General features: G+C 34.7%; 3 protein-coding genes, 1 long non-coding RNA gene and 3 pseudogenes across 10 annotated transcripts; 3 read left to right on the top strand and 4 right to left on the bottom strand.

The window, feature by feature from the left end:
• Positions 1-7,011: 7,011 nt before the first annotated feature.
• Positions 7,012-9,201, bottom strand: LOC148546875 (uncharacterized). 2 transcript variants are annotated; one of them, XR_015899784.1, is made up of 3 exons: positions 8,857-9,201; positions 7,379-7,936; positions 7,012-7,303 (listed from the first exon to the last, which is right to left on the bottom strand). It is a non-coding gene; the product is annotated as an uncharacterized LOC148546875 (long non-coding RNA). The 2 variants fall into 2 exon arrangements; XR_015899783.1 differs by having other exon boundaries at positions 7,012-7,936; positions 8,857-9,192.
• Positions 9,202-14,716: 5,515 nt separating this feature from the next.
• LOC107617556 (helicase-like transcription factor CHR28) lies at positions 14,717-22,938 on the bottom strand. 6 transcript variants are annotated; one of them, XM_016319333.3, is made up of 13 exons: positions 22,759-22,916; positions 21,431-21,576; positions 21,169-21,340; positions 20,471-21,072; positions 19,995-20,066; positions 19,849-19,926; positions 18,833-19,739; positions 18,501-18,631; positions 17,467-17,688; positions 16,475-16,706; positions 16,113-16,333; positions 15,641-15,850; positions 14,717-15,140 (listed from the first exon to the last, which is right to left on the bottom strand). In XM_016319333.3, exons 2-13 carry the CDS (start codon positions 21,539-21,541, stop codon positions 15,036-15,038), a joined length of 3,063 nt encoding a protein of 1,020 aa, XP_016174819.1. In that variant the 5' UTR covers positions 21,542-21,576; positions 22,759-22,916; the 3' UTR covers positions 14,717-15,035. The 6 variants fall into 6 exon arrangements, with proteins under 6 accessions (XP_016174819.1, XP_088355667.1, XP_020966594.1 ...); XM_088499541.1 differs by having other exon boundaries at positions 21,169-21,308; positions 22,759-22,913; XM_021110935.2 differs by having other exon boundaries at positions 16,113-16,706; positions 21,169-21,308; positions 22,759-22,938.
• Positions 22,939-25,231: 2,293 nt separating this feature from the next.
• Positions 25,232-25,800, top strand: LOC107616219 (putative xyloglucan endotransglucosylase/hydrolase protein 21 pseudogene; annotated as a pseudogene).
• A 6,795-nt stretch (positions 25,801-32,595) lies between these two features.
• On the top strand, positions 32,596-53,126 carry LOC107616220 (xyloglucan endotransglucosylase/hydrolase protein 22-like; annotated as a pseudogene).
• Positions 53,127-53,707: 581 nt separating this feature from the next.
• Positions 53,708-54,363, bottom strand: LOC110266388 (uncharacterized). Its single transcript, XM_021110933.2, has 3 exons — positions 54,159-54,363; positions 53,896-54,067; positions 53,708-53,799 (listed from the first exon to the last, which is right to left on the bottom strand). Exons 1-3 carry the CDS (start codon positions 54,258-54,260, stop codon positions 53,708-53,710), a joined length of 366 nt encoding a protein of 121 aa, XP_020966592.1. The 5' UTR covers positions 54,261-54,363.
• A 6,545-nt stretch (positions 54,364-60,908) lies between these two features.
• LOC148546874 (uncharacterized) lies at positions 60,909-62,549 on the bottom strand. Its single transcript, XM_088499410.1, has one exon. The coding sequence runs from the start codon at positions 62,547-62,549 to the stop codon at positions 60,909-60,911; it is 1,641 nt and encodes a 546-aa protein (XP_088355536.1).
• Positions 62,550-63,772: 1,223 nt separating this feature from the next.
• LOC148546873 (xyloglucan endotransglucosylase/hydrolase protein 22 pseudogene) lies at positions 63,773-65,183 on the top strand (annotated as a pseudogene).
• Positions 65,184-72,089: the final 6,906 nt, after the last annotated feature.

Raw genomic sequence — 72,089 nt, 5'->3', positions numbered from 1 at the left:
CTGTTTTGCCTTCTGGTTGGGGTCGTAGTTCTTCTCGAACTCGAACTCCGCCTAACTCAATTGTATTGACTTCTTTGCCCTCTGAGCTGCCTTTCAAACTGAGGCTCTCATTATAACATTTTCTTGTTAGCCTTTGATCTCCTTTTAGCTGTGAAAAACTTCATGCAAAGATGTGGGGTGGAAACGACGGCTGCAAGTCAATTTAGGGTTGTCCGACCTATTAGGGCATTGTATGTTGAATTTTCGTTGACTACAATGAAGTCGATACTTAGTGTCCTCGACCTGGCTCCCTTTTCGAAGGTGGTGTATAATGAGATGTAACCTAGAGGTCGGATCGGGATATCTCCCAGTCCAAAGAGGCTATCCAGGTATGCCCTTAGATCCTTTTCCTCTAACCCGAGCTTGTCAAAGGCGGGCTTAAACAGGATATCCGTAGAGCTGCCTTGATCTACCAAAGTCCAATGTAGGTTAGCATTTGCCAGGATCATTGTTATTATTATTATTATTTTAAAGTAGTTAAAGGAAATAGGAATATACAAGGTAAAGTATTTGGCAACGGAAAAATTTTTAAATAACTTTAAATGATTAAATTATCATTATTTAAAAATAATTTTTGAAAAATTTAAAAATAAAAGATAAAGAGAGAGTGTTAGTTATAAATTAAGAATTTAATTTTGATGCATCTATCGAATAAAATATTTTACAAAATTATTTAATTTTATTTGTTCTTTTTGAATGATCATTTTTACATAGTTAATAAAATAAGAGAAATGATTAAGACTATTAGAATTTATCCCTTTTGACAATTATTTTTAGCTGTTAATTCAATTTTTTTCGTTCAGTAATTCAACGACATACTTTTATTCAACACTTTTAAATATTGATGACTATCTGATAGTCAAAAATAATAAATTCTAATGGTCTTCTAGCATTTTTCATTAAAACTATAATTATTTAAATGTATGTATAAAATGCTAAAACAAATTTATTAGTGTATTAAAATTAAATTTCTAAACTAAATAAATATTACTTGAAATTTAAACAGCTAGATACAACCATCAATAAGCAAGACATAGGAGCCTTAAAAGTTGATCTTATCTACCAACCCAAAATCAGCACTAATAAAATATGTGTATGCATTTAGATCTTTACCATTTTGTAAATAAAGATTTTTTTCTTTTTTACTTTTCCATCAACTGAATGAAAAAAATAAATAAAACGACCTCCTTAAGTGAACTGAAGTATGCAAACATTGAAGAACATACCAGGATGCAACCACTTTGCAAAAAATTGATGTATCATAATTGCTTCTGGGCCCTCACTGATATATGACTTTGTCATTGTGTTTATGATAGTTTTTGCATGTCAACCTCACGTATACTAATACAAGTGAACCCCAGAATCATGCCCCTTACAACTATATATATAGTGTGAAATTAATGTTTCTATGCATGTGTCATGTGAGTCTGTGACACTGCTAACCCCATCCAAAATCCAAAGAAGTTGTGTGTGTTGAAGTGGTTAACCCCTGACACACTCTTTTGCTCTGTCCCTCATTATAGAAGATGCATGCTTTCTTGTCAAATGAAGGGTGCAAAACATCATCACTCATACTAGTCACTTGGCATGATAGAACTTCAAATAACTGCTTGTAGTATCAGAAATCCTTTTTTTATTGAGCTTATCCAAGTTCAAGATCGGCTCATTTAATTTATGAGCTCAAGATTAACTCACCAGCTTACGAGTTTAGCTTATCGAGCTATTAACGAGTCGAGTTAGAGCTTACTTGACTACTGAACTTTGTTGTTTGTTTAATAGTTGTGAATAATTATTGTTAGCGCTGTGAACTACTGAACTTTGTTGTTGTTACTTCACTGGGTTGAATAATTATTGAATAATTTTTACTGTTAAGATTATTCAATTATTGGGTTGGAATGGTTTGCCGTGGGTTCTTGTGAACCTGTGATATTGTAATTGGATTTATTGTTATTGAATTGCTGATAATTTTTAGGCCTATAACTGCCAACAATGGCTGACCAACATCCAAATAGACCGGTCAAGCTCAGGTTGAAGTTCCTAACGAAGACCATTACTACCGGCGATGCTACCCTCCTCAAATCGAATTGTACGAAGAAAAAAACAAGGTTAATGCAACTTTCATCTTTGAATTTGTCTAATTTCGGGGTCTCGAAAGGCGGCGTGGAAACACATAAGAACTCTTTGCTTATTTCTTTTTTTGAGGATCGGCGAATCAAATAATATTTTTGTTCCAATTTCACCTTGAATTGGTCGAAATACGCGAATTTTCTTACTTTTCGTGGAGAATTAGATCTAGTAACTAGCGGTTTATGGCTGACTGATATTGCGCACCATCATCTAGCTATAAATATTGTTTAAACCTATAAAAACCAAAAATTAACAGTTTGTGACAAAGTAAGGAACCGTACATATCACGAGGTTGTTCTATCATACCAGTAAAATTCGTGACTAAGGTAATTAATTACAAACTTTTTTTCCATTCTTATTGTTCTTTTGTTACTAATTGCATGCATTTTCAGGCGGTTTTGGTTCTTGGATAAGGTACAGGCATCCTATCCATTTTTTGTGCTAAGGTTGGGGCAACCAAAGTAAATTCTTTCTCTATATTTTAATTCATATAAATTTTGTAAATTCGTCTGAATATGCAAGTAATCATAGGTGTTGGAACTGACTTAGCATCAATCTGCAATATTTGTATAACACATCTTTTATGAGGCCATAGGAATCTCTACAATGTACCTACGTTTTCTCTCAGCCCTCCCATTTTGTTGATGGGTGTGAGGGCATGAGAATCTATGAACAATACCATGCATAGTTAAAAAAGAAGAAAATGAAGATGACAAATACTCCCTGCCATGATCATGATCAGATTGCAGGGACTTAATCTTGAGACTTCTCCATTTGATTTTTAAATTACATGAATGACGGTAAAACTTGTGATTTTGTTTGAAGTAAAAAGACTGAAGTAAGTCTATAAATGCATCCACAAAAGAAACATAATATCGAAAACCATGATCAGATAACATGGTGCTGGACCCCAAACATCAGTATAAATCATCTCTAAAGGTGCATGAAATTGAAAAGAATCAGATTGAAATGGAAGAGCATGCATCTTTGCCATGCAACAGTATTCACAAACCTGATTGTTCGTTGTATTATTATTAGAAATAGGAAGATTACATTTAGAAATGACATTCTTGATTACATTGGATGAAGCATGACCTAATCCATCATGCCAAAGAGAAAATGCGGGACAATTAGCACTGAAACTTCTAGGAACAAATTGAGAACTACATTGATTATCTCTAGGAAAATGAACTTGCTGGTTTGAGACAGATTCATTAGAAGTAGATGAAGTAATAGCAATTCTTTGAAATTCATATATGTCATGCTTAGGTATGCCACGGAGGAGTATCTCCTGAGTTTCCTGTGATTTAACACACAAAAAGTGGGATGAAATTCAAAGAAACAGTGAATATCTTCTACAAATTCCTGAACACTAAGTTCTGTGACATATCAGGGGCATGAATGATATTTTCTTAGAAAAAAGTGTCGATTTGTATCTAAAGAAATGAGATAAGTGTGGCCAATGTGTGCAATGGGAGTACCTGTTCCATTACCTAACAAAATGTGGTCAGAACCATTAAATTCGGATGCTGTTAAGAGATATGATTGATCGGGGGTGATATGGTGAGATGCACTAGTATCTGGAAACCAGGAATTGTTTGAAAATTTTGCAGCAGTAGAAAGATAAGCTCTTGGATTGTGGTATGATGCTGGTGGAGGAATTAGTGGGCCTGAGTTTGAACTCAAAGAAGGTAAAGATGCTTGATAATTTTGATTGTAACAATGGAAACAGGTCAAGGCAGATCCTTGTCCACGGTCTCTTCTGCCAAACCTCTATATAGGCTAGCGTATGCACATCTAAAATGTTTGGTCATTCTACTAAAAATTGTGCCCTGTTCGAGTCTATTTTATGCTTCTGTGGTGTACTGGTGTGTGAACATTTTTTATTGGTACCAGTGTAACAGAATAACCTTGTGGTTACATCATATATACAGTTTAAGTTAGCTTGCCATTTAAGAAGGCATTGTCAAAATTGAATTGCCTTAAGGGTCAGATGACACTGCTATAGATTAAATCACACACAGTACTTGGTCTAACCACTGGGCTATATATTTGTTCATAGCCAACTCCCTCAGCTTGGTGAAAACCTCTGCCCACAAGTCTTGCCTTATATCTCAAAATCTTCCCATATACTCTTTGGAGGGAGAATATCCACTTGGCTGCGAATTATGATAGTTACATTTTTAAGTCAGTCCCTTATCTTATTCATTCATTTTTTCAATTTGTTTCTTGTTTGTCTTGCCTAGGTATATGCAGTTGATGCCCGCACCGACATTGCCGGGGAGGTAATCATCCAAAATCACAATCTTATTCTTAAGTTTAGCTTGTGTCTAGTTAATTTCCTGTCACAGAAAATTACTAAGAACCAACTTTGTTTAAAGCTAAAACTATCACATAAGTGTCGCTTGTGTTCTTGGTTTCCACTGTTGTACCGAATGGGCGATTTGAGGTAACAATAAGTTTTAAACTTCGAAAAGGTTTTTGTACTTTTCTACTTTAAATTATGATGGTCTAGCAAGTAGAATGACCAAACATTTTGGATGTGCGGTCTGAATTTGATTTCACTTTTATTATTTTTTTTTGAATTGGATAACGAAATCAAATTGTCACTGGCTAAATCTTAATTTAAACAATTAAGAAGACTTTTTGGTTGCGAAAATCATTTTGGTTTCTTCAACTCCTTAAAGTATATAAAATTTTTATTGAATTTTACTTGCTTTGTGTTTCGAAAGAGTATTATCTTGTTCAGTTTCTATTTGAACATCCTACTCATCAACATAAAGCAAGTAAAATTCAATAAAAATTTTATTTACTTGAAGGAGTTGAAGAAACCAAAATTATTTTCGCAACCAAAAGGTCTTCTTAATTGTTTAAATTAAGATTTAGCCCGTGACAATTTGATTTCATTATCCAATTCAAAAAACAAAAGTGAAATAAAATTCAGACCGCACATCCAAAATGTTTGGTCATTCTACTTGCTAGACCATCATAATTTAAAGTAGAAAAGTACAAAAAAAAATTTCGAAGTTTAAAACTTATTGTCCATAGTAACCTACCTCAAATCGCCCATTCGGTACAACGATAACATCTGAAAGATCATTTGCGGCAACAATATTTGTCAGTTGTTTGTAGAAGGGTAAAAGTAAGTGGAAACCAAGAACACAAACGTAACTTGTGTGATAGTTTAAGCTTTAAACAGAGTTGGTTCTTAGCAATTTTTTGTGACAGGAAATTAACTAGCCACAAGCTAAACTTAAGAATAAGATTATGATTTTGGATGATTACCTGCCCAGCAATGTCGGTGCCGGCATATACCTAGGCAAGACAAACAGAAAACAAATTGAAAAAATGAATGAATAAACAAGGAACTAGGAACTGACTTAAAAATGTAACTATCATAATTCGCAGCAAGTGGATATTTGCTATCCAAAAAGATCAATATGGGAAGATTCTGAGATATAAGGCAAGACTTGTGGGCAGAGGTTTTCACCAAACTGAAGGAGTTGGCTATGAACAAATATATAGCCCAGTGGTTAGACCAAGTACGGTGTGTGATTTTATCTATAGCAGAGTGATCTGGATGACCTTTAAGGCAATTCAATTTTGACAATGGCTTCCTAAATGGCAAGCTAACTGAAACTGTATATATAATGTAACCACAGGTTATTTTGTTACACTGGTACCAATCAGAAATGTTCACACACCAATACACCACACAGAAGGACAAAATAAACCCGAATAGGACACAATTTTTAGTAGAATGACCAAACATTTTGCATGTGCATAAGCTAGCCTATATAGAGGTTTTTCTGACAGAAGAGGCCGTGGAAGGACGTGGTCAAGTCTGTGGCAGAATATGACATTCTGCCTTGACCTGTTTCCATGGTTACAATCAAGATTATCAAGCATCTTCACCTTCTTCGAGTTCAAACTCAGGCCCACCAAATCCTCCACCAGCATCATACCACAATCCAAGAGCTTATCTTTCTACTGGTGCATCTCACCATATCACCCCCAATCAATCAAATCTCTTAACAGCATCCAAATTTAATGGTTCTGACCACATTTTGTTAGGTAATGGAACAGGTACTCCCATTGCACACACTGGCCATACTTATCTCATTTCTTTAGATACAAATCGACAATTTTTTCTAAGAAAATATCATTCATGCCCATAATATGTCACAGAACTTAGTGTTCAGAAATTCGCAGAAGATATCACTGTTTCTTTGAAGTTCATCCCACTTTTTGTGGTGTTAAATCACGGGAAACTCCGGAGATACTCCTCCGGAGCATACCTAAGCATGGCATATATGAATTTCAAAGAATTGCTATTACTTCATCTACTTCTAATGAATCTGTCTCAAACCAGCAAGTTCATTTTCCTAGAGATAATCAATGTAGTTCTCAATTCGTTCTTAGAAGGTTCAGTGCTAATTGTCCCTCATTTTCTCTTCGGCATGATAAATTAGGTCATGCTTCATCTAATGATATCAAGAATGTCATTTCTAAATGTAATTTTCCTATTTCTAATAATAATACAACGAACAATAAAGTTTGTGAATACTGTGGCATGACAAAGATGCATGCTCTTCCATTTCAATCTGATTCTTTTCAATTTCATGCACCTTTAGAGATGATTTATACTGAGTTTGGGGTCCAGCACCCATGTTATCTTATCATGGTTTTCGATATTATATTTCTTTCGTGGATGCATTTACTACACTTACTTCAATCTTTTTACTTCAAACAAAATCACAAGTTTTACAAGCATTCATGCAATTTAAAAATCAAATGGAGAACCACATAGGTCTCAAGATAAAGTCCCTCCAATCTGATCATGGCAGGTAGTATTTGTCATCTTCATTTTTTTCTTTTTTAACTATGCATAGTATTGTTCATATATTCTCATGCCCTCACACACCCATCAATAAAATGGGAGGGCGGAGAGAAAACATAGACACATTGTAGAGATTGGTATGGCCTCATAAAAGATGTGTTACACAAATCTTGCAAATTGATGCTAAGTCAGTTCCAACACCTATGATTACTTGCATATTCAGATTAATTTACAAAATTTATATGAATTAACATATAGAGAAAGAACTTACTTTCTGCATCCAAGAACCAGAACCGCCTGAAAATGCATGTAATTAGTAACAAAAGATCAAAAGAACAATAAGAATGAAAAAAAAAGTTTGTAATTAATTACCTTGTCACGAATTTTACTGGTATGATAGAAGATGGCCTCGTGATATGTACGGTTCCTTACTTTGTCCTTTCATGAGAAAGAAAAAATAAAGAAACATACAATTGCATAATCTCGGAAGCATATTTCAGGGTCACAAACTGTTTAGTTTTCGGTTTTTACACCAAAAAGGTTTAAACAATATTTATAGATGGTGCGCAATATCAGTCGGCCATAAACCGCCAGTTACTAGATCTAATCATTTACGAAAAGTAAGAAAATCCGCGTATTTTGACCAATTCAAGGTGAAATTGGAACAAAAATATTATTTGATTCGCCGATCCTCAAAAAAAGAAATAAGCAAAGAGTTCTTATGTGTTTCCACGCCGCCTTTTGAGATCCCGAAATTGGACAAATTCAAAGATGAAAGTTGCATTAACCTTGTTTTTTCTTCGTACAATTCGACTTGAGGAGGGTAGCGTCGCCGGTAGTAATCGTCTTCGTTAGGAACTTCAACCTGAGCTTGACCATCGGTACGCGGTCTCTTGGGACGTTGGTCAGCCATTGTTGGCGGTTATAGACCTAAAAATTATCAGCAATCCAATAACAATAAATCCAATTACAATATCATAGGTTCACAAGAACCCACGGCAAACCACTCCAACCCAATAATTGAATAATCTTAACAGCAAAAATTATTCAACCCAGTGAAGTAGCAACAACAAAGTTCAGTAGTTCACAGCGCTAACAATAATTATTCACAATTATTCAACAAACAACAAAGTTCAGTAGTTCACAATTTAACTAACAATAATTAATCACAATTATTCAACAAAGTTCACAATTCAGTTCAGTAACTTCAGTTCACAGTTCACAAAAAAAATCATAAATTACAGATCACAGTTCACACTTTCACAACTATTCAACAAACAACAAAGTTCAGTAGTTCACAGCTTTACTAACAATAATTAATCACAATTATTCAACAAAGTTCACAGTTCAGTTCATTAACTTCAGTTCACAGTTCACAGTTCACAACTATTCAACAAACAACAAAGTTCAGTCGTTCACAGCTTAACTAACAATAATTAATCACAATTATTCAACAAAGTTCACAGTCCAGTTCATTAACTTCAGTTCACAGTTCACAATTATTCAACAAACAACAAAGTTCAGTAGTAGTTCACAGCTTAACTAAGAATAATTAATCACAATTATTCGACAAAGTTCACAGTTCAGTTCAGTAACTTCAGTTCACCGTTCACAGAAAAATAAAAAAATTGCAGATCACAGTTCACACTTCACATTCACAATTATTCAACAAACAACAAAGTTCAGTAGTTCATAGCTTATCTAACAATAATTAATCATAATTATTCAACAAAGTTCACGGTTCAGTTCAGTAACTTCAGTTCACAGTTCACAGAAAAATAAAAAATCACAGTTCACACTTCACAATTCACAGAATTGAAAAATTATTCAATTATAATTAAAAAAATTACCTAGAAGCTAGAAGCCTTCAACAGAGCAATCAAGAGGGAGACAGAGACACCGAGACAAGGAGCACCTTCGAACGGGCTTCGAACAGGACAGTGACAGCGGTGGAGCAGAGCTAGCGCTGGCGGCGGCGTGGCTGCGCGACGGAGGCTTCCACGTTCGCACAGTGGCTGCGCGATGGAAGGGAAGGAAGGTTGCGATGGCTGCTGCGCGATAGAGGGAAAGTGAGGGAGCAGGCGTTGGCTGTTCGAAGTTCCGACGGCGGAGGTAGCAGGCGGTGGCTGGACGGAGGTGAGGGACGACCAGGAGTTCAATGAGAGGAGCCCTGGAGTGAGTGTGCACTGTGCATCAGCTTGATGAAACGACGACATTTGGTTTCTTATTCAAAAAACCGGCCGAATTACGGTTCGGTTCGACCGACCGGTCCTCGACCGGTTCAACAATTCAATTACGATTTTTGAATAACGGTTTTAACATTTGCTCGATTCGTCTTTTGCAGCGCAGTTCAACCGGTTAAATTTAAAAACATTTCAAAACATTGATAGTATGCCTCGTGTGATTATTTTATTTGTATTTTTTATTATTTTATATATATTTATAACACATCTAAAATAATAAGAGAATACACACAATATTTTTTATACATATTTAAAATTCGTTTAGTTCTTTGTTTATATTTTTTTATATATAAATAAATTTTTAACACATCTAAAATAATAAGATAAAATATAAAATATTTTTAATACACATCCAAAATTCATCAAATTTGTGGTTATATTTTCTTAACATAAATATTTGTTTTAAACACAAATAATAACAAAAGAATTTGATTCTCTTTTGCTGCTTTGATTTTGGGAACAACTGAATATATAATATAGCACTTCTTCTATAGTAAACTCCTGGAACGAGGTTTTTAAATACGCTTTTGAGCGACGCATACAAAACTAATAAAATAGAAATTTCCATATACTCAAAGAAAAAGAAAACGTTGTTTGTCATAAAGCAAATGTGGTCGTCACTACTGTGTTATACTAATGTTTAATTGTGTTGTTGTATACATTAGTGAACATATCTAAAATTATAAAATTGTATACTAAATAATTTCTTAACATATCCGAAACTCATCCAAAAATAATTGTGTTTTTATTCTTGTTAATTAGAATAAAAAAAATTATATATACCATTCTTAAAATCGAAAAAATTATTTTGATAGTATTATTTTAATTTTAATTTGATTAGAGTTTAATTTGATTTGTTATTTATACCAAATTATATATATCAATCTTACATTTAGTTGTTTGTGACTCTAGACTCTAGTTGACAACTGAGTTTCCAAACACATACTTCCTAAGAAATACGTCCTAGAATATAAAAATCCACCGGCTCAAGACCACAATGTATTTTTTTATTTTATTTTTTTAACTTAGAGTTGGAAGTTAAAAGATTTATTCAACAAACACAAATTTCTCAAAAAGATTTTAGCCAAGAAGTTAAAACCAAAAACAATTACACAGAACAAACTGATTACAATGATAGTTTCATAAAAAAAATTACGTATTTATTTTAATTTTTTTTATATTTTTTCTATTATAGAAGCACATACAAATGCACCAAAGTATTAGAAGTTAGAAAGCATAATTTTTCATTAGACATTTTTATCCATAATTATATCTCATTTGTGAATTGAAAAAGAAGGGAGAAAAAAGCAGATGAAATGAAAGAAAGTTAGATGATATATTCAACCACGCTAGAAACGAAGTTTTTTTCCTCCTTGTATGCACATTTGGAATTTGGAAACATTAAGCTACTAGTTATATAGAATGCACCTCAATATAATTTTCATAGGCAAGATACTTAACATTGTAAAATGATCATTCACTCTAAGAATGGTAGGAATAAACTAAACCTGCCAAACTGAATTGGTGTACCTTAAACATAGGAAATTATCAGAATTTGCATAATAAATACACAAGGATATGACCATAGTAATAAATGGAGAAATAGCACTTCAACATTGTTGGAATCCTTTTTATCTTCAAAATCAGAATTTAAAATATCAAGACAACCAACTTTTCTACCATAGTAGACATGCTCACCATCCCAATGGCCAATGCACATTTTAATGCTTCACCTTAGCAGCTCTCAATCTCTTCAGAGTTCAGACTTCCTTCATGTATTGCTGAAATTCAAATGGAATATTGGAATTAGGCTTGCAAGAAAAATAATATCATATCAGCTAAATCATAGTAAACACATGACGACCTAAAATTATAAATTAGAAATAAAAAATTTATTTTATCTAATGAGTGTCAAATAGTTGCATGTTTTAATCAACAACAAAGAATATATTAAAGTAAAATTTTTTAATAAAATGTTTGAGCAGTAAGGTATCAATTGTTAGACTAGATGTGAAGTTTAAGAACTCAATACAATTTTCAAAGCAGAGCTAGTGAGCTTGACAATCCAGCAAAATTCACAAGTATGATAGATTTTTTTAAAGTAACAACATTATAAACATATGTCTCAACTCATGCAATTAACTTGAATGCATTAGAAAATATGTTTCCCAAAAGGGAGACCTGAGCTGTGGTTAAAAAGATTCCTGATGAATATCTTTTTATTCTGAAGCACCAACAATGACATTGTGACTAGCTACCAAGCATTGAATTGTAGTTTCAACATTTCAGCTATGGAGAACAGTTAATGAACCAAACTTAAGCTGCTATTTGCTTCAACATTTTGTCATCAAGTGTATCTAAATAATTCCTTCCCAGATCAAGCTATTATAACTTACTTCTTTTTCAACAAAAATGGTAAAAGTAACTGAATTTCAGAGAGGTAAAGAGAAATTATACCAATCTGAAGAAAAATTAGAAATCACTTCTTTTGATTATGTTTATTTGGTTTTGAAAATTAAAATACTAATAGTAATTAATCATATGAATATAATAAAATGAGTACATTTATTTTTGTTAAATTAAATTAAATCGTTAATTTAAATTATATCTATTTGAATTTTTGGATAATCAAACTAGACTAGATAAGTGAATGGATAAGTAGACTTGAAAATAAAATATTTGGTTGACTTAAAACTTAAAAGAAATTATGGAGATCATAGTACACACATAAATACTATAAACAAAGGCAAAGATTCTGATATTAAATTATCTCTATTTCATAACAGTTTTTAACTAACAAAATCTTATAAACCCCAATAAAGTAGGGATGGAGATATATATTTGACTTTTTTATTTGGGTTTGAAAATTAAAATTCGTTTTCCAGTTTAAATTATCCCTCCGTCTTTATATTTTTTATTATGCAAACTAAATATTATCTTTCTGTTAATGAGACCAAAAGTATCATCTCTCACCATTTATTTCATAGGTGGGACAAAAAAAATGAGAGAAATTATTCAAAGATGAGAGATCACATTTTACTCTTTAAAGTGAAAATTCAAAATTTAGAGGATCCAAATTCAAAACGTTTTTCTTCAATATCTGGTTTGATTGATCTGTCAAGCCATTAAAATGATAGAATTATAATTTCTTTAATAAAATGTAAAAAAATATATATATTTAAGAGCTGTAGAGATTCACAAAATCAGTTTTTGTCCCTCTTACCACATCTTTGATAGGTAAGAAGGAGGAGATGGTTTGTAGGAACTAACCAAACATATATGCATCTAGACTTTTGTTTGGCATGTACTCATAAATCAAAATCTTCTCTTCTTCTATACAACATCCAAAAAGTCTAACAAGATTACCATAACCTCATTCTTAAATTCTTCATATCCTTGCCCGGATGATCTTGAAAGCCTTTTCACTGCTATTTCGAGTCCATCTTCCAATGTTCCCTAAAGAACAATTTAGAAAAATTCATGATTTGGGGCATGGTGAAATTCATTGTTTTCCAACATACCTTATACACTGGTCCATAACCTCCTTCTCCTAGCTTATTAGATTGATTGAAGTTATTTGTTGCAGCAACAAGTCTTTCAAACTCAAATTGGGAAAGCTCTGGGAGTTTTACTAGGTCATTGTCTTCTCTCCTTAGTTTGTTTTTCACTCTCTTTGTATTCAATGATCAACATTCAACAATTTTCATCTTAGTAATATTAACGGAAAGGCATATAGTATTTCCAATACCCAAAGGGAAAAAGAGCAATATTTAGTATTCTATAGTTGGAAAGCTTTTACTCAAGTTAGGAGTCTATACAAAGTCAGAAAATCTATGTTGAAAAGAAACACTTGCAGTTTTGGATTACTGATCTACTGATCTACCAAGCACTTGTAACAAATTTAAGATGCAGTTCCTCCAGTTGAGGATATCTGAAGATCAATTAAGCTTCCAATCCATGACATGCAGCCAGTGCCAGCATCATATGCATATGCTGTGCAGGAGCATGTACATATTTAAGATGATGCTTTATTACTCTGTTCACTTAATTGTAAATTTTGTATTAATAAAAAACTCTTTGCAAAATTAGCACCTAGAGCTATCATATATACCCAGCAGTGAAAGCAAGAGTTTTCAAATTATATAAGGTTGTCCCCTTTATGGTTTAGTATTGTTTTCATGTCATTCTTGCACAAGTCTAGAAAAAGATAGATAGTTGGAAAAGTTAATGTCATCCTGATCTGCTATAGATAGATTCAGTCAGAATGTTAAATTCCTAATGCTATATATGAAAAGGTGGATTCTATGGTGCCTTTTATTGTTGTGCCTAAATTGCCTAACTTGTTTTTATAAATAAAAAATAAAATGTATAAAGTAAAAATAAAATATATAAAGTTTATTAAATATTATTTCTTTTTCTTTTTTAGTAAGTTAGGCACCATAACTTAGACACCATAACATTCACCATATGAAAATTCGAGCCTGAAGTATCCAAACATACTTATTATTCACTAACCTGTAAATGTAAATTGTTGAATATACTTTCTTACTTGCTTAGGGGGTCATTTTCTTTTTCTAGGTGAAGCTAAATGTCAATAATATTGCACACTATAGTTGGTTAGCCAAGATACTTTGGTTCAGGATTTAGTAGGGTTCGTAATAGACTAATAGCATATGAGGTGTACTAAATTGGATATTATAATATAAACGATGAATTTTTTTTTTAATTTATTATCAATTTGTGCATACCTTCTACCTTATTTCCTATCATCTTATTCCTGTTTGTGTCTTCTTCTATTATTTAATTTAATTGTAGATTGAAACTTTAGCCTCTTATAAAGGAAAATTTTATATAACTCTGCTATTAGACTGGCTAGTGACTATATTATGTGAATCAAAGTATTGGACGACAAAAGGTAAACATAAACATAAATTAAATATGGCAGAGATAGAATAGCCACACATATAGACAAAACAAAAAACGAAAATATGAAAGAGAAAATTGGCGTCTGTTGTAGGCAAGGTGATAGAATCTCATCAGTTATTTAAGCATGTGAGAAAAAAGTTAGCAAAACACCCCAAGATGGTGAATCAAATAAAAAATAGACTGGCAACAAATAATAGAAAAAGAACTAAAAAAACTATACATGAGGTAATAAAAAATGATGTAATTATTAATATTTAATAATATCGCTGCGACATAATACAACATAATAAGACACAATGTTGTTGTAGATTAAGTTATGATACCATTTGCTTTCATTATAGAGTGGTGCTAAGTAATGAAATTTGAAATCATTGCAAATAACTTCTTGATCTCTTTTTAAATATAATTATAATGAATTTGGGCTATGACGTGTTTCCCCTTTTATAAAACTTATTTCAAATTAAGGAAAATGTTTAATTAATTTGAATTTGTTGTTTTAGAATGAGAATTGGAAGCAATAACAAACAGCACAACGTGCACCTGAACAATAAAATTGTACAAGGTAGCATTTCCATAATAATAAATGTAATTAGGATATTTACAGGCAGCTTTATGCTACATAGATGTTCTGAGGACAAAAATGCCCTTTAAGGGCTCCAAAATAGACAAAGTTACCGGTTGGATTAACCAACCTCACCAGCCAACTTGAGCTACACATGTCAGCAGGCACCAAAAAAAAGAAGCCATGCATGCATCCTTCAGAACTCTCTCCAAACCTAACCCTCCAAAAGCAAAATCTTGAGGTAGCTATCACCATTCACCATGCATGGTGGGAACAAGGAAGCGATCATCTAAAAGTTCTACACCATGAAAAGATATTTCAGATCATCCATTGTAAGGCGAGTCGCAGAACTGCCAGCATGTTCTTCCCCAAAAGCAGATGCAACCATTTTCCTCTTCTCTTCCTGCCATAGTTTCCAACGCAAGACATCAGTTTATCATTGATACACACATACACACACATACATGCTGTGATGAAAGCAAGCAACCACACAAATTAAAGTGGAATGGGAATTTATTAGTACCACAAGATAACTTCCCCTTGGACCACAAGATAACTCATGCTGATCCCTACTAGGCCCTTGTTGCAGGTTATAATATTTATTAGTCTGTTACTTTTTACAAGTTGAGAAAAGCAAAATAAATAAATAAAAACAAATACAAAAATGTTGGCCTAAAAATGCATCAATCAACTTGTACCATTCTGTTTAAAAATTTTGAAACAGAAAGCAATATTAAAATTTAAAAAGGGAAAATGTAAGTGGGAGAAAAATCAGGACTTACTAAAGTTGGATCATAATCGAAAGCAGCAAAGCCCCACTTTGGTGACCCTAAATCCAATTATTCCAACTGTATGCCCGTGTTTTAACGCATGAAATGAAAATAAATAGACAGATATCATTACCTGAAGAGCCAGTATTCTGTCTTCAACTGTATCTTTTACAGTAAGCCGTGTCACAGTAACAGGACGAGTCTGTCCAATTCTATGAGCTCGATCAATAGCTTGATCTTCAGTTGTTGGATTCCACCACAGATCCAAAAGAATAACATGGCATGCAGCAACCATATTCAAACCAAGATTTCCTGCTTTTAGTGACATCAGCATAACAGTTACCTGGAAGGAATTTCAGTTGTCAGACACCAACAGACTATCAGGTTGAATGCACTGGAATAGTAAATAATGCAATATCAAGAAGTGATAGGAATGCACACTGATTCCCAAAATAAAATCAAGCGAAAGAACGATGAACAAAGATTTAATTTCATATTACTTCAGCTACCACCAAATAGGTCCTCGTACTACTTTCTATATATTTATAATTGTGCATAAAACAATTATCAGCATTAATAATGTCAGGGAAAACAGAAGATCAAACCTCGGGATCAGTATTGAAATCTTTAACAGATCTGTCCCTAGCAATCAGAGACATCCGCCCATCAAGTCTCCTATATTTCATACAGGATTGTTGCAATGATGCCTCAACTAAGTCCAACATGCTAGTCCATTGGGAAAAGACTATAGCTTTTATTGGTCCTACAGTTGTGGAGTCTGAATATTTTCTTGTGTTTTTCATAATCCTAACATCTGAGTCGCAATCTTCAATATATAAATCATCATCAGATGGCGAACCTCTATGGCTTCCACCAGAATTTAGTAAACCAGAGCTACGACTATTCAGTTTACAATTTGAATGCAGAATCTCAAGGACAGCTTTGATTTTAGATGAACTGTACTCACTCTGCTGCACTAGTGAATGATCAAAATCATGCGCTTTTATGGAATTACTACCACCAAGTTCATCAGCCAAGCAACTCCTCAAAGTAGCTTTGGAGAAAACAACATCTTCTGCAAGTGCTGCTTTACAACCACGAGCAGGGCATGTATTATCATCACCATTCAAGTAATCTGATACACATTGATAACAGAAGACATGGCCACACATTGTAACAACTGCGTCTTCAGGTGGATCCTGTTGAAAACACGGTACGAATCAACCAAACCCATACCAACAACGTATTGCTATTGGTTTACCATACAGCTATATGCCTAGACGGATAAACTGAGAAATCAAAATCTAAAATATCAACCAGTGATTAGTGAACAAATTAATTAATCAATAGATCATAGCATCAGAATAGAAATTTTCCTAAAAAACAAATATCCATAAGCATGGTTAGAACTGTAAGCTTCAGGAGATTAAAGAAGAAAAAATTGGTTAGATCAGAAACACACTCACTTGAAAGTGATGGGTTTGGACATTATACCCTACAGCATCCCCCCATATTCTCTTTTTTCTTATTAAAACTGAGATGGGAAACATTTGTGTTTTTAGTGAAAGCTCACAACTAGTCAACTACATTCCCCCGTGGTATGCGATCTATCTCCATCTAGTCACTCATTTTCTTCCATTTATCCACTCCTGTAACGTGCTTGGGAGTGTGCTAACCATGCAATTCCATAACGACATTGACAATATATGTGACAATCCAAGTTTTGACCACTGTCAAGCGTAGGCACATACTTGTGTATTTTCTCAACAGCAGTTTAACTTAACATTGTAAGTTTACCTATTAGATACTATAATTTTTCACCAAAATACATTCAAGATACCATACATAGAATTAAACTTCCACGTTATAATAAAAGGATTTATTCCATCAAGTTTTTAGAGCTCATATTAACAACAAAGAAAACAAATGTCTGAATCATCACGTTAGAAATTAACTGACCTCACAAGTACAGCATATAGCAAAGGTCGTTTCCAAACTATTAAACAGATTAATCAACATCTCCTTTGGAAGTGAGTTTGCCATTTCCACAGAGGATTTCCCAAGAGGATCAGAATAATAATCTTTAACAAGACGTGGGTGATCACAAGCTTGACGAAGACGCAAAAGCATTAAAAGAATATTTGCATAGTTTTGATTCACCGTGCCAGCGGCAGCATAGGCCTGCAAGGTATATGTCATTGATTTAAAACTGATGCAGTACTTAGCCGTAACAGCAATGAAATCTAACTAAATAAAAGCTAAATCACACTCTAGCCCATCCTACAAATTATTTCCCTGATTCAAAGATGCCAAGTAGATAGGTCCAAATAGCACCACACACTAACGAATCTGTTGCAATGTCTAGAAAATTTCTGCGAATATGCTCAATATGTCTTAGAATATTTGAAACATATCTTAGTAGATCTTAAGAAAATATTTTAGACTCAATCAGGCATCTAGTTGTTAATTAACGAACAATCTTAAAATTTGTTGCTTAAATTAATAATGTTTCAATTTCCCAATTGTTATCTTTGTTTAGTGGCATTAGTGCACTAAAGGGCTGTTTTTATCAAACTAAATAAATAAAATTACCAGAGGATTTTGTACTCGGTACTTGACCAAATTCATACCACAAACTGTCATTACTGCTTCATATCCTAAATAGACCATATCAATATATGTAATACTTTAGGGGGACTACAGTCTCTTTATTGATCATTCCCTACAAAACATCAAATATCAACTAAACTGAATATCAAAACTAAGAATATAGAATTGAAATTCAGTTGTAGAGGCCGCAAGGTTGAATTTATTCTGCACACTGCCAAGATTACAATTTATATTAAATCTAATTTCTACCTGCAAGAAGGCAAAACTCCGATGCACATTATTTAAAATCTCAATAGCAAAAGCACACTTACCGAATCCTATAATTATAAAAATATATCACTACAAATTTTCCACGATGATATTAACAAATAAAGCAAAGAAACCTTAAATTGGGAACGTGAATCTGCTTCCAACTGCATATAGAAGGCCCGCTCCTCAGTGGAGAAATCCACCTTAGTCAGCTCAATTGTTTTAGGAGGTAAATTGATTATTGGCTTCCCATCGATCAAAGTTCCTTAACAAATGCAAGAATTTGATATTATAATTGAAGTCATAGTACCAAAGGGCAAACTTAACCATTAAATATAAAAAGAATTTAAGAAAGATTATCTAATTGACAAATTTTAATTAAAAGAACAGCAGGAGTGATAGGACACTCTTATATCATGCCAGGAAAAAGTACATGCAAACAATCTATGCACCAAAGGAAAAGTACCTTTTGTACGGCGAAGCATAATGGCCCTCAGAACTGCCTGAAGCTTCTTGTACCCTTGGATAGAATTTCTGGATATCGGAACTTTTATTGTATTGTAGAACGATTTATACACAGCATAAGGATCATACTTCAGGAACCTAAAGTAGCTATACAAATCATCGATTGTATTTTGAATTGGTGTTCCAGATAAGCACCACCTCCTTTTGGCCCTAAGACTGCAGCAAGCTCTAGCTACCTGAGTTCTATGGTTCTTTATTGTTTGAGCTTCATCTAGAATAACCCTAAACCAACCTACTTTTGCAAGAGGACCAGAAGCAGATTCAATTGAAGATTCGTCTAATCCCTTTCTACCCCTTTTACTTTTCTTACTTCCATTATATAACTGCTTCCTCTTTTTACTGGCAGAAAATTCAGAGGATATCCCAAATCTTTCCCCCATTTTTTCATCAATATCATCCTCCTCAACCAACGGCTGCTTTGGAACTTCATTAGTCACAATAGCATATGTTGTGAGGACCACATCATATCTTGCAAGTTCAGTAGGATCCTTTGTCCTACTTCCCCCGTGATAAACCAAAACAGCAAGTCTCTGCTCTTCAACAACTTTTTCTTTAAGCTCTCTGGCCCATTGTCGAAGAACACTTGCAGGGCAAACAACAAGTGTTCCAGCAGCCGGCCTTTTCCTACTTGGTGCTCGTGTTGAACTACTAGGTTCTGTACTTGGTTTTACATCATCAGATTCTTCTTTATTTTCAAGCTTTTCCAAATCAACAGTAGCACGATCATCCTCATCGTCCAAATTCAAAGCTTCAGTTTTATGATTGCATGCATCGTCTGTTTTAGATTTTGATTGCAGTGACCTCTGCATTAGGATGAGGGCAATCATTGAAACTGTCTTGCCAAGGCCCTGTTAGAACAAGGGTTTGATGTTCAGTTAAAAGCAATAAGATGAAAATCATCAGTGCCATTGATTAAAAAAAGAAAAAAAAACATCAATTAAATACGTAAAAGATGACCTGATCATCAGCCAAAATCCCCCCAAGGCAATGCAAACTTCTGGTTTCCTTCTGAAGCATCCAAGCCAATGCAATTTTCTGCAATGTAGAGTTATATCAACGAATGGCTCCCTGAAAGTTTATTACAAATAGACAAGCCATAATACCTGATGTCTAAGAAGAGAGACACACATGTGACCATCAGGTACATCAACTTCTACTCTATTTTGACTGAGATCCTGCAAGAAACAAAATACATTCTTTGAAACATCTTCCACAAAAAGTATGTTGATCTAGGACATGATTACAAGTACACCAATATATGCTAGTTGTGCTTTTTGCATATTGTCTACAGACTTAGGGATCCATATTATGATAGGTTGTTACTTTATTTAATTTTGAATTTTCCATCCAGAAAACTTTTAAGAAAATTTATTCTTACCACCAAAAACCACAAAGAAATAAAGAAGAGCAAGCCTCAACCCCTTACACTGCATCTTAAGTCCGTTGTCTGAATGGCTATAACAAATTTCCTAGGAAGTCAACTTTGGCAACATATCATATATGAGGGAATTTAACATGAGGCTCGTACAACTTAGAACATCAACGGAATTAACCACACAATAAAAAATAGGGTGTATACCTCCACAATGGCCTCATAAATTAGTCTCTCATCACTTCCAGGAGCCCGTTCATCACCTGCACCAGAGCGGAATGCAGGTTCACTGGAACTAGCATACTGTGGAGGTACAGACTTACCATGCATCAAAGATGGAGGAAGAACCCTAATCACACCATTTTGATGCATGAAGCGATCTTCATCACTGCCCCTCATAAATGGGCCACGGTTGTAGGCCTTGTCGTTCATCGTGCTAGGTCCTACTCCATGGGGACGATTCCTATATGTATCAAAAAACTGACTATTGTTCATGTTATCCTTTAAGTTACTTAATCTGCTATCAGGTGCAAACGACGAAGATGGTGGAACCCTTGATGTATATGGATGAACAGTTTGAGGAAGAGCCCGCTTGAAAGCCTGTTGAGTTGACTGACTTGTGTTTCCATTCTGTGCATGATATGAAGGTTCTTCTCGACGTGCAACTCTCTGATTCAGTCCATTTTTGCTAGATACAGGTTGAGCATGAAGCTTGATTTGGGAATGATTATTATTAACATTGGAAGAGCTAGAACCTGAAGTACTTGCGCCTCTTGAAAAACTATCGTGCCTTGGCCGTCCACCATAATCTGCACACAACATTACTTATTACTTATATCATGAAAGTGCTTACTAATTTATAAAGAAACTCCATTGAAGGGGAGCATCTAGAACAGATCAACCACCTGAATTCCTTTCAGCAGTAGCCCATTGAGGGAGACTCCTCTTTGGATCTTCTATCTCCTCAAGGTCATCATCTGATGAGCTAATATATATACATTCATCCATGAACTCAGGATAACAATTGTCTTTTCCGTCAGCCAACCTAGAAAGAGAACTAGTAAATACTATGCCAACCTGAATTCAAAAAGCATCATGAAATTGTAATTTAAAATGACAGCAAATAAGAAAAACAAAAACTTCTCCAAATAAAATGTCTTGTCTCACCACTTTTTTGCAAGGTTTCAATATTAAACCCGAAATCCAACCACCTAAAGAAGAACAAAATCTCCAAGTTGAGTTGACAAAATCATGGATATGGTCTCCATTGTCGGGCATCTACTTCAACCACTTTCCAGCTTCCTTACTAACAGCTTATTCATCAGGGAGAAAAATAAAAAATAAATAAGCATAAGAGAAACAGATTGATGAAAAGTTTTTCTTTCTGATAAAAGCTGAAATTTACATCACACAAAATAACAAGTTTCTGAAATCTGGTATCAGCATAGTAAAGGAAAAGAAAAAAGCAATTATCTAGTAACGAAGTCAGAATTCCCAATAATTTACAATGAATAGGATATCCCCTACTAAATTTCTGAATAATTAGAATTCATTATTCCCTTTACATAGAAAGCAAACCAGTCCTTTTATGTGTGTGTTTTGTTGTTTTTTTGTTTTGGGGGGTGGGGGGAACATGCCCAGTGTGACGAATAACAACTGCTGTGCCTTCACTGGCCGGTGGGGTTGGCAGCATGGATTATAATTCATAAAACATGATACTATAGTGTGCTATCATAAACCATGTCTAAAAGAGAACACATACTGCAATACAATTAGCAAGATATGGCACTTAAATATTATCCACAACCACAACAGCAGCACTCCTCAAAAGAGTGTTTCCAACCTAACTAGGTTTAGAGTACAGAACTAGAGCTTAAATTCAAACATTCAGTGACCTCAAGAAACCTTTCCCCAATTGAAATGCAATAAATTAGAATCAGTAGCCACTCCAAACTCATCAATAATATCCCCCCAATAAGCTACCAATCTGCTAACCCCATCATCAATCAATTCATAGAATGGTGCACCAACCAGCAAGCTAAAACTGCAACAAGAGTTATAACATAGGCATAATCATTTAAATAGATACGCATACCTTCGACCATTGAATAAAATTCATACCCCAAATGAGAATGGCAAACGTATTAGGGGCAAAATAAATAATAAAATAAACGAACATAAACAACCAACTAAATCAGAATGCAATTGGAACTAGATAGAAAGAACAAACACATTCGATAGAAAAGTAAAAGGGGGGAGAGAACCGAAATTTAAAAAAGCAAGCAATCAACACAGAACACGGTACAAGCGAGGAATTCACAGTGAATGGTTGAAGATTGCCTTAAGAGTGGGGAAAAGATTCGATCTTCGGTGAGGAATTAGGCAGATGCAGGAAACGAGACTAGGGTTCTTGTTTACAGCAAAACGCAGTAAAAAGAGAGTAAAAGAAGGTAAAAACGACGAGGGGTTAATGGAGTTAAGTGGATTCTACTTACCCAAAATCTGGTTAGGGAATGGAATGAGCGAAAAGATTCCGATTAAGAGTGACGAAAGGGGTTAAAGCCTGAAACTTCGGGGGAAACGAGGATTCACGACTTCACTCTTTCTCTTCAGTCTTCATTCCACTCTGTTCATCTTTGTTTTGCTTTTCTTTCACTTCGTCATATATTTATTTCATTTATTTTTATTTATTTATTTCATATTTCATATACTTATTAAAATTAGGATAATGTAATTTGATTTTGAGATTTTGATCATAAATGCGGTCAGAGAAATGGTTACGGAATATATAATGCTGCCTATTAAATTATTTTAATTGTTCAAGAAAAAAATTACTATCTTATTTTTTAAATTTGTATTCCATTTGATAATAATATTGAAAAACATTTTTCATAGTGATAAAAGATTATGTAAGTAGACAAAATTGTGCTTATTAAAAAACTTCAATTAAAATAATTAATATTACATTTACTTTCCTTTTTAAGGTTATATCATTGTTATCGCTAGCTAGTATATATGACACTTAACAAAGTTTTTCATATCTTTATAATTATTGCCTTTATTTTTCAAACTTTTTCATCACATAATGAGGTAATATTATTGATAGAATCGTAACTAATAGCCATTAGGTATAAAAAATAAAAAATAGAAGAAGAACAATGTCTGAATTATTAATTCGAGTAAAGTATCGTTTTTGTCCTCAATGTTTGGGGTAAGTCTCAAACGTTAGGAACTTAAATAGGACGAAAACGTTGGGCACAGAAACGATACATAAAAATCAATTTTAATTTTATCTTTTAATAATATCAATTTTTTACTGGACATAATATTTAATTATTTTTTAATAAAATCTAACTAAATTACACTTAATCACATTACTTTCAATATAAATAAATTTATTTTTTTATAATTTTACCTTTAAAGTAATGTAATTTTTTTATAAATAAATAAATAATTTTTTTATTAACCATGAAGCTCAAAATATGAAAATGTGAGATATTATAATATTCTTAAATTGTAAAGTCTATAGAAAATTAGAAAGCATTTCTAAAATTTACATAAAAGAATTACCAAATAAAAGCACACAATAATACGTCTTTAGAGCTGACTCAACAAAGATAATAATAAAATAAGTTCTGTGGAACATACACCTAAACATTTAACATAGTCCATTTTAAATCAAAAGAATTAATTGAATCTTTGGTTTTTTATGAATTCAGATCAGAGTTCACACAGAGACCACCACCGCTCTGTTAATAATTTAATAAATCACTGAAACAAAATAAAAAATGACATAAACTAAATTTGCTATCCAACTGTCATCTTCCCACCTCATCTTACCACCAACTAATTTATATTATTCTTATTTTTCCAAATTCTAAATTCTAACACATTACCAATGTTGTCACTATAAATATTGTAGAACACCAATTTACTCCTCATCACAACTAAATACGAATTATTGTGTTGTGTCTCACATAAACAAAAACCTGTTTTGTCCAATGACTACTGCTTGTGTAAACAATAATAATGATGCATTGATTGTAATTGTCATAACATTATGTCAATAATATCAATTTTTTATTAGGCATAATATTTAATTATTTTTTAATCACATCTAACTAAATTATACTTAATCATATTACTTTCATTATAAATAAATTTATTTTTTTTATAATTTTATCCTTAAAGTAATATAATTTTTTTATAAATAAATAAATATTTTTTATTAACCATGCAGCTCAAAATATAAAAACATGAGATATTATAATATTCTTAAATTGTAAAGTCTATAAAAAATTAGAAAGGTGTTTCTAAAATTTACATAAAAGAATTACCAAATAGAAGCACACATTAATACGTCTCTAGAGTTGACTCAACAAAGATAATAATAAAATAGGTTTTGTGGAACATACCAGAACAGAAGTCACCGAAACATTTAACATAGTCCATTTTGAATCAAAAGAATTGATTGAATGAGCCAAAAAATCTTTGATTTTTTATGAATTCAGGTCAGAGTTCACACAGAAACCACCACCGCTCTATTAATAATTTAATAAACCACTAAAACAAAATAAAAAATTGACACAAACTAAATTTACTATCCAACTGTCATCTTCCCACCCCATCTTACCACCAATTAAGTTTTATTATTCTTATTTTTCCAAATTCTAAAGAGGAATGCTAGGGACCAGCAACTTTGTGATTTGTAGCCATCAATGATGGTTTTAATGGTGTGAGATGGATGTGAGATTTTATCCAATGGCTCACTTTTCTTTGCTGGTTACATGCTGGCCAGAATTTAACAAAATTGCTGGTCCCCTAGACTTTTCCAATTCTAAATTATAAATTCTAACACATTACCAATGTTGTCACTATAAATATTGTAGCACACAAATTTACTCTTCATCACAAATAAATACGAATTATTGTGTTGTGTCTCACATAAACAAAAACCTGTTTTGTCCAATGGCTGCTGCTTATGTAAACAATAATAATGATGCATTGATTGTGATTGTCATAAAATTGTTCCTAATAATCACTTTCCCTTCTTCTTCCATGGCTGGTAGCAATTTCAACCAACAAGTTGATATCACTTGGGGCGACGGTAGAGTTAAGATTTTCAATAGTGACAAAATTCTTACCCTGTCTCTGGACAGCTTCTGACTCTAGCTTCCAGTCCAAGAATAAGTATTTATATGGTAAGATTGACATGCAAATCAAGCTTCCCTGTAAATTCTGCTGGCACTCTTATTGCTTATTACAACGTAAGTCATTTGCTTGTTTCTTATTTCTTCGGTTCATATTCATTTAGTTATGTATGATTATTTGTGAACAAACTTTGCATGTAGTTACGTTCAGATGGAATATCAATATCATGGGATGGGATAGACTTTGAGTTCTTGAAAAATCTTAGTGGTGATCCTTATGTAGTTCATACCAATGTGTATACACAAAGAACAGGTGGCAGAGAGCAACAATTTGTGAGTAATATTAACACCTATTCCATTCTCTGGGATCCTGTACACAATGTGTGAGTAATATTAACGTTAACATACGTGAGATATATTTTAAAAATGGTGGGGAGAAGTATAGACAAACCATTCTTAATTTTAAACAATTATAATTAATAATTATTAATTTTATATTTTTAAAAAAAAAAATTAAATAATCATTAATTGATCATCAATTAATTAGTATGGAGTGTAATTCAAAAGTACTTATTAGTTTGTTGTTGGCTAGACGCCTATTAGTCATTTAACAAGATTGTTTTAAAATTGGTAAAAAGCTATGTTTTAAAAGTTATATTTCTTTGAGCCTGTTTGAGTGAGTTTTTAAAAAAAGATTTTTTTTACTTATCTTTTTTTAAAAGATCTTATAAAAAAGTAGAAGTAATTTTATGTTTGAGTATAATAATATAAAAGTATTTTTTTGTTTATTTATTACATAAAAAACATCTTTTCTTAAAGAAAAAAAAGATCTAAATTTCAACTTTTTTAAAAAAATATTTTTTTATTTTTCTAGTACTTTTACTTTTACTACTAGAAATTTGCCAAACACACTAAAAAATAAAAAAAAAGGATCATTTTTCATTAAAAAAATATATTTTTTTAATCAAAATAATGACGTCCAAACAAGCACTTTATGTAATTATGACTTATTCAAAAATTATAATTTTTTAAAATAAATATTTTTAACTTTTTATTTATTCTTGAGTACGTCGGAACTCAATGCATATAAATTCTCCTCGTTTTATTATTTTGAAATAATTCATGTCAATACTTTTTTTTATGAAAGAAAAATATCGAATATCATTCTATAAATCATCATTTGTGAATGCAAAAATAAGTCGTATTTTTTATCTTATCCTTGAAAAATTCGCCATTAACCTATTCATAATAAATTAACTAGGGTAATTAAACTTTAAAAAAAATGTTTGTAACACGCTTCTTTTATTCTCATCTCCTAAATATCAAGTATTCCATATACAGAAGTTCAAAGCATCAACATTCATTTAGAGAGATATTTATAGTTAGAGAGATAAAGATACTAAAATTTTATTAAAATATCTCAATGTAAAAATACAAAGAAATAGATTTTTTAGGAGTTTAAATACTTAGTATAAAAGATATGCAATTTTTTTTTCTAGATAATATTTTATAGCTACTTCTTCTTTAAAATAATAATAAAATTTTTGAAGTCATCTGACATGGTATTCTGTGTATCTGAAATAAGAAAAATAATAAATTTCTTAAAGTCATCTAACTTGGTATTCCGTGTATCTGAAATAAGGTGGCTAAAACACTTGGACGCCATGCACAGGTTTAATTGGTTTTACCTTATTCTAAGGTGTCCGGAGGCAGGGGAAAGAAAGGAGGGTGAGTCCGCTAGCGGGGCAAAGGTGGGGTGCCCTTGCGCCTGCTTCCTTCAAAGGAAATCCGCGAATTCGATAACGGGATTCTTCACTCACAACAAGTTACCCTTTCCTCGCTTGAGAGCACTCTTTAATTTTTCGTATGTATATAAATCAAATTCTTGGTAAACACATTTTCAATAATTTTACACAAACACGACAATCAAGACTTAAATGGTAGTCAAAACATTTAGACGTCATACATAGGTTTAATTGCCCGGTGGATTAATTCACTAATTCAACTAATACTCTAACAAGTTGTACACGTGTTTTTTAAATTTAAAATAATTTTAATATAAATAAAATAATAATTTATTTTTATTTTATAAATTTTCATTTAAAATAATAGTGATTTGATAATTTTATTTTAAAATTAAAAAATAAAAATATCATAAAAGATGATAAGATTATAATTACAATTATAAAAATTTTTTGTAAAAAACATTATTTGTTATATTAATTTTAATTTTTGTATAAAATAATATTTTTACTAATCATAAAAATAATACTCTAAATATATTTAGGTATACTTATAAAAAAAGATTATCAATACTTTGAAAAAAAATTATAAGATGAAGAAACTACTATGATTAACATTATAATTTGTTATTATTTATGAATTTAAGATAGTTAGTTGTATTCATAAAATTTATTATATATTATAAATATTTATATTTAGATAGATAAAATTACTAAAATTTTATTAAAATATCTCAATGTAAAATTTACACAAAAGAATTACCAAATGAAAGCACACAATAATACGTCTTTAGAGCTAACTCAATAAAGATAATAATAAAATAGGTTCTGTGAAACATACCAGAACAGCAGTCACCGAAACATTTAACATAGTCCATTTTAAATCAAAAGAATTAATTGAATCTTTGGTTTTTTATGAATTCAGGTCAGAGTTCACACAGAGACCACCACCGCTCTGTTAATAATTTAATAAATCACTGAAACAAAATAAAAAATGACACAAACTAAATTTGCTATCCAAATGTCATCTTCCCACTTCATCTTACCACCAACTAATTTATATTATTCTTATTTTTCCAAATTCTAAATTCTAACACATTACCAATGTTGTCACTATAAATATTGTAGAACACCAATTTACTCCTCATCACAAATAAATACAAATTATTGTGTTGTGTCTCACATAAACAAAAACCTGTTTTGTCCAATGGATACTGCTTGTGTAAACAATAATAATGATGCATTGATTGTAATTGTCATAACATTATGTCAATAATATCAATTTTTTATTGGGCATAATATTTAATTATTTTTTAATCACATCTAATTAAATTATACTTAATCATATTACTTTCATTATAAATAAATTTATTTTGTTTATAATCTTATCCTTAAAGTAATATAATTTTTTTATAAATAAATAAATAAATATTTTTATTAACCATGCAGCTCAAAATATAAAAACGTGAGATATTATAATATTCTTAAATTGTAAAGTCTATAAAAAATTAGAAAGGCGTTTCTAAAATTTACATAAAAGAATTACCAAATAGAAGCACACAGTAATACGTCTCTAGAGTTGACTCAACAAAGATAATAATGAAATAGGTTCTGTGAAACATACCAGAACAGAAGTCACCAAAACATTTAACATAGTCCATTTTGAATCAAAAGAATTGATTGAATGAGCCAAAAAAATATTTGGTTTTTTATGAATTCAGGTCAAAGTTCACACAGAGACTACCACCGCTCTATTAATAATTTAATAAACCACTGAAACAAAATAAAAAATTGACGCAAACTAAATTTGCTATCCAACTGTCATCTTCCCACCCCCATCTTACCACCAATTAATTTTTAGAGTAATGCTAGGGAATCAAAAGGGTATTAGCCAAAAATCAGCCAAATATTTTTGTGTGAATTCAAAATCTCTACGAGTTAATATATATGGATGTTTCTTCGCTAAGTATCAAAATGTTTCTTTTTCATACTAAATGGATGTTCTTTTATATATTTTTCGAATTTTTTTGTATTGCAAATGTGAATGTCTCTATTTCTTTTAGAATTTTATTTTTTTTTAAATTTTATAAATATTTAATTATTTTTGCTAAAATATAATTGGATGTTTCTTTTGTTAAGTATTAGGATGTTTTTTTCATATTAAATGAATATTTTTTGAAGATGGACTAGTACTTTCATGTTGTTGTTGTTGTTATTCAGTGGCTCCGCCACTTCCCATATTGCCCCTCCCAAACGAGATCCAATGGCAGCTGAGTCATATGTCCCTCTTCTTCCCTGACAGCATGGTTGTTGTGGAAGAGGCTTACAACATTGGCCATCACACGTAGGGCTTTTGCACTTGAAGCATATAACAAGACACCTATTCCCATCACACTTTGCACTTTGACACTTTGAACATACCAACACACACCTGCATTTGCATTTAGGGCTTTCGCATTTCTCGCACCTGTCACATTTGCCCTCGCATTTTGATGAGCATACAACCACACATTTGCAATTGCCCGAACAGTTGGTGCACGAGGACGGCGAAGGTGATGGGAAACACAAAACGGCACAACATTTGTTCTCCTCCTTCCTTTTCACCTCTTCTACTTTAAGAATTGCCACACACTTGGGACGTCCTCGCTGACCTCTTCGCTGCCGCCAAATTTGTCAGCGTTGACCTCGGCATCTACCTCTCCGTCTGGAATCGAAGGTGGATTTCGTGTTGAAGCAGTTGTCTTGGATGCGCTTGTTGAGGGCGTCGCGGAGAGCATGGAAGTCGCCGACGCTTCCAGCAGCATTGGTGAGAGAGAAATGTGTGTGATTGTTGGAGGTGGGTAGGTTAATGTGAGAGAGAAGATGAATGATTTTATAGGTTTTAATTAGGTTTACTTAATTAATTTTAAATTTTTTAAATTTAAAATTTAAAAAATTTAAATTTAATTATTAATATAAATTAATATGATTTTGTTTAGTTTTTGGCTAATGACCTTTTGGTTCTATATACTTTTCCTAATTTTTATTATTCTTATTTTTCCAAATTCTAAATTCTAACACATTACCAATGTTGTCACTATAAATATTGTAGCACACCAATTTACTCCTCATCACAAATAAATACGAATTATTGTGTTGTGTCTCACATAAGCAAAAACCTGTTTTGTCCAATGGCTACTGCTTGTATAAACAACAATAATGATGCATTGATTGTGATTGTCATAAAATTGTTCCTAATAATCACTTTCCCTTCTTCTTCCATGGCTGGTAGCAATTTCAACCAACAAGTTGATATCACTTGGGGGCGACGGTAGAGTTAAGATTTTCAATAGTGGCAAGATTCTTACCCTGTCTCTGGACAGCTTCTGACTCTAGCTTCCAGTAATCCAGTCCAAGAATCAGTATTTATATAGCAAGATTGACATGCAAATCAAGCTTCCCTGGAAATTCTGCTGGCACTCTCATTGCTTATTACGTAAGTCATTTGCTTGTTTCTTATTTCTTCGGTTCATATTCATTTAGTTATGTATGATTATTTGTGAACAAACTTTGCATGTAGTTACGTTCAGATGGAATATCAATATCATGGAATGGGATAGGCTTTGAGTTCTTGGAAAATCTTAGTGGTGATCCTTACGTAATTCGTACCAATGTGTATACACAAAGAACAGGTGGCAGAGAGCAACAATTTTATTTCTGGTTTGATCCAATCCTGTACACAATCTGTGAGTAATATTAACGTTAACATACGTGAGATATATTTTGAAAATGGGGAGAAGTATAGACAAACCATTTTTAATTTTAAACAACTATAATTAATAATTATTAATTTTATATTTTTTTTTAAAAAAAAATTAAATAATCATTAATTGATCATCAATTAATTAGTATGGAGTGTAATTCAAAAGTACTTATTAGTTTGTTGTTGGCTAGACGTCTATTAGTCATTTAACAAGATTGTTTTAAAATATGTAAAAAGCTATGTTTTAAAAGTTATATTTCTTTGAGCTTGTTTGAGTGAGTTTTTAAAAAAAGATTATTTTTAGTTATCTTTTTTTAAAAGATTTTATAAAAAAGTATAAATAATTTTATGTTTGAGTATAATAATATAAAAGTACTTTTTGTTTATTTATTACATAAAAAACATCTTTTCTTAAAGAAAAAAAGATCTAAATTTCAACTTTTTAAAAAAAATGTTTTTTATTTTATTTTTTTAGTGCTTTTACTTTTACTACTAAAAATTTGCCAAACACACTAAAAAAAAAAGATATTTTTTAATCAAAATAATGACGCCCAAACAAACACTTTATGTAATTATGACTTATTCAAAAATTATAATCTATTAGAAGATTGTAACTTGAATAGTTATATTTTTTTAAAATAAATATTTTTAACTTTTTATTTATTCTTGAGTACGTCGGAACTCAATGCATATAAATTCTCCTCGTTTTATTATTTTGAAATAATTCATGTCAATACTTTTTTTTGTATGAAAGAAAAATATCGAATATCATTCTATAAATCATCATTTGTGAATGCAAAAAATAAGTCGTGTTTTTTATCTTATTCTTAAAAAATTCGTCATTAACTTATTCATAATAAATTAACGAAGGTAATTAAACTTAAAAAAAAAGTGTTTGTAACACGCCGCCTTATTATATTCTCTCTCATCTTTCTTGTTATTTGTTCTTTTATTCTCATCTCCTAAATCTCAAGTATTCCATATACAGAAGTTCACAGCATAAACATTCAGTTAGAGAGATATTTATAGTTAGAGAGATACTAAAATTTTATTAAAATATCTCAATGTAAAAATACAAAGAAATAGATTTTTTAGGAGTTTAAATACTTAGTATAAAAGATATGTGTTCATACCCTGGCCCAATAAATAGGACCCAGGATCCAAGCAAAGAAGCCCAACCCAAAGGGGTTGGCCCTCCCCCAGTACCGGCCTTCATCCCCAGAAGTCGGTACTGAACACGACCTACTCCAAAGAAGTCGGATATGAGGGTTAGCTGGCAGATAACACTCATTCGAATGAGTAACCGCCCCTAGAAACTCTCTAACCACTTCATAGAGCCATATCTTAACCTCCCTAAGATATGGGAACGGTTATCCACCTAAAAAGGTGGCACTACTTCAGCGGTGGTTATTGGTTCACCACTATAAATACCCTGACATCCCTCAGGTATCACTAAGTCCCAATACTTTCTAAAACTTGCTCACACTCTTGCTAACTTAGGCATTGGAGTGTCATTGCAGGTACCACCCCCCATTCTTCCAGACGCACAAGTCGAACGGAGGAACACCGAGTTTCAGGTGCACCAGCTGGCCACCTCCCTCACACGTTTGGGTCAACCAACGTCATCCGGCCCACTAATCTCCGGTTACCCACCGTAACATTGGCGCCGTTGCCGGGGACCCGAGAGATTGACCAGTGATGGCGGAAAGATCCCCTAAAGAAGGTCATGTGGAGACAGATTCTGATCAAGAGAATTTGAACACCGGAAACAATGAAGCAGATCAGAACCTCCACCAGGAAGCTAATGATCAAAATAAGGAAGGTACTTCCGGAATCAAAAATCCGAAGGCAAACTCCTCGGAGGGGCGCGAGTCAGAAAAAGAAGGACCCCCTCTCGCTAGTGAGCTTATGGGGCTAATTCATAGCCGCCTCGAGCAGCTAGAGCAGGAGCGGAAACGACAAAGGGAAGCTGAAAAGAACCTAAAAGAGGAGATGGAGCGACGAAAAGAGTTAGAAAGAAAACTCTTAAAGTTAGAATCCTCCCTCAAGGTTCGGAATTCCCAAGGCGATAGAGAAGATTCTCCCTTAGGAGAGAAAGATCCGTTTAGCGAGGACATAATGAGGGCAAAAGTTCCGAGAAACTTTAGAAGCCCCGATATGGACCTCTACGATGGAACCACCGATCCAAAGCATCATCTGAGCAACTTTAAAAGTCGGATGTATCTGACCGACGCTTCAGACGCTACGCGATGCAAAGCTTTCCCGACAACCTTGTCCAAAGCAGCGATGAAGTGGTTCGACAGTCTCCCTCCGAGGTCAATTACCAGTTTTGAAGACCTCTCAAGAAAATTCTTGATGAGGTTCTCCATCCAGAAGGACAAAGTAAAACATGCACCAAGCCTCCTGGGAATAAAACAGGAGGTCGGGGAGTCCTTACGGGCCTATATGAAAAGATTCAACAAAGCATGTTTGGAGATTCAAGACCTGCCCACCGAAGCGGTCATCATGGGGCTAGTCAATGGTCTTAGAGAAGGTCCCTTCTCACAGTCCATATCAAAAAGACACCCCGCCTCTTTAAATGATGTACAGGAAAGAGCTGAAAAGTACATCAATATGGAAGAAAACGCTAGGCTAAGAGACCCGAGTTTGCGAATCGGGCCCCCTCCCTCAACGAAAGAAAGGGAGAGGGAAGCGAAGAAGAAGGAAGAGCTCGGCCTTGATAGGCCAAGAAAATATCACTCTTATACTCCATTGAAAGTTCCTGTAGTGGACGTATACAGAGAAATTTGCAATACTGAAAGGCTGCCTCCCCCCAGACCCATCAAGAATAAAAAAGGGGGGAGCCGCAGTGATTACTGCGAGTACCATAAGATATATGGACACTCCACAAACGACTGTTACGACCTTAAAAATGTGATAGAAAAGCTAGCCAGAGAAGGTCGGCTTGACAGATATCTCATAGAAAGGTCGGACGGTCATGGAAAAAGAAAGCGAGAAGATGCGGATAGAAGAGATCCACCACCACAAACTCCGGAGAGACATATCCATATGATCTCAGGAGGATTTGCGGGAGGGGGACTCACAAAATCCTCCCGAAAAAGACATCTCAAGAGAGTCTACCAGGTCGAAGAGGGGTCCCCCGATCTTCCGACCATTTCATTCACAAAGGAAGACGGGCGAGGAGTAATCCCTGGGCATGATGACCCAGTGGTAATTACTATGATCCTGGAAAATGCCCATCTACACAGAACCCTAGTAGACCAAGGAAGCTCAGCAGACATCCTCTTTAAGCCCGCTTTCGACAAGCTAGGTTTAGATGAGAAAGAGTTAAGAGCCTACCCCGACACCTTATACGGATTAGGTGACACGCCGATAAAGCCACTAGGATTTTTACCCCTCCACACCACCTTTGGAAAGGGGGAAAAATCAAAGACTCTGAGTATAGACTTCATAGTCATCGACGTGGGGTCGGCTTATAATGCTTTAATCGGCAGGGCTACCCTTAATCGACTTGGAGCGGTGGTATCGACACCCCACCTATGCATGAAGTTCCCGACCTCGTCGGGAATAGCGACGGTGAGGGGAGATCAGAAGCTGGCAAGGAAGTGCTACAATGAAAGCCTAAACCTGAGAGGAAAAGGCAGAGAAGTCCACACAATAGAACTCGGGGGAGCAAGGGTTAAAGAAGAGCTACGACCACAGCCCGGGGGAAAAACTGAGGAAATTCAGGTCGGCGAAGAGGAAGGAAAAAACACTCACATAGGAGCCAACCTAGGGGAAACCCTAAGACAAGGGTTGACTAGGCTCCTAAGAGATAACTCCGATCTCTTCGCCTGGAAGGCCTCCGACATGCCTGGGATAGATCCCGAGCTCATGTCTCACAAGCTCTCGGTCTACTCAGGGTCTCGACCTGTACAACAAAGAAGACGCAAGCTCGGCCCAGAGCGAGCCCTAGTAGTAGAAGAACAAGTGCAGGCGCTCCTAGAAGCCGGCTTCATCAGAGAAGTCAAATACCCAACATGGCTAGCCAATGTAGTGCTAGTCAAAAAACAAAATGGTAAATGGAGAATGTGCGTCGACTACACCGACTTAAATAAGGCATGTCCCAAGGACCCCTATCCACTACCAAGCATTGACGCCCTAGTGGACTCTAGCTCGGGGTATCAATACCTGTCATTCATGGACGCCTACTCGGGGTATAACCAAATCCCGATGTACGAACCAGACCAGGAAAAAACATCATTCATCACGCCCAGAGCCAACTATTGCTACGTGGTCATGCCATTTGGATTGAAAAATGCAGGGGCCACATATCAGAGGCTGATGAATAAGGTGTTTGCCCCCCACTTAGGGAGCTTAATGGAAGCCTATGTCGACGATATGCTGGTAAAAACCAAGGAAGAAGTGGACCTCCTATCCGACCTCTCACAAGTCTTTGATACCATAAGGTTACACGGGATGAGACTAAACCCTGCAAAGTGCGCCTTCGCAGTGGAGGCAGGAAAATTTCTAGGATTCATGCTAACACAAAGAGGGATCGAAGCCAATCCCGACAAGTGTAGAGCTATCTTAGAGATGAAAAGCCCGACTTGTTTGAGAGAAGTCCAACAGCTGAATGGCCGACTAGCAGCTCTCTCCAGATTTTTGGCAGGATCAGCATTAAGATCCCTTCCACTATTCTCCCTACTAAAAAAGGGGCACCAGTTTGAGTAGACCCCCGAATGCGAGGAGGCGTTCCAGGAGTTCAAAAAGTTTTTGAGCCAGCCTCCTATCTTGACCCGACCTATAGCCGGAAAAGACCTCATCCTATACCTCTCCGTGGCAGACAGGGCTGTCTCAGCAGCCTTGATAAGAGAAGAGGAGGTCAGGCAACACCCAATCTACTTCATCAGTAAAGTTCTACAGGGCCCTGAGCTAAGGTACCACAAATTAGAAAAGTTTGCCTACTCCTTAGTAATAGCCTCTCGAAGGCTACGACCTTACTTTCAGGCTCACACAATAAGAGTCCGCACGAACCAACCCATGAAGCAGATCCTCCAAAAAACGGATATTGCAGGAAGAATGGTACAATGGGCAATAGAGCTCTCCGAGTTCGACTTAAAGTATGAAACTCGGACGGCGATTAAAGCCCAGTGCCTCGCCGACTTCGTTGCTGAATATGCAGGGGATCAAGAGGACAAACCGACTACCTGGGAACTCTACGTGGATGGATCCTCCAATAAAACAGGAAGCGGCGCAGGCATAATATTGGTAGATGAAAGGGGAACCCAGATAGAAGTTTCCCTCAAGTTCGAATTCCCAGCTTCAAATAATCAGGCAAAATACGAAGCCTTGATCGCAGGATTGAAGCTGGCTGAAGAAGTCGGTGCTACGAAAGTGATGGTATACAGCGACTCCCAGGTGGTGACCTCTCAAATAAGTGGGGAGTACCAGGCAAAAGACCCAACTATGAAAAGGTACTTGGAGAAAGCCTCGGAGCTCTTGGGGCGCTTTGCAGAAACCGAGGTGAAGCACATAACTCGGGATCTAAACAGCAGAGCAGACGCCCTATCCAAGCTAGCAAGTACCAAGCCAGGAGGAAATAACAGAAGCTTGATTCAAGAGACCCTCCAGGAACCCTCAGTGGTAAAAACGGAAGACACACTAGAAGTCTTTGAAGTGGTCGGATTAAACCTCGGATGGATGAACCCCTTAGTCGAATACCTAAAATTCGACATCCTCCCTAAGGAGGAAAAAGAAGCCCAGAAAATCCGAAGGGAAGCACAACATTATACTTTGGTGAAAAATGTTCTCTACAGAAGGGGGATATCAACACCATTGTTAAAGTGTGTACCGACCTTAAAAACCACCGAGGTGTTGGAGGAGGTACACAGCGGAATCTGCGGGAACCATCTCGGAGCCAGGTCATTGGCCAGGAAAGTAATCCGAGCTGGATTTTACTGGCCAACCTTACAGAAAGATGCCACAGAATTTGTGAAAAAGTGCCAGCCATGCCAAATGCATGCAAATTTCCACGTGGCTCCCCCAGAAGAGCTCATTAGTATCACTTCTCCATGGCCCTTTGCAAAATGGGGAATGGATTTGTTAGGTCCTTTTCCCCAAGCGCCAGGACAAGTTAAATACCTAATAGTGGGAATAGATTACTTCACAAAGTGGATAGAAGCAGAACCACTGGCCACCATCACTGCACAGAGGAGTCGGAGGTTCCTCTACAAAAATATAATCACAAGGTATGGGATACCTTATTCCATTACCACAGATAACGGAACCCAGTTCACCGACTCCACCTTTAGAAGCCTGGTAGCCAGTATGAAAATTAAACACCAGTTCACCTCGGTGGAACACCCACAAGCCAATGGGCAAGCCGAAGCAGCCAACAAAGTCATTCTGGCAGGGCTGAAGAAAAGGTTACAAGACGCGAAAGGGGCTTGGGCTGAAGAGCTCCAACAAGTACTATGGGCTTACAGAACAACTCCCCAATCCGCCACTGGAGAAACACCCTTCCGACTAGTCTATGGCGTAGAAGCCATGATCCCAATAGAGGTCAATGAGCAAAGCCCAAGAGTGATTTTCCACGATGAGATCAGGAATATACAGGGACATAAAGAAGAACTCGACTTGCTCCCTGAAGTCCGAGAAGAAGCTCAGATAAGAGAAGCAGCATTGAAACAAAGGATGACTACAAGGTACAACAAAAAAGTCATTCGAAGGAGTTTCACCCCAGATGACTTAGTCTTAATCAGAAACGACATGGGGGTCAACAAATCTGGGGAGGGAAAGCTCGCCGCCAATTGGAAAGGACCATACAAAATCAAGGAGGTCTTAGGAAAAGGCTATTATAAGGTGACCGACTTAGGCGGCACCGAGTTACCAAGGTCACGGCATGCTTGTAATATGAAAAGGTACTACAGTTAAAAGCAAACCCTACTCCCTGATGTACTCTTTTCCCAGCTTCATGATTTTTTCCCAGAATCAAAGGGTTTTTTCTGAAGAATGGTTTTTAACGAGGCATCACAGTAGGGGCTAAGGGAAATAAATTAGCAAAAGCCCTTAGTAGCAATAAGGTACCTCCTCAATTAATAAAGAACTCTTTCATTTTAAATATCTCTTTCAAAATTCCCTTTTAAATTTTCTTTCTACGAAACGCGCCGATTTAAGCTCGACAAAACGTAAAAATCCCATGAACCGACCTAGATGGTCGTCAGGATAAAACGACGAGGTACAAGTCGGTGTAAAGAGGCTATAGAAGTCGATCATGATAAACTCGGGATCGGTCCGACTCACAGGGCGGAATGCGAAACCGAGTACAATTAAAATGAATCGCAAAAGTAGCCTAAGTCACGAAAAACTCAATAAAACAAAATTGAGTACTAGGAATACCAAAAGAGATAAGGAAAAACTAAGAAAAAGGCTGCCTTGAGAATCAAGGAAATTCAGAAAAGCAGGCAAATCCCAAAGAAAAACTTTTTTCCAGAAAAGATCAAAGAGTCAAAGGAACCACGAAAAGCATGCGCGCATAAGGTAACTCAAAACCCTTATCCAAAAAGGGTATTTATCTAACGATAAATTAAACCCCTATTAAAAAGGGGCATTACTGTTTTGTTTACGACCTTAAAAGGCCAAAAAATTGTTCAAAACACCAACAAATAAATATAAAGAGTTTAAAAAGAGGGGCCCACAGGCCGGACCCCAATAGCCAAAATCACTTTTTTAGAAGATCACCACCAGCAGAGTCAGGGGGAACGCCAGGAGCAGGAGTTGAAGAGGAAGTCGGAGGAACGGTAGAAGAACTCGGGGCGTCCTTAGAGCGAGGAGGGGACTCTACGATCCTCTGCCCCCGAGTCTTTAAATCAGACTCAGATTTCACTATGGGGGCAGGAGGATCCACGATGGCACCATCAATAACAATCTTATCAGGGTCCAAAGGAGAAAGGTCCAAGTCAGGAGCAATAACTCCGACCTGTTCCTTGAAAATCCTCCAGGCCTCATCAGCACCATCCGCAATAGAGTCCTCCAACTCGGTGTAGGCCTTCCGAGCGTTCAGTAAGTCGTTCTTTACAGACACAAGATCAGCAAATAAACTATTGTAGCTGGCTTGCGCTGCCTTCCTCAACTCCACCTCCATGTTGCATTGGGCTTGCAACTTCTGCCCCTTCTCTCGGAGGCTGTTCCTCTCCCCCTCCAGTTTGGCGACTTTCCCCTCCAACTCCTTCTCATGCTCCTGATATATACGGAGCCTACCCTCCAGCTCCTCGACCCTCGAGGTCGTCCCTAAAGAGCTGATGGGAGTCTTCTCAAATATATCCAAGAGTTTGCCACAAACCCCCGCCGTCTTGAGACTCTCCTCAACCACAGTAGTGAGGTAGTGCCGAACAGAAACATCATCCATACTCATACGAGCATGAGGATAGATGTTCTTTCGGACGAACGCAAGAGCGTCCGCCTCACCAGAAGCGCCAGACTCTAAGGTCTTGCGCTTCTTTGGCTCTGGTTCGGGAGTAGGTCGGACGGAAGGGGGTGGCAGAGAGGAAGCAGAGGAAGAAATTACAATAGGCTGAGAAGGAGTCCCAACGTTCCGAGGAGGAGGAGGAGGAGAGACAACCATCCTAACACCTCTAGACCTGGCTCGAGACTTTGCCTTGGCTTCCTGAACCCTCTGGTAAGACTCTTGAGCGTTTTTCTTTGCCATCTCTACAAAAAACAAATTGGTAGCCAAAATCAGACAAAGTCGGTAAAAGAAATTGCAAGTCGGAAACAAGCAAGAAACGCAAAAAGCTACCTAATTGTGACTGGACAAAGGACGGCGACCCCTGGAGAAATTTTTTAGTATCCAAGTATGGGGCCCTCCCCCACGCTTCTCGGAGGAACCCCACAATGGCTGCTTCTACCTCAGTTAAATCATCCAGACCATATTTCTCGCAAGGGGAGGCCTCCAGCCAATATAAAGGAAATCGGGGAGAAGAATGATCATCCAGGAAAAAGGGGTGGTGACCCTCTACAGCTTGCACTTTGAAAAAGTAGTTCTTGAAGTCATGAAAGGACTCGTCAAAAAGGGTAAAAAGTCTCCGACCTTGTATGGCTCGGAACGACACCCACTGTTGTTTATTGTTTAGCCCACTGAAGGGTTTTGTCATATGGAAAAGATGGAAGAAAATCTTTAAAGAAGTCGGGAACTCTAAAGCCTGGCTGACAAATTGATAAATTTTCAAAAAACCCCAAGAGTTGGGGTGAAGCTGGGTGGGAGCGACTCGACAGTGACGCAAAACAGATATCTCAAAATTCGAAAAAGGAAGAAAAACACCCAAACGGGTGATCATGCACTCATACATAAAGAAAAAATGAGGGGCCGCCTCATCGACTCTTCCAAAACAAACCCGGTCTTCAGGACCCGGGACTACCAATTCGTATTTTGGTTCGTCATCCTCAGAAGTACAAATTCTGTGATGAGTGCGAAGGTTGGTAATGAACTCAGAATCGACTGAGGGCTCCTCCCCTAAGACCGTGACATCAACCCAGTGAGAGAGAGCATCTACAGAAGCCATTTCTTTTTATAAAAAAGGGGGGTAACAAACCTACAAGGGGAAAAGAAATGTCACCAACACGGTCTCTAAAGGGAGGAGGATGCGAAACTAAAGTCTACAAATCAAATTTATCTACAGAGGCATATTAAAGAACTAACCTTTATCCGGAAATAAGGGTTGGAAGCAAAAAGCCTTTGAAGACGCAAGAACGCAGCACGAACGAAGGCAAGGAAAATTTGAAAGATCGCAGAAACGAAACAACGAAAGAGAGGGAAAATATTTATAAGAACGTTAGGGGCATAACGGTAAAATCGGGGCAATCATTAATGAGGATGCACCGTTACCAAGGCTATTAAATCCCTACGCACACCCCTAACGGACACGACGCTTGATTAGACGTAACTGTCAGAACCAAAAGGTCACGAAAAATCACGTCGGTTCTCAAACCATCACGTCGGTCCTCTCACAAATCGGCTACGACCCCGAGTTGAATACTCGAACCCAACTCTTAAAAATAAATTGGGCTCGAGTAGGGGCACTGTTCATACCCTGGCCCAATAAATAGGACCCAGGATCCAAGCAAAGAAGCCCAACCCAAAGGGGTTGGCCCTCCCCCAGTACCGGCCTTCATCCCCAGAAGTCGGTACTGAACACGACCTACTCCAAAGAAGTCGGATACGAGGGTTAGCTGGCAGATAACACTCATTCGAATGAGTAACCGCCCCTAGAAACTCTCTAACCACTTCATAGAGCCATATCTTAACCTCCCTAAGATATGGGAACGGTTATCCACCTAAAAAGGTGGCACTACTTCAGCGGTGGTTATTGGTTCACCACTATAAATACCCTGACATCCCTCAGGTATCACTAAGTCCCAATACTTTCTAAAACTTACTCACACTCTTGCTAACTTAGGCATTGGAGTGTCATTGCAGGTACCACCCCCCATTCTTCCAGACGCACAAGTCGAACGGAGGAACACCGAGTTTCAGGTGCACCAGCTGGCCACCTCCCTCACACGTTTGGGTCAACCAACGTTATCCAGCCCACTAATCTCCGGTTACCCACCGTAACAATATGCAATTTTTTTTTCTAGATAATATTTTATAGCTTCTTCTTCTTTAAAATAATAATAAAATTTTTGAAGTCATCTAACCTAGTATTCTATGTATCTGAAATAAGAAAAATAATAAAATTCTTAAAGTCATCTACCTTGATATTTTGTGTATCTGAAATAAGGTGGCCAAAACACTTAGGACACGACCATGCACAGGTTTAATTGGTTTTACCTTGAGCACTCTTTAATTTTTCGTGTGTATATAAATCAAATTCTTGGTAAACACATTTTCAACAATTTTACACAAACACGACAGTCAAGACTTAAATGGTAGTCAAAACATTTAGACGTCATACATAGGTTTAATTGCCCGGTGGATTAATTCACTAACTCAACTAATACTCTAACAAGTTGTACACGTGTTTTTAAAATTTAAAATAATTTTAATATAAATAAAATAATAATTTATTTTTATTTTATAAATTTTCATTTAAAATAACAGTGATTTGATAATTTTATTTTAAAATTAAAAAATAAAAATATCATAAAAGATGGTAGGATTATAATTACAATTATAAAATTTTTTTGTAAAAAACATTATTTGTTATATTAATTTTAATTTTTGTATAAAATAATATTTTTACTAATCATAAAAATAATACACATAATACTCTAAATATATTTAGGTATACTTATAAAAAAAGATGATCAATACTTTGAAAAAAAATTATAAGATGAAGAAACAACTATGATTAACATTATAATTTGTTATTATTTATGAATTTAAGATATTTAGGTGTATTCATAAAATTTATTATATATTATAAACATTTATATTTAGATAGATAAAATTACTAAAATTTTATTAAAATATCTCAATGTAAAATTTACATAAAAGAATTACCAAATAAAAGTACACAATAATACGTCTTTAGAGCTGACTCAACAAAGATAATAATAAAATAGGTTCTGTAAAACATACCAGAACAGCAGTCACCGAAACATTTAACATAGTCCATTTTAAATCAAAAGAATTAATTGAATCTTTGATTTTTTATGAATTCAGGTTAGAGTTCACACAAAGACCACCACCGCTCTGTTAATAATTTAATAAATCACTGAAACAAAATAAAAAATGACACAAACTAAATTTGCTATCCAACTATCATCTTCCCACCTCATCTTACCACCAACTAATTTATATTATTCTTATTTTTTCAAATTCTAAATTCTAACACATTACCAATGTTGTCACTATAAATATTGTAGAATACTAATTTACTCCTCATCACAAATAAATACGAATTATTGTGTTGTGTCTCACATAAACAAAAACCTGTTTTGTCCAATGGCTACTGCTTGTGTAAACAATAATAACGATGCATTGACTGTAATTGTCATAACATTATGTCAATAATATCAATTTTTATTGGGCATAATATTTAATTATTTTTTAATCACGTCTAACTAAATTATACTTAATCACATTACTTTCATTATAAATAAATTTATTTTTTTTATAATTTTATCCTTAAAGTAATATAATTTTTTTATAAATAAATAAATATTTTTTAGGATAAAACACTATAATAAGCCAAGGAGAATGAAATTTTACACAAATAAACCAAATGAAAAACTGGTTCGTGAATCCACCAATGCACATTACTATATAGTTCGAATTAGGTTCATTCGAACTCTATTCACACATAATTCGAATTATGTTGATTCGAATTATACACAAACGCGCACACACACTAATTCGAATCATGTTGATTCGAATTACACTCACACACGCTGCACATAGTAATTCGAATTGACCAGATTCGAATTACTCATGATTTAATTCTGCCCATTTTTTTATTAAAAATTAATAATTGATTAAAAAAATTAATAATTTAAAAATTAAAAAATATATTTTTTATTTCATGCATTAAAAAAAAGCTAACAAAATATTTTATTCTATACAAAATAATTTTAAAAAATGGCTTAAAAGATATTAGGAGTACTATAAAAATTTGTAATGTCCTAATAATTTAGGACATTAAAGAAATAATCTACATAGTCAATAATAATTTAGAAATTAAAAAAATATAGTTATAACCAGTATTTACCTAAATTACTAGAATATTACAAACTTTTATAGTACTCTTAACATTTTTTAAACTATTTTTTTAAAATTATTTTGCATAGAAAATGGCTTAAAATGACTTAAAAATCTCTTTGTTCTAGTCAAAACAATTTAAAAAAATGGCTTAAAAAAATGTTAGGAGTACTATAAAAATTTGTAATGTCCTAGTAATTTAGGTAAATACCGGTTGTAACTATATTTTTTTTGAATTTCTAAATTATTATTGACTGTGTAGAGTATTTCTTTAATGTCCTAAATCATTAGGACATTACAAATTTTTATAGTACTCCTAACATTTTTTTAAGCCATTTTTTTAAAATTATTTTGCCTAGAATAAAGGGCATTTTAAGCCATTTTAAGCTATTTACTATGCAAAATAATTTAAAAAAAATATCTTAAAAAATGTTGGGAGTACTATAAAAGTTTGTAATATTCTAGTAATTTAGGTAAATACTGGTTATAACTATATTTTTTTAATTTCTAAATTATTATTGACTATGTAGAGTATTTCTTTAATGTCCTAAGTCATTAGGACATTACAAATTTTTATAGTACTCCTAACATCTTTTAAGCCATTTTTTAAAATTATTTTGTATAGAATAAAATATTTTTTTGTGGTATAATTTAAATAAATTTATTTAAAAAATTTATAAAAAAATATTCATGAGCTATTAAAAATGCGCAAAAGAGTATTGTATGAAATTCGAATTGATAGCTCATTAATATTTTAAAGAAGTCTCGTAATAAAATATTTTGTTAGCTTTTTTTTTAATTCATGAAATAAAATATATATTTTTTAATTTTTAAATTATTAATTTTTTTAATCAATTATTAATTTTTTAATAAAAAAATGGACATAATTAAATCATGAGTAATTCGAATCTGGTCAATTCGAATTACTATGTGCAGCGTGTGTTAGTGTAATTCGAATCATGTTATCAACATGATTCGAATTAGTGTGTGTGCGCGTTTGTGTATAATTCGAATCAACATGATTCGAATTATGTGTGAATAGAGTTCGAATGAAATTGATTCGAACTATATAGTAATGTGCATTGGTGGATTCATGAACCAGTTTTTCATTTGGCTTATTTGTGTAAAATTTTATTCTCCTTGGCTTATTATAGTGTTTTACCCTATTTTTTATTAACCATGCAGCTCAAAATATAAAAACGTGAGATATTATAATATTCTTAAATTGTAAAGTCTATAAAAAATTAGAAAGACATTTCTAAAATTTACATAAAAGAATTACCAAATAGAAGCACATAGTAATACGTCTCTAGAGTTGACTCAACAAAGATAATAATGAAATAGGTTCTGTGGAACATACCAGAACAGAAGTCACCGAAACATTTAACATAGTCCATTTTGAATAAAAAGAATTGATTGAATGAGCCAAAAAAATCTTTGATTTTTTATGAATTCAGGTCAGAGTTCACACAGAGACCACCACCGCTCTATTAATAATTTAATAAACCACTGAAACAAAATAAAAAATTGACACAAACTAAATTTGCTATCCAACTGTCATCTTCCCACACCCATCTTACTACCAATTAATTTTTATTATTCTTATTTTTCTAAATTCTAAATTCTAACACATTACCAATGTTGTCACTATAAATATTGTAGCACACTAATTTACTCCTCATCACAAATAAGTACGAATTATTGTGTTGTGTCTCACATAAACAAAAACCTGTTTTGTCCAATGGCTGCTGCTTGTGTAAACAATAATAATGATGCATTGATTGTGATTGTCATAAAATTGTTCCTAATAATCACTTTCCCTTCTTCTTCCATGGCTGATAGCAATTTCAACCAATAAGTTGATATCACTTGGGGCGACGGTAGAGTTAAGATTTTCAAGAGTGGCAAGATTCTTACCCTGTCTCTGGACAGCTTCTGACTCTAGCTTCCAGTCCAAGAATCAATATTTATATGGCAAGATTGACATGCAAATCAAGCTTCCCTGAAAATTCTGCTGGCACTCTCATTGCTTATTACGTAAGTCATTTGCTTGTTTCTTATTTCTTCAGTTCATATTCATTTAGTTATGTATGATTATTTGTGAACAAACTTCGCATGTAGTTACGTTCAGATGGAATATCAATATCATGGGATGGGATAGACTTTGAGTTCTTGGAAAATCTTAGTGGTGATCCTTACGTAGTTCATACCAATGTGTATACACAAACAACAGGTGGCAGAGAGCAACAATTTGTGAGTAATATTAACACCTATTCTATTCTCTGGGATCTGTACACAATGTGTGAGTAATATTAACGTTAACATACGTGAGATATTTTTTTTTGAAACAAAGGAAGTTCAGCACATTAAAGTGGAGCAAACAAAATAAAGAAGAAGATACATAACCAGCTACCAACAAATAAACCAACCCCTAGCATCCCAGTACTATCATCCTCCCCCAGAATCACCACCACTCCATTCTGTGTAACTCATCACCGTCCTCGTGTGAATGACCTCCAGACTTGCTCTTGCATTCTTAAAGATTCATGCATTCCATTCCAACCAGACGTTCCAAATCACTGCAAAGAACACTGTCATCCACATCTTCTGCCTTTGTTGTCTATTATGCATGCCATGCCAACTCTCAAACATTTCTTTAACGGTTCCGGGAATCACCCACTCTCTTCCTAGTAACCTCAACCACTTGCACCACACCTGCCATGTTACCTCACACCTAAGGAATAAATGCTCAACAGATTCTAATTCCTTGGTACACAGTACACACATACTATCACCCAGAATGTTGACTCCTAGTTTAGTCAGCCGCTCCTTGGTGTTAACTCTACCAACTAGCACAAACCACCTAAAGAGCTCAATTCTCGGAGGTACGAAACCTTTCCAAATGGAACTCGTGAAGCTATAACTCGTTATCTCAGCTGATAATGTCTCCGCTTGTATAGCCTGTATCACAGAACTAGTAGAGAAAACACCTTTATTTTCAAACTTCCACACCACATTGTCCTCCCTACCTGATGACAACCTCACTGGCCTTAATCTCTCATGAAGCTGATTGACAAGCTCCAGCTCCCATTGGAACAACTCCCTCCTCCATTGAAAATTTCAAATCCAATCAAGGCCATCCCAAAAACCACAATCCCCAATGACAAGTCCTTGCTGGCTGGAGATAGAGTAGAGTCTCGGATAGCTTCCTTTGAGAGTACCACCTTGAACCCAGTTATCTTCCCAAAATCAGGTTTGCATACCATTGCCTACTTCCATTGCCAGTCCACTTACCACTTTATCTCGAATCAGCGGTTCTTTTATATTCAGCTGACATATGTCCTTCCAAGGCCCACCATTTACTGGTAAAGGCTGAGTTGCTAACATTACATCCGGGTTCAACTTATTACACGAACAAACAATCTTCTTCCACAGTGGGCAATCCTCCTTTGAAAACTGCCACCACCACTTAAACAGAAGCGCTGTGTTTCTCAGCACTGCATCACCAACCCCCAAGCCCCCAACCTTTTTTGGAGCCTGAACTAGCTCCCACTTTACCATAGGTATACCATAGTTCCCGTTCTCCTTGCACCACATAAAGTTCCGTTGTAAAGCGATCAGCTTGTCCGCCACCGCTTTCGGCATCTTGTATAGACTAAGGTAATATATGGGGAGACTATTCAGTACCGATTTGATAAGGACCAGCTTATCTGATTTATTCAAAACCTTGGCTTTCCACAAACTAAGCTTCTGTTCCACCTTATCAATGATTGGTTTCCAAGTCTTCACCAAGCGCGGATTCGCACCTAGAGAAATTTCCAAGTATCTAACCGGTAGAGAAGCTTGTTGGCATCCCAGGAGTCCACATGCCTGATCAATCCAGCTTTGCTCACAGTTCACCGATATCATATTCGATTTATCAAAATTAATGCTCAGCCCATACATCAACTCAAAGCACCGCAACAGTCTCTTATAGTTTACAATTGTTTTAGTCTCCGGCGGGTAGAACAAAACAGTGTCATCTGCAAATTGTAGGTGCGACAGTTAAATATGATCTCCCCCTACCAGCAGTGGAGCAATGCGGCCATTCCTGACAGCTTCCCCCAACATCCTATGCAACATATCTACAACTAATACGAATAGCAATGGAGAAAGTGAGTCCCCTTGTCTTAGTCCCCTCTCCATCTTGAATGGCTTGGAAGGTGACCCGTTTACCAAGACTGCCATGGTAGCCGTAGTAACACACTCTTTCACCCAACTCCTCCATCTTTGGCCGAAGCCCATTTTCTGGAGCACAATGTCAACAAAACTCCATCTCACTCTGTCATAGGCCTTTTGAAAATCCAGTTTGATAATGGCTGCTGTCTTTTTCCGAGTCTTCAGCCAATGAACCGTCTCGCAGGCTATGAGTGCACCATCATGAATTTTCCTTCCCTTTACAAATGCAGTCTGAGTCTCTCCCACCAATCCCGACATCACAGATCGCATTCTTCGCACCAACACCTTCGAAATCACTTTATATACACACCCCACCATACTGATCGGCCGAAAATCCTTCACCTCCTTTGCACCTTCAAACTTTGGAGCTAGTGTCACCCACGTTACATTAACATCCGTTGGCAACTTCGCACTTTGAAAGAACCCCATTACCACAGCAATGAATTCCGGTCCAATGTCCTCCCAGCATTTCTTTATGAAGTTCATGTTAAACCCATCACTCCCTGGGGCCTTGGAAGATTCGCAGTCCCACACAGCCTCCTTGATTTCCTCATCCGTCGACATCACTTCTAAAGCTTCAGCCTCATCCCTATGGATACACTTTACTAAGCCATCCCTGATTCCAATCCTCGGAACATATTCCTGTCTATATAAATCCTTGTAGAACCCTCTAATCGCACCTTTTATTCTCGCCTGATTCCGCACAAGTATTCCATGTATCATCAGTGCATCAATCCTGTTATTCCGTCTTCTGGCCGAAGCAATATATTTTGAAAATGGGGAGAAGTATAGACAAACCATTCTTAATTTTAAACAACTATAATTAATAATTATTAATTTTATATATTTTTTTTAAAATTAAATAATCATTAATTGATCATCAATTAATTAGTATGGAGTGTAATTCAAAAGTACTTATTAGTTTGTTGTTGGCTAGACGCCTATTAGTCATTTAACAAGATTGTTTTAAAATATGTAAAAAGCTATGTTTTAAAAGTTATATTTCTTTGAGCTTGTTTGAGTGAGTTTTTAAAAAAAAGATTTTTTTTTAGTTATCTTTTTTTAAAAGATCTTATGAAAAAGTAGAAGTAATTTTATGTTTGAGTATAATAATATAAAAGTATTTTTTTGTTTATTTATTACATAAAAAACATCTTTTCTTAAAGAAAAAAAAATCTAAATTTTAACTTTTTTTTTCTAGTGCTTTTATTTTTACTACTAGAAATTTGCCAAACACACTAAAAAATAAAAAAAAGATATTTTTTCATTAAAAAAAGATTTTTTTTAATCAAAATAATGACGCCCAAACAAGCACTTTATGTAATTATGACTTATTCAAAAATTATAATCTATTAGAAGATTGTAACTTGAATAGTTATATTTTTTTAAAATAAATATTTTTAACTTTTTTATTTATTCTTGAGTACGTCGGAACTCAATGCATATAAATTCTCCTCGTTTTATTATTTTGAAATAATTCATGTCAATACTTTTTTTGTATGAAAGAAAAATATATCGAATATCATTCTATAAATCATCATTTGTGAATGCAAAAATAAGTCTTGTTTTTTATCTTATCCTTAAAAAATTCGCCATTCACGTGATTTGGGAATAGAAGGAGGAATGAGGACCTAATTATGCGTTTCAAATTTCAAAAGAGATGGTGTGGTAGGGAGGAGGTCAGGGAAACCATTCGACTAGTCTGGGAAACATATTTTAATGGTTCGGCCATGTATGTTTTAGCCCAAAAATTGAAATTATGCAGGCATCAATTAGTGGCATGGCAGCAAACGGGTAGGTCTAATTCAAAAAAATTAATTGAAGAATTGGAACGACAACTTGAAGGGCTGAGGGGAGTTGGGATTAATGGAGGAGAGGATATCCAAGAGTTAGAACATAAATTAGAACAAGCCTTTATCCAAGAGGAGATGTACTGGAAGGAGAAGTCGAGAATCAAGTGGTTAAAGGAGGGGGACAGAAACACTAATTTCTTCCACCGGAAATTCAGGACCAGAACTCGAAGGAATAAAATTTGGAGACTGAATGGACCGAATGGGGAAATAGCCTTGTCCAATTCATCAATTGCAGCAGTGGCGGAAGACTACTTTCGGGACATTTTCTCCTCAACTGCCCAGGCTGACCCGGATCCCCTATTCTCGGACTTTGAGCCTAAGGTTACAGCTTTCATGAACCGTAGGCTACAAAGACCAGTCACTATTGAGGAAGTTAAGCGAGCCACTTTTAGTATTCACCCGCAAAGTGCACCGGGAGAAGATGGTATGACTGCAAAGTTCTTTCAATTCTTTTGGGATATAGTGGGTGCAGATGTTTTTCGAGCAGTTCGAAGTTTCTTTCAAGGGGGAAAATTTTAAAAAGCTTCAACCATACACATATCTGTATCATCCCAAAAGTGTCGGATGCTACTACGATGACACAGGTTAGACCCATCAGTTTGTCTACAGTCATTTAAAAAATTATTTCTAAAGTTCTCGTCCATAGACTACAGGATTGTATGAATAAACTAATTAGTCCTACCCAAAGTGCCTTTATCAAGGGCCGCTTAATTTCAGACAATATTTTGATTGCTCATGAGTGTATGCACTATCTAAAGAATAAAAAGTCAGGTCTGCAGCATGAAATGGCAGTCAAGTTAGATATGAGTAAAGCTTATGATAGAGTAGAGTGGCAATTTCTTTGGTTCATTTTAGCAAAGTTCGGATTCGGTGAAAGGTGGATAAACTGGATTCATGAATTAGTAACTACCGTTTCTTATTCCGTTGTTGTGGAAGGACAACCCTTTGGTTATTTCAAACCAACTAGAGGTATCCGCCAAGGTGACCCTCTATCCCCCTATCTTTTTTCTTTTCTGTGCAGAAGGTCTTTCCTTCTTGCTACACAAAGCGGAATCAAGCGGTAGAATTCAAGGAATTCAGGTGTGCAGAAGAAGTCCCACTATTAGCCATCTCCTTTTTGCTGATGATTCTATTCTATTCTCTAAGGCAACAGAATATGGTTGTGAACAAATTCTAAACACCCTGGGTGAATACGAGAGGGTTAGTGGACAACAAGTGAATCTCAACAAATCCTCGATATTCTTTAGCAACAATACCCCAAACCATATCCGGATCCAGGTGGCAGCCAAGCTACATATTGAACATATCGGTGCACAGGACAAATATTTGGGCCTCCCTTCTTTAGTTAACAAATCTAAAAAAGCTACATTTGGCTTGATTAAGGAAAAGGTTCAGAAAAAGGTTCAAGGATGGCAGAAGAATATGGTGTCAAACGCAGGAAGAAATGTTTTACTCAAGGCTGTTGGGGAAGCTGTTCCAATCTATACACTCTCCTGCTTCAGACTGCCAGACACACTCATTAATGAAATTCACAGAATTTTTACTCAATACTGGTGGGGTCAAAAAGGAACAGAACGGAGAATGGTTTGGATTGGCTGGGATACAATGTCCAGACCTAAGAAGGAGGGGGGACTAGGCCTGAAAGATTTGAGGGCTCTGAACCTCGCTTTATTAGGAAAACAGTACTAGAGGATTGCTACTCAGCCTAATTCTATCCTAGCAAGAACATTGAAAGGTAAATACTTTAAATACAGCAATGCGATGAGTGCTGAGTTAGGAGGCTTACCTTCTTGGGGTTGGCGTAGCATCTTAGAGGGCCGAACGGTTGTTGAAAAAGGCCTGAACTGGAGGGTTGGCTCTGGTAGTTCTATCCGAGTATTTAGCGACCCTTGGTTACCTCCGCCGTATCCGTTCCGTATCCCTCCGTCGCAACCTATTGTCCCGCAGAATCCGGTCTTCTGGGTAAAAGAACTTATGCTGCCTGATAGAAATTGGAACCACAACCTGATTGCCAACAGTTTTTCCCCTGAAATTCAAAGCAGAATCTACTCAATTCAACCTGTAGATGGAGAAGATGTGCTTCAATGGAGTCTCAACAAATCTAAAATGTATGACACGGCCTCAGGTTATAACATTGCTTACCTATTTTTTCACCCTCCATTAGAGCACTGCCCTGACCACATGAAGCAAAAGCATATTTGGCAGCACTTGGGGAAGTTGAAAGTCCCTCCCAGTGTGAAGATGTTCATCTGGAAATGCCTCCATGGTCGAATTCCAGTGCTAGAACTCATCCATCGCAGATTTCCAAGTACAAGTTCACTTTGCCCTCATTGTCACACGCAATCAGAGTCAATCACCCACTGCCTAATTACATGCAACAAAGCCCAAGACATTTGGAGTAGAAGTCAGATTTACCTGCACCTTCCACATCCTACCGGTGACCAGTTCTTTGAATGGTGGCAGGAATTGAAGACAAAGCTTGAGCGGCAACATGATGGAAAGAGGTTGATGGGTCTTGTGGCAAGTATCTGTTGGAACATATGGAAGGCAAAAAACCTTTGGGTCTTTGAGCACACAAACCAAACGCCGGAAGAGACGTTTCAAATGTCAGTAAACCTGGTGCAACAATTCATCTCTCTAGACTAAACTCACTGTCTTAGGTTTTTTGTTTTTTCCCCAATTCTCCCTGCTAAGTTTGGTTCAGTTTTATTCACTTTGCCTTTAGTGAGTTTTTATTTGGGAAAACCCCACTTTCTCTATCTCATGTCCTGCATTTGGACACTTGTACCACTTTTATGATGCAATAAAAGTCCTTTTTAACTTTGAAAAAAAAAATTCGCCATTAACCTATTCATAATAAATTAACCGAGGATAATTAAACCTAAAAAAAAAAGTGTTTGTAACACGCCGCCTTATTATATTCTCTCTCATCTTTCTTTTGTTACCTGTTCTTTTATTCTCATCTCCTAAATCTCAAGTATTCCATATACAGAAGTTCACAGCATAAACATTCATTTTTCATTGAAATAATATTAGAGTAATAAACTACTCAGACTAATTCAAAACTCAGGTTTTATATTGATGGGAGACCAATAAGGGAGTTCAAGAACTTAGAGGGTGTTGGTGTTCCCTACCCAAATTACCAACCAATGAAATTGTATTCAAGCCTCTCGAACGCTGATGATTGGGCAACAAGAGGAGGGCTTGTGAAGACAGATTGGAGCCAAGCTCCATTCACAGCTTCCTTCAAGAACTTGAAAGCCAATGGTTGTGTTTGGTCCAATGGTGTTTCTTCATGCAACTTATCATCATCAAACTCCTCTGATAATAACAACTCTTGGCTCTCTCAACAGCTTGATTCAAACGGTCAGAGGAAGCTCAAATGGGTGCAGAAGAATTACATGATTTACAATTACTGCTCAGACATTAACCGATTCCCTCAGGGCCTCCCTCTTGAATGCACGCTCCAAACCACCTGATTACAAATTCCGTGTTCCCCAATTCATTCTGCAGTTTAAATAAACGGAATTAACCACACAATAAAAAATAGGGTGTATACCTCCATAATGGCCTCATAAATTAGTCTCTCATCACTTCCAGGAGCCCGTTCATCACCTGCACCAGAGCGGAATGCAGGTTCACTGGAACTAGCATACTGTGGAGGTACAGACTTACCATGCATCAAAGATGGAGGAAGAACCCTAATCACACCATTTTGATGCATGAAGCGATCTTCATCACTGCCCCTCATAAATGGGCCACGGTTGTAGGCCTTATCGTAGGTCCTACTCCATGGGGACGATTCCTATATGTATCAAAAAAACTGACTATTGTTCATGTTATCCTTTAAGTTACTTAATCTGCTATCAGGTGCAAACGACGAAGATGGTGGAACCCTTGATGTATATGGATGAATAGTTTGAGGAAGAGCCCGCTTGAAAGCCTGTTGAGTTGACTGACTTGTGTTTCCATTCTGTGCATGATATGAAGGTTCTTCTCGACGTGCAACTCTCTGATTCGGTCCATTTTTGCTAGATACAGGTTGAGCACGAAGCTTGATTTAGGAATGATTATTATTAACATTGGAAGAGCTAGCACCTGAAGTACTTGCGCCTCTTGAAAAACTATCGTGCCTTGGCCGTCCACCATAATCTGCACACAACATTACTTATTACTTATATCATGAAAGTGCTTACTAATTTATAAAGAAACTCCATTGAAGGGGAGCATCTAGAACAGATCAACCACCTGAATTCCTTTCAGCAGTAGCCCATTGAGGGAGACTCCTCTTTGGATCTTCTATCTCCTCAAGGTCATCATCTGATGAGCTAATATATATACATTCATCCATGAACTCGGGATAACAATTGTCTTTTCCGTCAGCCAACCTAGAAAGAGAACTAGTAAATACTATGCCAACCTGAATTCAAAAAGCATCATGGAATTGTAATTTAAAATGACAGCAAATAAGAAAAAACAAAAACTTCTCCAAATAAAATGTCTTGTCTCACCACTTTTTTGCAAGGTTTCAATATTAAACCCGAAATCCAACCACCTAAAGAAGAACAAAATCTCCAAGTTGAGTTGACAAAATCATGGATATGGTCCCCCATTGTCGGGCATCTACTTCAACCACTTTCCAGCTTCCTTCCTAACAGCTTATTCATCAGGGAGGAAAATAAAAAATAAATAAGCATAAGAGAAACAGATTGATGAAAAGTTTTTCTTTCAGATAAAAGCTGAAATTTACATCACACAAAATAACAAGTTTCTGAAATCTGGTATCAGCATAGTAAAGGAAAAGAAAAAAGCAATTATCTAGTAACGAAGTCAGAATTCCCAATAATTTACAATGAATAGGATATCCCCTACAAAATTTTTGAATAATTTGAATTCATTATTCCCTTTACATAGAAAGCAAACCAGTCCTTTTATGTGTGTGTTTTGTTGTTTTTTTGTTTTGGGGGTGGGGGGAACATGCCCAGTGTGACGAATAACAACTGCTGTGCCTTCACTGGCCGGTGGGGTTGGCAGCATGGATTATAATTCATAAAACATGATACTATAGTGTGCTATCATAAACCATGTCTAAAAGAGAACACATACTGCAATACAATTAGCAAGATATGGCACTTAAATATTATCCACAACCATAATAAATAATTTTTTATTAACCATGCAGCTCAAAATATTAAAACGTGAGATATTATAATATTCTTAAATTGTAAAGTCTATAGAAAATTAGAAAGTGTTTTTAAAATTTACATAAAAGAATTATCAAATAGAAGCTCACAATAATACGTCTTTAGAACTGACTTGATGGTTCTAGATGAACTTGAGAAGGGGGTTGAATCAAGTTAGCTTAAAATTTAGAGTTTCAAACTCTGTTGCAGTGGAAGCTTAAGTTGTAGGAGATTATTTGAAATTATCTCATACGCAGAACATTAAAAGAGCAGAGAAGAAGAGAAAGGGGCCAGCATGTATCCTGGTTCGGATTCTCAGTACCAAGAATCCTACGTCCAGTCTCCACCACAAACCATGGTAGAATTTCCACTATAATCCTCAGATTACATACACCAATACTTATTGAATTACTCCCTAATTCAACTAGTATCTACCCCCTAAGCTTTCTTCACCAAAGCTTAGCAACCCCAAAGTGCTAACCCAACTTGGAAGGGGAATCTACACAGATTCAATTCTCACCAAGTGCTAACCCAACTTGGCAAGGGGAACTAATCCTAGTTCATAAACCCAGATTACATCAGAAAAACAGTGGCTATTTTGCATCACTCTTGCCTTTTCTCTCTTGGCTTTTGATCCTCACATAATTGCCTTTTTCAAAACAGAAAATAACGCAAGACAGCCATAACAAAAAAATCAGAATTAAGCTTGAGTAGAAGAAAGAGATTCTAGCTCTATGTTAGAGATGGTGCTCTGAATGTGTGTGCTCTCTTTCTTAACTTGAAATGTTGGAGTGAGGCTTGTTATATATCTTCAGCTTGGCTTCATTGTAGCTTCATCCTCTTTGCTTTTCCTTGCTGCCCGTTGGAGCTGGCACAGCTAGCAAGCTGTCATTTTTCATCATGCTCCACTACCCTTGCTGCTGGAGGAGCTCGTCCACCACCTCTGTGGTCCTTGGTTTTGTTTTCTTCCTTGGCATGCTCTTCTTTTTCTTCCTGCTCCATGATCTCTGCCATACGAGGAGCTGCTCCTTGCTTCTGCATATTTGTGTTTTGCTCAACCACCAACAAAGTATTGCTCTGCTATTGTCCTTGGGTTAGTGGGGTGTCCTTGTGTCTTGTTGCTTTGCTAGAGCCCCAGCTGTCCTTGATGTTGACAGATGTCCTTGTCTTTCTTTTCTTTTTGCCAAATGCATAACCTTTTATTCTTTGCTGATCGGTGCAATGAGAATGAGCTTGGCTCTTTTACATTTGCTGAAGTATTAGCTGGTCTAGGACTAAGACAATGTGGACTTGGACATTTGGGCCTGCATCACTAGCTAGCACCCATATTAAACAATATTGGGCTTTCATCCCAATTAAATGTTTGTCATCACAACATAACCCAAAATCAAACTAGGCTCAACAATCTCCCCCTTGATGACAAACATGATAAAATAGGGAAATTAATAACAAATTTAAATGAGTTAAGAACACTTCCCTTTGATTACATTCGGATTGTGAGTTGCTCCCCCTGAATGCTAGCATTACTCCCCCTTAATCATGGCTTACATCTTTTCCTGAACAAAACTTAAAAACAGCCAAGACCAATATTTCCAAATAATATATCACAGTAATGAAAGCACAGAGCAATTAACACTAAGCACAGCAAAGGATGAATCATAGCAGCACAAAACATGATAAATCAAAATATTGTTCTTAACTATTACTATTAATCCCTAAGCCAAAACTAACATTCCTTTTCTTTTCTCCCCCTTTTGTCATCAAGGGAGGAAAGGAAAAACCTGCACAAAATTTGTTAGTGGCTGGTGCATATAGTCCAAGTAGCAGAGTGATTTAGTTACAGTCATCCTAAAGAAAGTAAAATAAACAAGTTCAAAAGGAAGACAAGTCATATTCGCATATGAGATAACAAGAGCTAGGCATCAGAGTTGGATTCATCAGAGGTTCCATCGTCCTCCCCCTCATTGTCATATATGGTGAGGCTAACCTCAACATCCTCCACAAAGTCCCTCAGAATGCGAATCCTTCCTTTGGTCTTCTTGAGATCATTCTCCTCCAAGACTTGATTCCTTTTGCGTTCAGCACCATGATGGAGAAGAAGGTCAGTCAGATTGATAAATTCTTCAAGCACATTCTTCAGAATGCGGGTCATGACCTTGATTGTAGTGGATGTGGAAGGGGAAATCAGAGGATCCTCATCAACAGAGGGAACATTAGTGCTGTCATCAGTTTGGCGACGCTTGGGAGCTGTTTTCTTGACTGCACCACCCCCTTTGATATATGAGTTACAATCTTTTGCAATTTCAGCCCCAAAATCAACATTGTAATAATGAAAAATTTTTGTAAGAAGCATGGCATAAGGTAAAGCATTTTTGGTACTAACACAAGCATGCATATGTCTCACAAGCAAGTAAGCAAAAGAAATAGGAGTTTTAAAGAGAAGAGTAAAGGCTGCATCTTGGAAGTAGGTAAAAATGAAAACTTTAAAATGTTTTGTAAATCATTGAAAGTTACAGCTGTAACCTTTGTACGTTGATACCAGGAGAGAGAAAAAAAATCAAAAGATGCCTAAAGAAAGTAGAACAGACAAAAATTGAAAACCCATTTGAAGAAATGATGTGAAAAAATTGAAGGGGCCCAATTTAAAAAATGAAATGCAGTTGGTAAAACATTAAGAGAGCAAGGCTGAAATGGGCCAAATGGTTTCAATAAAGAAAGCCCAGATGTCGTGAACTGCTCCAGCACTTGAGGTCCATCATTTATTATGGTCAGGTGTGAATCCAGTAGCTTCATAGTGACTTAATGAAGTTAACTCATCATCTGCCAAAAAATCTCACCGCGATTTATGAGACAAAACACAAAAGATCTCATTATTAGAAACATTAAGGAAACAGAGATGAAGTTATAATGCCCAGTTCAGTTCGTAACTTGCAGAACCGCTCCTCTATCAATGGTTTTGTGAAAATATCAGCTAGCTGACCCTCAGAATTAACAAACTGAATATCTAAATTTCCATTTTGCACATGTTCTCTTATAGAATGAAAACGAACTTCAATGTGTTTTGTTCTTGAGTGCAAGACAGGATTTTGGAAATATTAATAGCACTCATGTTGTCACAAAACAATGGAATATTTGAGACATTCAATTTATAGTCAGCTAGTTGAGTTTTCAGCCATAATAATTGAGAACAACAAGAGGAGGATGCAATATACTCAGCTTCGGCAGTTGAAAGTGCTACTGTAGCTTGCTTTTTGCTAGACCAAACAATGAGAGATTTCCCAAGAAAGCAGCACATGCCACTTGTGCTTCTTCTATCAATCCTATCCCCAGCAAAATCTGCATCACAGAAATCCACTAATTGAAAAGAATCAGTCTTAGGAAACCATAACCCATAATTAGTGGTACCAAGTACATATCGGATGATCCTCTTGACAGCAGAGAAATGTGACTCCTTAGGCTTTGATTGAAACCTTGAGCAAACTCCAACACTTTGGATGATATCAGGCCTTGAGGAGGTTAGATACATTAGGGATCCAATCATCCCTCTGTAACGTGTCTCATCAACATCTCTACCATGTTCATCCTTATCAAGCTTGATGTTAGGATGCATGGGGGTTCTCATAGGCTTAGCACAGTCCAGCCCAAACTTCTTGACAAGTTCCTTTGCATATTTTTCTTGATGGATGAATATGCCTTCAGCAGTTTGCTTGATTTGCAAGCCTAGGAAGAAATTGAGTTCTCCCATCATGCTCATATAAAATTCATTGGTCATAAGCTTAGCAAAATCTGCACACAAATCCTCATTAGCTGAACCAAATATAATATCATCAACATAAACTTGCACAAGAATAAAATGATCATGATAGTTCCTAATAAATAAAGTGGTGTCAGTGGCTCCTCTTTGAAAATTATTTTTCAACAAAAATGAGCTAAGCCTCTCATACCAAGCTCTAGGAGCTTGTCTCAAACCATATAAGGCCTTAGCTAGTTTGAAAACATGGTTAGGAAAAGATTTGTTTTCAAACCCAGGTGGTTGAGCCACATAAACCTCTCTATCTATTATGCCATTGAGAAAAGCACACTTTACGTCCATTTGGAATAGCTTGAAACCACAATGAGCTGCATAAGCAAGTAGCAATCTGATGGCTTCCATTCTAGCTACAGGCGCAAAGGACTCATCGAAGTCGATCCCTTCCTCTTGATCATATCCTTGAGCCACCAATCTAGCTTTGTTTCAGACTATGGATCCATCTTCACCCAGTTTGTTTCTGAAAATCCATTTAGTGCCAGTGACTTTCTTTCCATTTGGATAAGGCACTAATGACCAAACCTGATTCTTCTCAAATTGCTGTAATTCTTCCTTCATAGCTAACACCCATGAAGGATCAGCAAGAGCTTCTTGAATGTTCTGAGGTTCAATCTTTGATAAAAGAGCAATGTTGTTGGATTCGGCTCTTTTAAAAGATGAACGAGTAGTCCTACCAGTGGATGGATTTCCTATTATGAACTCCTCAGGATAGTTTTTCAGAAACCTCCATTCTCTTGGTCTTCTTGACTGGTTTGAGGATTCAGATTCCTCTTGGTCAACAATGGCCTCTGCATCAATATTTTCTGCAGAAACAGGAGATAATTCCAAATTGTCTCCTGCAGAATTGGGATTTTCGTTGCTAGCAGGTACAACTTCATGAGAACTTGGATTTTGTGGAACAGGTTCACTATTCTTAGGTACTTCAACTTCAAAACCTGGACTATCATCAATGAAAACACTAGGAACAGAGTTAGATTCACAGAATGTGACATGCATGGTTTCCTCAACAGTTTTGGAGTTCTTGTTATAAACTCTATAGGCCTTGCTATTAGTGGAATAACCAAGAAAAATTCCTTCATGTGTTTTGGGATCAAGTTTTCCTAAATTTTCTTTGATGTTCAAAATGAAACACTTGCAGCCAAACACATGAAAATAACTAAGATTAGGAGGATGCCCTTTCCAAAGTTCATATGGGGTTCTCTTCAAAAACTTCCTAATGATGGTTCTATTTAAAACATAGCAGGCTGTGTTCACAGCCTCAGCCCATAAGAACTTGGGGATTTCATATTCACATAACATAGCTCTAGCCATTTCTTGTAAACTTCTATTTCTTCTTTCCACAACACCATTTTGTTGAGGTGTTCTTGGACAAGAGAAGTTATGTGATATGCCTTGTTCATCACAAAAAGATTCAAAAAATTGATTTTCAAATTCTTTACCATGATCACTTCTAATTGAAACAATTTTTAAACCTTTTTCATTTTGAACCTTTTTACTGAATTTCTCAAAAACTGAAAAAGCCTCATGTTTATTAGCAAGAAAGAACACCCAGCCAAATCTAGTATAGTCATCCACAATTACCATGCCATAACTCTTTCCTCCAAGACTTTGAGTCCTAGTTGGTCCAAACAGATCAAGATGTAACAACTCCAATGGTTTCTTAGTAGAGACATCTTCCTTGGGTTTGAAAGAGGTTTTAATTTGTTTACCCATTTGACAAGCATCACAAATGATGTCCTTATCAAATTTTATATTAGGAAGACCTCTAACTAAGCCTCTTTTTACAAGCTTAGAGATTTGGAACATGCTAGCATGTCCTAACCTCTTATGCCACATCCATTTTTCAGATTCCATTGAAGAGAAACAAGTTACATTTTGAACTTTTAGATCATCTAGAGTGATACCATAAACATTGTCATTTCTTTTGGCAACAAATAAAATAGCCCCTGTTTTCTCATTTATGACTCTACAATCAGATTTTCTAAAGGTTACAGCATATCCAAGATCACACAATTGACTTATGCTCAATAGATTATGCTTTAACCCATCAACAAAAAAGACACTATCAATGCAAGTTGAAAAATCTTTGCCAACCTTACCAATGGCAATTATTTTACCTTTACTATTATCTCCAAAAGTGACAAATCCTCCATTATACTTGTTGAGTTTAATGAAGAAAGTATCCCTTCCGGTCATATGCCTTGAACATCCACTATCAAGATACCACATGTCCATTTTCTTCTTGGATGCAAGGCAAACCTGCATGTTCTTCAACTAACCTTAGGTATCCAAATCCATTTGGATCCTTTGATGTGAAAGCTTCTTGGTTGCCCAAGAGCATTATAATCATGAACAACTTTATATAATTTACTATCATTACCAAAAGACTTAAGAAAGATGAAACATTGAGGAGGATCATGACCATTTCTATTGCACTTGTAGCAATGATTCTTGCTTACTGATTTTTGAGGTTTGCTGAATCCTTTTGGTTTGAAAAGCTTGGAAGAGGAGGCTTCAGATTTTTTAAAGTTTTGTTTGAAAACAGCCTTGTTTTCCTCTATGAATCCAAGTCCAGATTTTTCAGATCCAAACATTTGACTAGCAAGTAGTTTGTTCAGATTTTGAGAACCTTGAACAAACTTTGCTAAGTCTTCATTCAAATTTTTTATTTGTTCATTCAGCTTTTTGTTTTCAGAAATCAAATCAGTGGAAGCAGTAACTTCATGCTTGAGTTTGTATTTTTCTAATTCAGCTTGCAAGGCAATGTTTTCTTCTTTTAAAAAATTTTCATTGCTAGTTTCATTTGCCTTAATCTTTTTCAAAAGGAGATCATTTTCTGTCCTCAAAGCCTCATTTTCTTTCTTACATTTAGCATACTTATCCAAGATTTTCTTAGAGTTCACAGAAATGTCTTTGATAATGTAGTGCAGTTCATCAATAGATAAGTCAGAGAGATCTACCTCATCTTCATCATTATGATCTGCCATCAGACATAGTTGAGCTTCTTGATCTGAGCTCTCTGAGCTGGTGTCGTTCTCCAAGTCCTCCCATGTTGCCATCATCACCTTCTTTTTGTCTTTCTTGGATTTTTCGTCTTTCTTAAGTTGAGGGCAATCTGACTTGAAGTGACCAGGCTCCTTGCAGTGATGGCATGTGAACTTAACTTGATCTTTCTTGACATATTTGGATGAGGAGCTTCCTTTGCCTTTGTTTTTGTATCTCAGTAGTCTTTTCATTTTTCTTGCAAAGAGCACCATTTCTTCATCTGAGAAACTGTCATCAGATTCTTCTCCTTGGGCTGTCATTCTTGATTTTAGTGTTATACTTTTCTTTTTGTCATCTTTGTCTTGAGACATGTGAGTGGTTTCATAAGCCAACAGCTTGCCTCTCAGCTCATCAAAGGTGATTTTGATCAAATCATTCCTTTCAGAGATGGCTGTGCTTTTCACTTCCCATTTCTTAGTAAGACTTCTCAGAATCTTCCTTACCAAGGTTTCTTCAGAGTAGTTTCTTCCCATGGCGTCCAGATTGTTGATGATTATTGAGAACCTTTCGAACATTTGATCGATGCTCTCATCCTCCTTCATACTGAACATTTCATACTCCTTCATCAGCATGTCAATTCTGGTCTCCCTCACTTGCTTAGTGCCTTCATGAGTGAGTCTGAGCTTATCCCAGATTTCTTTAGCCGTTTTGCACCTTGACACTTTTCTGAACTCTTCAAAACTGATTGCACAATGCATCAGGTTGATTGCCTTGGCATTTAGTTCAACCTTCTTTTCTTCATCTGTCCATTCGCTGTCCTCCTTTGCCACAACTTCTCCATCAGCATTCTGTTTGGTGGGAACGTCTGGACCATTGAGAATGATCTTCCAGATGTTGTAGTCGATCGACTGCACGAAGATTCTCATTCTTTCTTTTCAGTAAGAGTAGTTGCTGCCATTGAAGTAGGGATGTCTATTATTGGACTGCCCTTCAGTGAGAGTGAAAGCCACGATATTGGGATTCATGTTGTTGGCCATGGATCTTAGCTCCAAGCTGTGAAGCTTGACTCCTTGAGACCTTGCTCCTGATACCAATTGATGGTTCTAGATGAACTTGAGAAGGGGGGTTGAATCAAGTTAGCTTAAAATTTAGAGTTTCAAACTCTGTTGCAGTGGAAGCTTAAGTTGTAGGAGATTATTTGAAATTATCTCATACGCAGAACATTAAAAGAGCAGAGAAGGAGAGAAAGGGGCCAGCATGTATCTTGGTTCGGATTCTCAGTACCAAGAATCCTACGTCCAGTCTCCACCACAAACCATGGTGGAATTTCCACTATAATCCTCAGATTACATACACCAATACTTATTGAATTACTCCCTAATTCAACTAGTATCTACCCCCTAAGCTTTCTTCACCAAAGCTTAGCAACCCCAAAGTGCTAACCTAACTTGGAAGGGGAATCTACACAGATTCAATTCTCACCAAGTGCTAACCCAACTTGGCAAGGGGAACTAATCCTAGTTCATAAACCCAGATTACATCAGAAAAACAGTGGCTATTTTGCATCACTCTTGCCTTTTCTCTCTTGGCTTTTGATCCTCACATAATTGCCTTTTTCAAAACAGAAAATAACGCAAGACAGCCATAACAAAAAAATCAGAATTAAGCTTGAGTAGAAGAAAGAGATTCTAGCTCTATGTTAGAGATGGTGCTCTGAATGTGTGTGCTCTCTTTCTTAACTTGAAATGTTGGAGTGAGGCTTGTTATATATCTTCAGCTTGGCTTCATTGTAGCTTCATCCTCTTTGCTTTTCCTTGCTGCCCGTTGGAGCTGGCACAGCTAGCAAGCTGTCATTTTTCATCCTGCTCCACTACCCTTACTGCTGGAGGAGCTCGTCCACCACCTCTGTGGTCCTTGGTTTTGTTTTCTTCCTTGGCATGCTCTTTTTTTTCTTCCTGCTCCATGATCTCTGCCATACGAGGAGCTGCTCCTTGCTTCTGCATATTTGTGTTTTGCTCAACCACCAACAAAGTATTGCTCTGCTATTGTCCTTGGGTTAGTGGGGTGTCCTTGTGTCTTGTTGCTTTGCTAGAGCCCCAGCTGTCCTTGATGTTGACAGATGTCCTTGTCTTTCTTTTCTTTTTACCAAATGCATAACCTTTTATTCTTTGCTGATCGGTGCAATGAGAATGAGCTTGGCTCTTTTACATTTGCTGAAGTACTAGCTGGTCTAGGACTAAGGCAATGTGGACTTGGACATTTGGGCCTGCATCACTAGCACCCATATTAAACAATATTGGGCTTTCATCCCAATTAAATGTTTGTCATCACAACATAACCCAAAATCAAAATAGGCTCAACATGACTCAATAAAGATAATAATAAAATAGGTTCTGTAGAACATACCAGATCAGAAGTCACCGAAACATTTAACATAGTCCATTTCGAATCAAAAGAATTGATTGAATGAGCCAAAAAAATCTTTAATTTTTTATAAATTCAGGTTAGAGTTCACACAGAGACCACCACCGCTCTGTTAATAATTTAATAAACCACTGAAACAAAATAAAAAATGACACAAACTAAATTCTAACACATTACCAATGTGTCACTATAAATATTGTAGCACACCAATTTACTTCTCATCACAAATAAATATGAATTATTGTGTTGTGTCTCACATAAACAAAAATCTGTTTTGTCCAATGGCTGCTGCAATAATAATGATGCATTGATTGTGATTGTCATAACATTGTTCCTAATAATCACTTTGCCTTCTTCTTCCATGGCTGGTAGCAATTTCAACCAACAAGTTGATATCACTTGGCGATGGTAGAGGTAAGATTTTCAATAGTGGTAAGATTCTTATCCTGTCTCTAGACACCTTCTGGCTCTGGCTTCCAGTCCAAGAATCTTATCCTTAAAAAATTCGTCATTAACCTATTCATAATAAATTAACGAGGGTAATTAAACTTAAAAAAAAAGTGTTTGTAATACGACTTCTTATTATATTCTCTCTCATCTTTCTTGTTACCTGTTCTTTTATTCTCATCTCCTAAATCTCAAGTATTCCATATACAGAAGTTCACACATTCATTTTTCATTGAAATAATATTAGAGTAATAAACTACTCAGACTAATTCAAAACTCAGGTTTTATATTGATGGGAGACCAATAAGGGAGTTCAAGAACTTAGAAGGTGTTGGTGTTCCCTACCCAAATTACCAACCAATGAAATTGTATTCAAGCCTGTCGAACGCTGATGATTGGGCAACAAGAGGAGGGCTTGTGAAGATAGATTGGAGCCAAGCTCCATTCACAGCTTCCTTCAAGAACTTGAAAGCCAATGGTTGTGTTTGGTCCAATGGTGTTTCTTCATGCAACTTATCATCATCAAACTCCTCTGATAATAACAACTCTTGGCTCTCTCAACAGCTTGATTCAAACGGTCAGAGGAAGCTCAAATGGTTGCAGAAGAATTACATGATTTACAATTACTGCTCAGACATTAACCGATTCCCTAGGGCCTCCCTCTTGAATGCACGCTCCGAACCACCTGATTTCAAATTCCGTGTTCCCCAATTCATTCTGCAGTTTAAATTATTTGTATAATGTTCCATTGTAATGTAACACTAACAGTTTAGTTAATAAAACAATAATAATACTTTTTTTTTACTAGCAGTAATTAGTAAACAAGACCACTACTGCTGGTGGTTTTATTATTATTATTTAGGGGAGCAGAATGAATGTGGTTTGTGCACTTATAAGCTAACGAATCATCGTTTGTTGCATGTTTTTTAATTTTTATTCTCGGCAAGCGTTACAAGCAGTGAAGCAGTTTAAGTGGTTGTTGTTTAACGTTTAACAAGTTAGCAGAGAATAAGGACAAAAAAAAAGGGTAGCACGAAGAGGCAAACCACTAGCCATCTACACACTGCCGAAAAAGTGAACGGCTCTGTCATCATCGTATTGTTTTAATTTGTTTCGGAAAATGTTAGAATAGGCAATTGGTTTTTAACTGGTACTGAATAATTTAATAACTGGTAATAAATAATTTAATAGTGATACACACACAATCCCTTAGTTTATGCAATGAGATGCTTATCCATGCTTTACAAAAAGGAGCTCAAAGAGTAGGTGAATTTTAACCATTCATCCCAGCATTTCATATAGATATAATCAGTATATATATTGAGCTTAGGCATGTGCAAGTCCATTTGAATTATATAATTGCAATTTCAATGAAAGACTATCTAGTGTTAGGGAGCAGGAGAAGTTCGAATATGTTACTGCTACTGGTGCAGGCACTAACTCGGGTAAAATAAATATAAAATCATGCATATATTATTTTGCAAGGTAGCATATGAAGTTAGAGTGGTATAATATTTGACTTCATCATATCACTCACTTTTATCAAAAGAAAAAAAAATTAACTAGAGGATGCAATTAAAAAAAAAAAACAATTTCAGCTGTAAAGCAAACGCAATCACTCAGAAAAATTTTTCTAATTATTTACTTTATTTTTCTATTTCTAATTTTAAAAACAATAAGGGAGTAAAGTATTTGATAACACCATGGTTTATAAATGCTTCATAGATAACATATCATATATTACTCTGAATAATGAACACGAGAGTTGGAGAATGTGTGATGGTTTGTGTCCACGATAGTTGCCTTCTTACGATGAAAGAAAAAGAATTGTTATAAAAGCTACCCAATAAAAGAGTAATTGATAAATAAATGATATTTTCTTCTAGCATATATGATCTTTTATAGTGGTAATATAAAAATGGAAAGAATAAAATTTTGTATTTTTATATTAGGAATAGAAATTGATATTTATTCTAATAAAATTAAATAATTAATTAGTTATAATTCATGTATTTAAATAAATAAAATAAATAAAATAAAAATATTTTTAAGAATTAATCAAATCAATTAGTTAATACAAATAATTAGTATAATTGATTTTATTTAATTTATTGAATTCAAAAAAATAAATTAAGAAATAATTGATTAATTAATTAATTGATATAATTAATTTATTATAATTGATTAGATTTAATAAATTAAAAAAATAAATAGGAAAATAGGAGACAATGATTTTTTTAACTAAATTAATCTATATTTATTGTATTTAATCAGTGTAAGTAGCAAATTATCTATGTTATTATGTACCTTATAAATTAATGAATTAAAATAATTGATATAATAAATTACAATTAATTGATTGATATAAATTATAATAAATTGTGTGATATTTAAATATCTAATCAAATTAATTAATTGATATAATTATTTTATTGTAATAAATTATATTCAATGAATTATAAAAAATAAATTAAAAAACACGCTCAGAAATATGTTACGTCAGCTCTATCATTAAGCGTAGAAATTCAATTTTTATATAATAGAAATATACATTCTTATATATGTTATAGAAATATGATTTGATTCTATTAACTTGCCAAATTTTTTTAATTTGTCACGTATATTCAGTGTGGAATTATAATTTTTCTAAAATAAATTTAGAAGAGAGGTGCTTTCATTTTGGAGAGAAAATAAATTTATAAAGAATTAACACCTCACTCTCATTAGTTGATAATGTATTAAATATTGATTTTATATAATTATAATAAAAATATTTTTCTAAATTAATATAATTAGGCATTATTCATTTAATGCTAATTGTAATATAATTGTAATAAAGATATTTTTCTAAAATAAATTTAGAAGAGAGAATAGTGCTTTCAATTTTAGTATATTAAGTAGAAGTAGATTATTATTATTATTATTATTATTATTATTATTATTATTATTATTATTATTATTATTATTATTGATTAATAATTGATAAGTAATTTAATAATGTATTAAATATTGATTTTATATAATTATAATAATGATATTTTCTTAAATTAGTATAATTATATATTATCATTAAATGCATTTATTTTAGAAGAAAAATAGATTCATGAGGAATTGACACTTTATTTTTATTATTTGGGAGAAAATTTAATTTTAGTATATTAAATAGATAAATTTAAAATATAAGGAGTAATAATTCTAAATCGATGATGGTGATAAATCCAATTGAACTGATATATTGATATATAATTAGATAATAGCTGGATTAGCTTATTAAATTATTATCATTATCATTATTATATATTATCTTAAAACATGTAATATTATGACGCTAACAAAATTGACCTAATGTATTATGATGTTAGTATGCATATTTTTTTAAAATATTTTAATTAAAAAATATTTTTTTTTAAATTTATAAAGAAAATAGTATTTAATAACTAAAACTAATTTTTAATTATTTTAATAAATATAAATTATAAAGAACTAATTTGGTGCACAGGTAACAATGACATAGTGGATGACACGTTGACAAAAAGCATTGCGACACGTGACATACCCATCCAGGTCAGCATGCCACGTGTTGTTGACTGACACGTCATCGTACCGTTACACGTGGCTAAATTATGAGGTGACCCATGTCACTAAAAAGTCAACGTCATTAAGCCACGTCAGCGCATTGTTAACCGAAAATGGGTGGGTCAGAGACTACTATGGTGCAATTTTTTCAATCTCAAAGATGTAATTGGTGCAATTGAAATTTTAAAGACAATTTTGATGCACGGCCTCAATCTCAGAACCACTATAGGGATTTACTCTAAATACTTAGTATAAAAGATATGCAATTTTTTTTTCTCTAAATAATATTTTATAGCTTCTTTTTCTTTAGAATAATAATAAAATTCTTGAAGTCATTTAACTTGGTATTCTGTGTATATTGAAGTTATCTAACTTGGTATTCCGTGTATCTGAAATTAGAAAAATAATAAAATTTTTGAAATCATCTAACTTGATATTCTGTGTATGTGAAATAAGGTGGCCAAAACACTTGACACCATGCACGGGTTTAATTGGTTTTACCTTAAGCACTCTTTGATTTTCTATTTGTATATAAATCAAATTTATGGTAAACACATTTTTAACAGTTTTACACAAACACGACAATCAAGACTTAAATGGTGGTTAAAATATTTAGACACCATCCACAAATTTAATTGGCCAGTGGATTAATTAACTAACTCAACTAATACTCTAACAAGTTGTACATGTATTTTTAAAATTTAAAATAATTTTAATATAAATAAAATAATAATTTATTTTTATTTTATAAATTTTCATCTAAAATAATAGTGATTTGATAATTTTATATTAAAATCAAAAAATAAAAATGCGATCAAAGACGGTAGGATTATAATTACAATTATAAAAATTTTTGTAAAAAATATTATTTGTTATATTAATTTTAATTCTTGTATAAAATAATATTTTTACTAGTCATCAAAACAATACACATAATACACTAAATATATTTAGGTGTACTTATAAAAAAAGATGATTAATACTTTGAAAAAAAATTATGTTGAGTTAATAAATTAACTAAATTAATTTGATGATGACAAATATTATTTTATTGGATAAATTAATCAATTAGCTTTTAATTGAATTTGATTAAGTGTGGCAGACCAAAGAAAAAACAAAGCAACAGTCCAATTGGATGGAAAATAAAAACAAGGCTGGTGGGTTACAAAACAATAACAGCCCAAAGAAATAAAAGTAATGAAATCAGATGGGCCAAAGAAACCAAACAGATTGCATGAATCATAACCAACCCAAGTCCGATTTCATATCTCAAGCAAATCCCTCCAAATTGCTTTCACCAAAAGTAATGTTCACCTTTTTCCTATTCGGTTAGAACTTAGAGAAAGAGAGAGAAAGTTTAGTCTCTAAATTGTTCACCAAAGAAGAAATAAAGAGAAGGATTAAGCAAGAAAGGCACAAGTCTAATCACCCATTTCAAACCACACCAAGTTAAGGCAGAGGTCAAAGGTAACTTATTTCCTCTTGCATGTATCATGCTTTCTTCTCCTCTTTCCCAACTCTCTGCCAGTCCATATTGGGATACATGGAAAAGATGACCTCTGATCAACACTGCTATGAATCTATGATTAAATGCGTGTCTTGGGGACCAAGTAGTATTTCAATGGTTCATATCTGATTTACCATTGGAAGACTGATTCTCTTTGCTTCTCTGAGACTTTCGGTCAATTAAGAGAAAGTCACATCAAAGTTTCTAATTTGAGAATTAATGGAAGAAAGGTAAAAAGTAATTTGGTGAAGCTCACGGCTTGAGAAGTTGACCTAGGAGAGAGCAACTTAGCAACATACAAGAAGATACAAAAGAAGATTTTTCATCATTTAGAAGCCAATGAGAGATAATCGGGGTTTTTGAGGTTTATGTTCTGAGAAGAATTATGTGAAGAAGTTCATCAATTTGGACAGTGCTTCCTAGTCAAAGGAGCATTCCGCCAGAATGAGGAACTAAATCAGAGGCAAGTAAATCTGGTTTATCACATAGCAAAGAGGCTATTGAAGCATTAATCTCCTTCATGTTTTACAGATTGTAATTTTCTTTTTAATATTTATCTTTCTGTAATTTCTTGAGGTAAAAGACAGAATGAGAGAGCTCAAGTAAAAGCCTAAGAGTGAAAAGAGACAGAGTGATACACTTGAGTGAAAAGTATAGAGTGATTTCAGATTTCTTTAGGTTGATTATGTGTCTTGTATCTTGTACAAGTGAGGTATCCCTTTCTTAGTTGGGTTAGCACTAAGAGTGAAGAGTTAGGTATTAGCATAACAAAGTCAAGTTAGATTAGAACTTGAGAGTGAAAGAATTGTGTCAATCCTGTAAAATTGGTGTATGTAATACTTTAAATATAGTGAACAGTGGTAGAGACTAGATGTAGATTGCATTGCACAAGGCAACCGAACCAGAATACATGATGGTGTAGCTTCTCTCTTCCCTTCTCTATTCTATTTTCTGATATTCATGAGACAAAATGAAATCGTCTCATAAATTTTCTGCTACTAAGTTCAAATAGAATCAAAATAAAAGTTTGTTTTAAAGGGTTATTTTATTAAAATTAAAGAAAGTAATAGATTCAACCACTTTCTCTGAGTCTTCTAAAACCTTATAATTATAAGATGAAGAAACTACCATGATTAAGATTATTAATTTGTTATTATTTATGAATTTAAGATATTTCAGTGTAATAAATTTGATTATATATTATAAACCTCTATATTTAGAGAGATAAAGTTACTAAAATTTTATTAAAATATCTCAAATGTAAAAATATAAAGAAATAGTTTTTTTAGAAGTTTAAATACTTAGTATAAGAAGTATGAAAAAAAATTCTCTAGATAATATTTTACCGTTTCTTTCTCTTAAGAATAATAATAAAATTTTTGAAACTATCTAACTTGGTATTCCATGTATCTGAAATAAAATGGTCAAAACACTTAAACACCATGCACAAATTTAATTGGCTTTACCTTAAGCATTCTTCCACTTTCCAACTTTATGTGTGTATATAAATCAAATTTTTGGTAAACACAATTTCAACAATTTTACACAAATAGAATGATAAAGATTTAAATGGTGGTGAAAACACTTAGACACTATGAGAAGATTTAATTGGCCGATGGATTAATTCACTAACTCAACTAGTACTGTAACAAGTTGTACATCTGTTTTTAATATTTAAAATAATTTTAATATAAATAAAATAATAATTTTTTATTTTATAAATTATCATTTAAAATAATAGTAATTTCATAATTTTATATAAAAATTAAAAAATACGAATGTCATAAGAGACGGTAGGATTATAATTACAATTATAAAAATTTCTGTAAAAAATATTATTTGTTATATTAATTTTAATTCTTGTATAAAATAATATTTTTACTAGTCATAAAAACAATACACATAATACTCTAAATATATTTAGGTGTACTTATAAAAAAAATGATCAATACTTTTAAAAAATTATCAGATGAAAAAATTACAGTGATTATGATTATTAATTTATTATTATTTATGAATTTAAGATATTTAGGTGTACTCATAAAATTTATTATATATTATAAACCTTTATATTTAAAGAGATATTTATATTTAGAGAAATAAAGATACTAAAATTTTATTAAAATATCTCAATGTAAAAATATAAAGAAATAGATTTTTTAGAAGTTTAAATACTTAGTATAAAAGATATGCAACTTTTTTTTTTCTCTAGATAATATTTTATAGCTTCTTTTTCTTTAGAATAATAATAAAAATTTTAAAGTCATCTAACTTAATATTCTGTGTATTTGAAATAAGAAAAATAATAAAATTTTTGAAGTCATCTAATTTAGTATTTTGTGTATCTGAAATAAGGTGACCAAAACATTTGGACATTATGCACAAGTTTAATTAGTTTTACTTTGAGCACTCTTTGATTTTTCGTGTGTATATAAATCAAATTCTTGGTAAACACATTTTCAACAATTTTACACAAACACGACAGTCAAGACTTAAATGGTGGTCAAAACAT

The sequence above is a fragment of the Arachis ipaensis genome, chromosome B9, assembly GCF_059453495.1.
Source record: "Arachis ipaensis isolate K30076 ecotype BB chromosome B9, ASM5945349v1, whole genome shotgun sequence".
Classification (NCBI taxonomy): Eukaryota; Viridiplantae; Streptophyta; class Magnoliopsida; order Fabales; family Fabaceae; genus Arachis; species Arachis ipaensis.
This window is presented reverse-complemented; position numbering and strand designations above follow the sequence as displayed.

Coding starts and splice junctions, on each gene's coding strand:
- LOC107617556 (XM_016319332.3), bottom strand. CDS start 21,541: ATGCCCGACAATGGAGACCATATCCATGATTTTGTCAACTCAACTTGG. Junction 21,073..21,168: donor TACTGCTGAAAGGAATTCAG/GTGGTTGATCTG, acceptor TGTTGTGTGCAG/ATTATGGTGGACGGCCAAGG. Junction 19,740..19,848: donor GGATTTTGGCTGATGATCAG/GTCATCTTTTAC, acceptor TTGTTCTAACAG/GGCCTTGGCAAGACAGTTTC.
- LOC110266388 (XM_021110933.2), bottom strand. CDS start 54,260: ATGGGGGACCATATCCATGATTTTGTCAACTCAACTTGGAGATTTTGT. Junction 54,068..54,158: donor TGAAACCTTGCAAAAAAGTG/GTGAGACAAGAC, acceptor TTTTGAATTCAG/GTTGGCATAGTATTTACTAG. Junction 53,800..53,895: donor TACTGCTGAAAGGAATTCAG/GTGGTTGATCTG, acceptor TGTTGTGTGCAG/ATTATGGTGGACGGCCAAGG.
- LOC148546874 (XM_088499410.1), bottom strand. CDS start 62,549: ATGAGAATCTTCGTGCAGTCGATCGACTACAACATCTGGAAGATCATT.